The 57589-nt window shown below is 72.2% G+C and overlaps 5 protein-coding genes across 8 annotated transcripts; 3 read left to right on the top strand and 2 right to left on the bottom strand.

Moving 5' to 3' along the window:
* Positions 1 to 18164: 18164 nt before the first annotated feature.
* On the bottom strand, positions 18165 to 25695 carry PARP10 (poly(ADP-ribose) polymerase family member 10). Its single transcript, XM_063327710.1, has 11 exons — positions 25634 to 25695; positions 25070 to 25229; positions 23793 to 24039; positions 22523 to 22756; positions 21881 to 22428; positions 21589 to 21801; positions 21411 to 21507; positions 20396 to 21289; positions 19901 to 20031; positions 19624 to 19801; positions 18165 to 18519 (listed from the first exon to the last, which is right to left on the bottom strand). Exons 3-11 carry the CDS (start codon positions 24037 to 24039, stop codon positions 18215 to 18217), a joined length of 2847 nt encoding a protein of 948 aa, XP_063183780.1. The 5' UTR covers positions 25070 to 25229; positions 25634 to 25695; the 3' UTR covers positions 18165 to 18214.
* A 615-nt stretch (positions 25696 to 26310) lies between these two features.
* Positions 26311 to 35209, top strand: GRINA (glutamate ionotropic receptor NMDA type subunit associated protein 1). Of its 3 annotated transcripts, none has more exons than XM_063327697.1 (7): positions 26311 to 26386; positions 29511 to 29861; positions 30602 to 30714; positions 30844 to 31044; positions 31293 to 31421; positions 33387 to 33530; positions 34720 to 35207. In XM_063327697.1, the coding sequence occupies exons 2-7, from the start codon at positions 29546 to 29548 to the stop codon at positions 34867 to 34869; spliced, it is 1053 nt and encodes a 350-aa protein (XP_063183767.1). In that variant the 5' UTR covers positions 26311 to 26386; positions 29511 to 29545; the 3' UTR covers positions 34870 to 35207. The 3 variants fall into 3 exon arrangements, with proteins under 3 accessions (XP_063183767.1, XP_063183768.1, XP_063183769.1); XM_063327698.1 differs by having other exon boundaries at positions 26368 to 26386; positions 29514 to 29861; positions 34720 to 35209; XM_063327699.1 differs by lacking the exons at positions 26311 to 26386; positions 29511 to 29861 and adding an exon at positions 30009 to 30032 and having other exon boundaries at positions 34720 to 35199.
* Positions 35210 to 37649: 2440 nt separating this feature from the next.
* Positions 37650 to 41336, top strand: SPATC1 (spermatogenesis and centriole associated 1). Its single transcript, XM_063327696.1, has 4 exons — positions 37650 to 37872; positions 38803 to 39105; positions 40140 to 40267; positions 40357 to 41336. The coding sequence occupies exons 1-4, from the start codon at positions 37731 to 37733 to the stop codon at positions 40678 to 40680; spliced, it is 897 nt and encodes a 298-aa protein (XP_063183766.1). The 5' UTR covers positions 37650 to 37730; the 3' UTR covers positions 40681 to 41336.
* Positions 41337 to 42042: 706 nt separating this feature from the next.
* On the top strand, positions 42043 to 50204 carry LOC134512313 (sphingomyelin phosphodiesterase 3-like). 2 transcript variants are annotated; one of them, XM_063327695.1, is made up of 8 exons: positions 42043 to 42164; positions 45830 to 46857; positions 46948 to 47020; positions 47179 to 47319; positions 47403 to 47492; positions 47623 to 47686; positions 48939 to 49092; positions 49175 to 50204. In XM_063327695.1, the coding sequence occupies exons 2-8, from the start codon at positions 45931 to 45933 to the stop codon at positions 49268 to 49270; spliced, it is 1545 nt and encodes a 514-aa protein (XP_063183765.1). In that variant the 5' UTR covers positions 42043 to 42164; positions 45830 to 45930; the 3' UTR covers positions 49271 to 50204. The 2 variants fall into 2 exon arrangements, with proteins under 2 accessions (XP_063183765.1, XP_063183763.1); XM_063327693.1 differs by lacking the exon at positions 42043 to 42164 and adding an exon at positions 42427 to 43001.
* A 2159-nt stretch (positions 50205 to 52363) lies between these two features.
* LOC134510887 (5-oxoprolinase-like) lies at positions 52364 to 55526 on the bottom strand. Its single transcript, XM_063324099.1, has 3 exons — positions 55277 to 55526; positions 54436 to 54532; positions 52364 to 53538 (listed from the first exon to the last, which is right to left on the bottom strand). The coding sequence occupies exons 1-3, from the start codon at positions 55524 to 55526 to the stop codon at positions 53355 to 53357; spliced, it is 531 nt and encodes a 176-aa protein (XP_063180169.1). The 3' UTR covers positions 52364 to 53354.
* Positions 55527 to 57589: the final 2063 nt, after the last annotated feature.

The raw sequence follows: 57589 nt of genomic DNA, 5'->3' as shown, positions 1-57589 counted from the left end.
GCTCCGCACCCACCGCCCGTGGGAGCCGCAGGGACCCGCCGGCACCGGCCGCGGGGGCTCACGGCACAGAGGGGGCCGGTGGCTGCCCACCCCCGGCGTCACTGCAGCCCCCGGCCCCACGCCGAGCCCCCCCCAGGCGGCACCGCCACCGCGCGGCTGCCCAGGCACCGTGGCACCGCCGGGGCCGTCACCCAACACGGCGATGCCACCCATGTCACCGAGCGCCAGAACCCGTCACCCAAGATGGCGACATCACTGACGCCACCACGAGCCATCGGCACCCGGGCCCGAGATGCCAATGCCACCGATGTCACCGCCGAGCAGCGGAGCTCGTGCCCTCAGATGGCAATGCCACCCATGTCACCACCGGCGCCCACACCCTGAGATGCCAATGCCACCGATGTCACCGACCACCGGCACCAATGACCCAACATGGCAACGCCACCGATGTCACCACCGATGTCACCACCGACTACTGGCAGCCTCTGCCCGAGATGGCGGTGCCACCGGTGCCACCAATAAGCAGCGGAGCTTGTGCCCCGAGGTGGCAATGCCACTGACGCCACCACCGACCGCTGGCGCCCGTGCCCAAGACAGCAATGCCACCACTGCCACCATCGAGCCGCGGAGCTCGTGCCCCGAGGTGGCAATGCCACCGATGCCACCACCGGCACCTGTGTACTGAGATGGCAATGCCACCGATGCCACCACCGGCTACTGGCACCCGTGCCCTGAGATGGCAATGCCACCGATGCCACCACTGACCGCTGGCACCCGTGCCCGAGATGGCAATGCCACCGCTGCCACCACCGACCACCAGTGCCCGTGCCCGAGATGCCAACGCCAGGGACCACGGGCGCCTGGGCCCAAGACGGCAATGCCACCGATGCCACCGCTGGCCACTGGTGGCCGAGATGGCAACGCCACCCATGCCACCGCCGACCCCCGGTGCCCGTGCCCAGGTGACAATGCCACCGACGCCACCGCCGATGCCACCGCCGACCCCCGGTGCCCGCGCCCCGAGACGCCAACGCCACCGACGCCAGCTCCTGCCCCACATGTGTCCCCCCCCCGCCAGCCGCAGCCCCCCCAGTGCCTGTGCCCCCTCCCTGCCGCCATCCCGCCCCCCCCGGGGACACCCCCATCCCCCAAGAGGGACCCCCCCGGCACAACAACCCCCCTGGGGGGGGGGTCCATGGGCTCAGCCCCTTCCCCGACACCCCGGGGGGGGGGGTGTCAGCCCCTGTGGGGGGGTCCCAGAGGGGTCCTGGCGGGGGGGGGGAGTCCCTGGGCGGGGGGGGGGGGTGGTGTCCGCCCCGACCCCCCAGTGCGGGGGGGGGGTGTCAGCCCCTGTGGGGGGTCCCGGTGCGGGGGGGGGTGGATCCGGGGGGGTCGGTGGGTGGTCGGGGGCACAGCCCCTGCCCGGCCCCCCCCGGAATGTGTGGGGTGGGTGGGGGCTACCAGCCCTATGGGGGGGGTCGGGGATGTCCCAGGGGGCTCGGGGGGTCCTGGGGGTCCCGGTGGGTTCCCGCGGGGGGGGCGGGGGGGGGGTGTCGGTGGATGCCGCGGCTGCCGCCGCCGCTCCGGCCGTGCCCAATTAAGGGAATGCGGCGGCAGCTCTGCCCGGCCGGGCCCCCCCCCCCTCCACGACCCGGGGCCCGTTCCCCCCCCCCCCGGGCCCCCCATTTGGGGGGGAACCCCCCAAATGGGGGGCCCGGGGGGGGGGGGGGAACGGGCCCCGGGTCGTGTTGTGGGGGGGGGGGGGGGGTGTCGGTACCTTTGTATCGCTCCCACATGTCCTCGTAGGCCCGCACGAAGTCCTGCTCCTCGGGGTCGGGGGGCAACCGGCCCAGGTCGTAGGTGGCCATGGCCGTGGCGGGGTTGGGGGGGGCGGGGGGGGGCTGTGTGTGGATGGTCCCGGGACGCGGCGGGACCGGGGGACGCGGCGGAGGGGGACGGGACAGGGCCGGCCCCCGCCCTTAAGGGACCGGCCCCCGGAGCCCGCCCGCCGTGGGGACACCCCCCCCCATCCCCGGGGCGGGGACAGAGCGGGGAGGGGACACACACACACACGGGGGGGGGGGGGGGACACGGGGGACCCCACGGGGAGGGGGACACAGGCGGGGGGACACGCACTGGCGGGGGGGAACACGCGGGGAGGGGACGCGGGGCAGGGGGGACCCCGCGGGGAGGGGACACAAGGGTGGGGGGACACAAGGGTGGGGGGACACAAGGGTGGGGGGACACACCGAGGGGGGGGGACAGGGGGACCCCACGGGGAGGGGACACAGGGGGGGACACAAGGGGGGGGGGGGACACAGGGAGGAACACACGGGGAGGGGACACGGGGCGGGGGGACCCCACGGGGAGGGGACACACTGGGTGGGGGGGACCCCACGGGGAGGGGACACAAGGGGGACACACACGGGGGGGGAACACACGGGGAGGGGATGCGGGGCAGGGGGACCCCGCGGGGAGGGGACACAAGGGGGGGGGGACACACCGGGGCGGGGGGGACAGGGGGACCCCACGGGGAGGGGACACAAGGGGGGGGACACGGGAGGGGACACAAGTTTGGGGGGACACAAAGGGGGGGATACGGGGGGGAACACACGGGGAGGGGACACGGGGCGGGGGGACCCACGGGGAGGGGACACACTGGGTGGGGGGAACACACGGGGAGGGGACACAGGGGTGGGGGGACACACCGGGGGGGGGGGGGGGGGACAGGGGACAGGGGGACCCCACGGGGAGGGGACACAGGGGGACACACACGGAGGGGGGAACACACGGGGGAGGGGATGCGGGGCAGGGGGACCCCGCGGGAGGGGACACAAGGGTGGGGGGACACAAGGGTGGGGGACACACCGAGGCGGGGGGACACGGGGGGGAACACGGGCGGGGGACCCCACGGGGAGGGGACACAAGGGTGGGGGACACACCGAGGGGGGGGACAGGGGGACCCCACGGGGAGGGGACACAGGGGGGGACACAAGGGGGGGGGGGACACAGGGAGGAACACACGGGAGGGGACACGGGGCGGGGGGACCCCACGGGGAGGGGACACACTGGGTGGGGGGGACCCCACGGGGAGGGGACACAAGGGGGACACACACGGGGGGAACACACGGGGAGGGGACACGGGGCGGGGGGACCCCACGGGGAGGGGACACACTGGGTGGGGGGGAACACACGGGGAGGAGACACAAGGGGGGGGGACACACCGGGGGGGGGGGGGACACAGGGGGACCCCACGGGGAGGGGACACAGGGGGGACACACACAGGGGGGACACACACGGGGAGGGGACACGGGGCAGGGGGACCCCGCGGGGGACACACACACACGGGGAGGGGACCCGGGGCATGGAGCCCCCCCCCCCGGGCAGGGAGACCCCACGGGACAGGGACACCCCTGGGGGGGGGACGGGGACACACCCCCCACGGATGGGGACACCCCCCCTGGGGACAGGGGACACGCTGTGGGTCAGGGCCACCCCCGGGACACGTCCCCCCCAGGGCCCCCCGACAAGGCCAGCGCTGCCGGGGACAGGGGGGGACACCCCCCCCCCGCCATGGGGCACCGCCGGGGGGGTGACGAGGGAGGGGACAGACCCCCCCAGAAGCCACAGGGACCCCCTGGTGCCACCACCGCGTGTCCCCTGGGGGACGGGGGACGTCAGGGCCCCCCCGGGGTGTCCCTTGGGGGATGGGGGACGTCACGGCCCCCCCCCGGGTGGCTCTGGGGGGGGGGACAGGGGACATCATGGCCCCCCCGGGTGGCTCCGTGGGGACAGGGGACGTCAGGGCCCCCCCCGAGGTGTCCCTTGGGGGACAGGGGACATCAGGGCCCCCCCCGGGTGGCTCTGGGGGGGGGACAGGGGACGTCAGGGCCCCCCCGGGTGGCTCCGTGGGGACAGGGGACATCATGGCCCCCCCCGGGTGTCCCTTGGGGGACAGGGGACATCACGGCCCCCCCCGGGTGGCTCTGGGGGGGGGACAGGGGACATCATGGCCCCCCCCGGGTGTCCCTTGGGGGACAGGGGACATCACGGCCCCCCCCCGGGTGGCTCTGGGGGGGGGACAGGGGACATCATGGCCCCCCCCGGGTGTCCCTTGGGGGACAGGGGACATCACGGCCCCCCCCCGGGTGGCTCTGGGGGGGGGACAGGGGACATCATGGCCCCCCCCGGGTGTCCCTTGGGGGACAGGGGACATCACGGCCCCCCCCCGGGTGGCTCTGGGGGGGGGACAGGGGACATCATGGCCCCCCCCGGGTGTCCCTTGGGGGACAGGGGACGTCAGGGCCCCCCCCGGGGTGGCTCTGGGGGGGGACAGGGGACATCATGGCCCCCCCGGGTGTCCCTTGGGGGACAGGGGACGTCATGGCCCCCCCGGGTGGCTCCGTGGGGACAGGGGACGCGAGGGCCCCCCCGCCCCCCCGGCTGCCGGCCCCGTGACACCAGCGGGTATTTATAAAGCCGCGGCTCCAAAACCGTCCCCAGCTGCCACCGGCCACCGCGGCCACCACCCCCCCGGCCACCGGGGTCACCGCTGCGGCCACCGCCCCGCGGCCACCCCCCACCCTCGCCCCACGGCCCCCACGGCGGGGGGGGGAAAGGGAGGGGGGACAGACAGGGGACAGAGAGGTGACAGGCCCAGGGGAGAGGGAGGGGACGGGAATGGCCCGGGGACACGGGGGGGACACGAGGGGGACACGGGGGGGACACACGAAGCGCCGCCAGCGCAGGCCGGGGGGGGGGGACACACCCGGGACACCCCCCCCAGGGTGTGGGGCAGCCCCACGGCGGGGGGCTGGGCGTCCCTCAGTGTCCCCCCGGGCTGCGCCACAGACTGGCGTGGCCCCAGGGTGGCCCTGAGGTGGCCCTGAGATGTCCCTGGGGGTGGCCCCAGGGTGGCCCAATGGTGGCCCTAGGGTGGCCCAATGGTGGCCCCAGGGTGGCCCTGAGGTGGCCCTGAGGTGGCCCTGAGGTGGCCCCCGAGGTGGCCCCAGGGTGTCCCCAGGGTGGCCCTGAGGTGTCCCTGGGGGTGGCCCCAGGGTGGCCCAATGGTGGCCCCAGGGTGGCCCTGAGATGTCCCCAGGGTGGCCCCAGGGTGGCCCTGAGGTGGCCCCAGGGTGGCCCCCAGGTGTCCCCAATGTGGCCCTGAGATGTCCCTAAGGTGTCCCCAGGGTGTCCCCAGGGTGTCCCCCCGTCCCCAGGGCCCCCCGCGGCAGCAGAGCGGGGCAGGGAGGGCGGACGTGGCTCTGCCCCACGGGGACGGGGACACCGTGGGGACGCCCCGGGGACAGCCACCGCCACGGGCACCTCTGACGGCCACCGCTGCCACCGCACGGCCCTGGGGACAGCCACCGGCGTCCTGGGCACCACGGGGACACCCCGGGGACGTGTCCATGCGGGGACACCCCGGGGACACCTTGGGGACACCCCGGGGATGTGTCCTGGGCACTGTGGGGACACCCTGGGGACCCCCCTGGGGACATGATCACACAGGGACACCCCGGGGACACCTTGGGGACGTGTCCTGGGCACTGTGGGGACACCCCGGGGACACCTTGGGGACACCCTGGGGATGTGTCCTGGGGACTGTGGGGACCCCCTGGGGACCCCCTGGGGACATGGTCACACAGGGACACCCCGGAGACACCCTGGGGACACGTCCTGGGCACTGTGGGGACACTGCAGGGACACTCTGGGGACACCTTGGGGACACCCTGGGGACGTGTCCTGGGCGCTGTTGGGACACCCTGGGGACAACCCGGGGACACCCTGGTGACATGTCACATGGGGACACTCCAGGGACATGTCCTGGGTGTTGCTGGGACACCCCGGGGACACCCTGGGGACACGGCCACACAGGGACATCCTGGGGACACCTTGGGGACACCCCGGGGACGTGTCCCCCGGCCCCTCCGATGGCACCTGTCCCCAGCCCCGTCCCCAGCCCCGCTGTCCCCACGTCACCCCCCCTCGGTGTGACACCCCCCCACGGGAGCCACCAGGGCCCCGGCCCCCCCACGTCCCCACGTGTCCCCCCGCGTCCCCCGTGTCCCCCCCGCGTCCCCACGGCCGGACCCACCCCCCGTGTGTGTCCCCCCCCCCGACGCCGAGGACACGTGGGGACACGGCGGGGACACGCTGCCAAAGGGCGTCTGTGGCACGGCACGGCACTGCCCCACGGCTGCCCCACGGCTTCGCCCCACAGACACCCCACGGCATCGCCCCATGGCATCGCCCCACGGCACTGCCCCATGGCTGCCCCACAGCACTGCCCCACGGACACCCCACGGCATCGCCCCACGGCATCACCCCACGGCATCGCCCCATGGAACTGCCCCATGGAACTGCCCCATGGCTGCCCCACAGCACTGCCCCATGGACACCCCACGGCATCGCCCCACGGCATCACCCCACAGACACCCCATGGCATTGCCCCACAGCACTGCCCCACGGCACTGCCCCATGGCATGGAACTGCCCCCCCAGCCATCCCACAGCATCGCCCCATGGCACTGCCCCACGGACACCCCATGGCATTGCCCCACAGCACTGCCCCATGGCATCGCCCCATGGCATTGCCCCACAGCATCACGCCATGGCACTGCCCCACGGACAACCCCATGGCATCGCCCCACAGCATCGCCCCACGGCATCGCCCCATGGAACTGCCCCATGGAACTGCCCCATGGCTGCCCCACAGCACTGCCCCACGGACACCCCACAGCATCACCCCACGGCATCACCCCACAGACACCCCATGGCATTGCCCCACAGCACTGCCCCACGGCACTGCCCCATGGCATGGAACTGCCCCCCCAGCCATCCCACAGCATCGCCCCATGGCACTGCCCCACGGACACCCCATGGCATTGCCCCACAGCACTGCCCCATGGCATCGCCCCATGGCATTGCCCCACAGCATCACGCCATGGCACTGCCCCACGGACAACCCCATGGCCTTGCCCCACAGCACTGCCCCATGGCATCGCCCCATGGAACTGCCCCATGGCATCGCCCCATGGCATGGAACTGCCCCCCCAGCCATCCCACAGCATCGCCCCACAGCATCACCCCATGGCGCTGCCCCATGGCGCTGCCCCATGGCACTGCCCCATGGCTGTCCCAGGGCATCACCCCATGGCACTGCCCCCCCCGGACGCCTCACGGCATCGTCCCATGGCTGCCCCACGGCATCGCCCCACAGCATCACCCCGCGGCACTGCCCCACGGCATCGCCCCATGGCATCGTCCCACGGCATCGCCCCACAGACACCACACGGCATCGTCCCACAGACACCACACGGCATCGTCCCACGGCCTCGCCCCACGGCTGCCCCACGGCTGCCCCACAGCCCTCGGGACGCCCCCAGCACACGAGCCCCACGGAACCCCCCCCCAGCACCCCCTCGCCCGGACCCGCTGCCCCACGGCCGCTGACGGACACGCCGGTGACACCCGGTGACACGACCCTGGCGCGGTGCCCACCCCACGGAGACGACCCCCAGCACGGTGCCCACCCCACGGCGTGACCCCCGCTGCGGTGCCCACCTGCTGCCAGACCCCCGTCATGGTGCCCACCCCCATGATGTGACCCCCATCGTGGTGCCCACGCGGTGACACGACCCCTGTCACGGTGCCCACCCCACGGCGTGACCCCCAGCACGGTGCCCACCCAGGTGCCAGCCCCCCATGGCGGTGACAACCCCACGGTGTGCCCCCCACGTGGTGCCCACCCGGGTGCCGGCCCCCCATCACTGTGCCCACCCCATGGCAGTGCCCACCCCATGGCGTGACCCCCATGGCAGTGCCCACCCAGGTGCCAGCCCCCCATCACGGTGCCCAACCCATAGTGTGACCCCCATCATGGTGCCCACCCCATGGCGTGACCCCCATGGCGGTGCCCATGGGGTGCCAGACCCCCATGGCAGTGCCCACCCCACAATGTGCCCCCCATGGCAGTGCCCACCCTGGTGTCAGCCCCCATCATGGTGCCCACCCCACAAGGTGCCCCCCATGGCGGTGTCCGCCCCATGGCGTGACCCCCATGGCGGTGCCCACCCCACGGTGTGACCCCCATCATGGTGCCCACCTGGTGCCAGACCCCATCATGGTGCCCACCCCACGGTGTGCCCCCCACGCAGTGCCCACCCTGGTGCCAGCCCCCCATGGCAGTGCCCACCCCACGGCGTGACCCCCACCGTGGTGCCCGCCCTGGCGCCAGCCCCCCATGGCAGTGCCCACCCCACGGCGTGACCCCCACCGTGGTGCCCACCCTGGCGCCAGCCCCCCGTGGCGGTGCCCCCCCCCCGCGGTGCCGGGGTACCTGCGATGCGCAGCACGGCGCGCTCGGCGGGGTCCAGGACGGCGGCGGTGCCCGCGCTGCCCGCGGGGCGCTGGTGACGCGGCAGGTTCCAGGGCAGGGTGTCCCCGGCGCCCGGGCACCCGCTGCCACGCGGCGCCTCCTCCGCCATCCCCCGCCTGCGGGGACACCCCGTCACACACCCCCTGGGGACACCCCCTCACACACCCCCCAACGTGGGGACACCCTGTCACACACACCCCCTGGGGACACCCCCTCACGCACCCCCCACTGCCCCCGCCCCCGCCACACCGGGATTGTACTGGGATTGTACTGGGAGACACTGGAACACACTGGGATTGCACTGGGACACACTGGGATTGCACTGGGAGACACTGGGACACACTGGGATTGCACTGCGAGACACTGGGATTGCACTGGGACACACTGGGATTGCACTGGGAGACACCGGGACACACTGGGATTGCACTGGGAAACACTGGGATTGTACTGGGAGACACCGGGACACACTGGGATTGCACTGGGACACACTGGGATTGTACTGGGATTGTACTGGGATACACTGAGACACACTGCGATTGCACTGGGAGACACTGGGACACACTGGGATTGTACTGGGAGACACCGGGACACACTGGGATTGCACTGGGATTGCACTGGGACACACTGGGAGACACTGGGATTGTACTGCGAGACACTGGGACACACTGGGATTGCACTGGGAGACACTGGGATTGTACTGGGAGACACTGGGACACACTGGGATTGCACTGGGACACACTGAGACACACTGGGATTGTACTGGGACACACTGGGATTGCACTGGGAGACACCGGGACACACTGGGATTGCACTGGGATACACTGAGACACACTGGGATTGCACTGGGAGACACTGGGATTGTACTGGGAGGCACTGGGACACACTGGGATTGCACTGGGAGACACTGAGACACACTGGGATTGCACTGGGACACACTGGGATTGTACTGGGAGACACCGGGACACACTGGGATTGCACTGGGAGACACCGGGAGACACTGGGATTGCACTGGGACACACTGGGAGACACTGGGATTGTACTGGGAGACACCGGGACACACTGGGATTGCACTGGGATTGCACTGGGAGACACCGGGACACACTAGGATTGCACTGGGACACACTGGGATTGTACTGGGATTGTACTGGGATACACTGAGACACACTGCGATTGCACTGGGAGACACTGGGACACACTGGGATTGCACTGGGAGACACCGGCACACACTGGGATTGCACTGGGACACACTGGGATTGTACTGGGATTGTACTGGGATACACTGAGACACACTGCGATTGCACTGGGAGACACTGGGACACACTGGGATTGTACTGGGAGACACCGGGACACACTGGGATTGCACTGGGATTGCACTGGGACACACTGGGAGACACTAGGATTGTACTGGGAGACACTGGGACACAGTGGGATTGCACTGGGAGACACCGGGACACACTGGGATTGCACTGGGAGACACTGGGATTGTACTGGGAGACACTGGGACACACTGGGATTGCACTGGGACACACTGAGACACACTGGGATTGTACTGGGACACACTGGGATTGCACTGGGAGACACCGGGACACACTGGGATTGCACTGGGATACACTGAGACACACTGGGATTGCACTGGGAGACACTGGGATTGTACTGGGAGGCACTGGGACACACTGGGATTGCACTGGGACACACTGAGACACACTGGGATTGTACTGGGACACACTGGGATTGCACTGGGACACACTGGGATTGCACTGGGAGACACTGAGACACACTGGGATTGCACTGGGACACACTGGGATTGTACTGGGAGACACCGGGACACACTGGGATTGCACTGGGAGACACCGGGACACACTGGGATTGCACTGGGACACACTGGGATTGCACTGGGAGACACCGGGACACACTAGGATTGCACTGGGACACACTGGGATTGTACTGGGATACACTGAGACACACTGCGATTGCACTGGGAGACACTGGGACACACTGGGATTGTACTGGGAGACACCGGCACACACTGGGATTGCACTGGGACACACTGGGATTGTACTGGGATTGTACTGGGATACACTGAGACACACTGCGATTGCACTGGGAGACACTGGGACACACTGGGATTGTACTGGGAGACACCAGGACACACTGGGATTGCACTGGGATTGCACTGGGACACACTGGGAGACACTGGGATTGTACTGGGAGACACTGGGACACAGTGGGATTGCACTGGGACACACTGGGATTGCACTGGGAGACACCGGGACACACTGGGATTGCACTGGGAGACACTGGGATTGTACTGGGAGACACTGGGACACACTGGGATTGCACTGGGACACACTGAGACACACTGGGATTGTACTGGGACATACTGGGATTGCACTGGGAGACACCGGGACACACTGGGATTGCACTGGGATACACTGAGACACACTGGGATTGCACTGGGAGACACTGGGATTGTACTGGGAGGCACTGGGACACACTGGGATTGCACTGGGACACACTGAGACACACTGGGATTGTACTGGGACACACTGGGATTGCACTGGGAGACACTGAGACACACTGGGATTGCACTGGGACACACTGGGATTGTACTGGGAGACACCGGGACACACTGGGATTGCACTGGGAGACACCGGGACACACTGGGATTGCACTGGGAGACACTGGGACACACTGGGATTGCACTGGGACACACTGAGACACACTGGGATTGTACTGGGACACACTGGGATTGCACTGGGAGACACTGAGACACACTGGGATTGTACTGGGACACACTGAGACACACTGGGATTGCACTGGGAGACACTGGGAGACACTGGGATTGCACTGGGAGACACCGGGACACACTGGGATTGTACTGGGAGACACCGGGACACACTGGGATTGCACTGGGAGACACTGGGAGACACTGGGACGCGCTGGGCACCCCGTGGGGTGTCACAGGGGGGTGTCGGTGCCCCCCCCCCACTCACAGGCTCCGTCACCCCCAGCCGCCCCCGGCCCCCCCCCCCGGCCCCCCCCGCTCCCGCAGCACGGACCCGCCCGCCCCCCCCCGCCCCCCCAGCCCCCCCCCCCCCCGCTCCCAGCCCCGCCCCCCCCCCCGCACCCCACGGGCCCCACATTTCCCTCCCCCCCCCCCCCGCTCCCGCAGCCCCCCCGCACCCCACGGGCCCCACATTTCCCGCCCCCCCCCCGCTCCCGCAGCCCCCCCGCCCCCACTCTCGGGGCTCACGTCCGGGGGGGCTGCGGGCGGCGGGGGGGGGCGGGGCGGGGGGGGAGGGGCTGCGGGGGGGGGGGGGGGGGGCCGTGTCTCACCTCCCCCCGCCACCGCCCGCGGGGGGCGCCCCCCGCACCCCCCGCACCGGCCATGGGGGGACGGGGACACCGCGACGCCGCCTGCCCCACGGCACCCGCTGCCCCACGGCACCCACAGCATCCACTGCCCCACGGCACCCACAGCATCCACTGACCCACGGCACCCGCTGCCCCACGGCACCCGCTGCCCCATGGCACCCACAGCACCCGCTGCCCCACGGCACCTGCTGCCCCACGGCACCCACAGAGCACCCGCTGACCCACGGCACCCGCTGCCCCACGGCACCCACAGAGCACCCGCTGACCCACGGCACCCACAGCACCCACTGCCCCACGGCACCCGCTGCCCCACGGCACCCACAGCACCTGCTGCCCCACGGCACCCACAGAGCACCCGCTGCCCCACGGCACCCACAGCATCCACTGCCCCACGGCACCCGCTGCCCCACGGCACCCACAGAGCACCCGCTGCCCCACGGCACCCACAGCATCCGCTGCCCCACGGCACCCACAGCACCCGCTGCCCCACGGCACCCACAGCACCCGCTGACCCACGGCACCCGCTGCCCCACGGCACCCACAGCACCCGCTGCCCCACGGCACCCACTGCCCCACGGCACCCACAGCACCCACTGACCCACAGCACCCACTGCCCCACGGCACCCACAGCATCCACTGCCCCACGGCACCCACTGCCCCACGGCACCCACTGACCCACAGTATCCACAGCCCCACAGCACCCACTGACCCATAGCATTCACTGACCCACAGCACCCACTGCCCCACAGCATTCACAGCCCCACAGCATCCACAGCCCCACGGCCCCCGCAGCCCCACGGCCCCCGGCGCGGAAGGGGTTAACCCCGACCGGTGCCCCCAGTTTGGTGACGGTGCCCACCCCCCGGTGCCCCCCCCCGCCGTGGGGCGGGGGTCACCCGTCACCCCCCAGCCGAGCCCCCAGCGGGGGGTCCCGGGGGCGTGTGGGGCGGGGGGGCAGCGGGCACAGGCCGGGCACAGCCGGGGCCTGCAGCCGGGCACCGCGGGCACCCCCCACCCCCGGCACCCCACACCTCACCCCACACCTCACCCCACACCCCACACCTCACCCCGCACACCTCACCCCACACCCCACACCTCACCCCGCACCTCACCCCGCACCTCACCCCGCACCTCACACCTCACCCCACATCTCACCCCACATCTCACCCCACACCTCACACCTCACCCCACATCTCACCCCACACCTCACCCCACACCTCACCCCACACCTCACCCCGCACCTCACCCCTCACCCCACACACCTCACCCCACACCTCACCCCGCACCTCACCCCGCACCTCACCCCGCACCTCACCCCTCACCCCACACACCTCACCCCACATCTCACCCCACACCTCACCCCACATCTCACCCCACACCTCACCCCACATCTCACCCCGCACCCCACACCTCACCCCACATCTCACACACCTCACCCCACATCTCACCCCACACCCCGCACCGCCGGCACCCCCCGGCACCCCGCACCCTGCACCCCCCGCCCCTCACCCCGCACCCCACATCCCCCACCCCGGCCCCCGGCCCCCACGCACCGCAGTCACCGCGCCCCAGGTGCCCGGGCGGCGGCAGCGCGCGGCATCCCCGGCCTTCCTCCCTCCGCCGGCCTTCCTCCTCCTCCTCCTCCTCCTCCCCCTCCCCTCCCCTCCCCTCCCCCCCCCGCTGCCACCCAGTTCCTGCCGGCGCAGCCGCCCTCCGCTCCCGCCCCCCCCCGCCGCCGCGCCGGGGACACCGGGGACGGGCCGGGGACACCGGGGAGGGGACAGACGGACACCGGGGACAGACACACACCGGGGACAGACACACACCGGGGACGGGCCGCCGAACCCCACCCGGGCGGTGCCGGCAGCCCCCGGCGAGGGCCCGGCCCCGCGGCCCCGGCGGGAGGCACCGGCTGCCGCATCCCGGCACCGCCTGAGCCGCGGCGGGGGGAGATGCCGGGACCCCCGGCCCGACGCCACGCGGCCTCCGGGCACCGCCACCGGCACCGCCACCGGCACCGGCACCGGCACCGGCATGGCCGCCCGCAGCCTGCCCGCCTCCGTGCCACAGGCCAGCCGGCAACCAGCCGGTAACCAGAGACCGTGCCGGTAACCAGAGACTGTGCCGGTAACCGGGCACGGTGCCAGCAACTGGAGACCGTGCTGGCAACCAGAGACCGTGCCAGGAAATGGCGCGGGTGCCAGCAACCAGAGACCGTGCCGGCAAATGGAGACCGTGCCGGCAACCAGAGACTGTGCCGGCAACCCGACACAGTGCCATCAACCAGAGACCATGCCGGCGACCGGAGACTGTGCCGGCAACCAGAGACTGTGCCAGCAACCGGACACGGTGCCATCAACCAGAGACTGTGCCGGTAACCGGACACAGTGCCATCAACCGGAGACTGTGCCGGCAACCGGAGACCGTGCCGGGAAATGGCACGGGTGCCGGCAACCGGAGACTCTGCCGGCAAGTGGAGGCCGTGCCGGCAACCAGAGGCCATGCCAGCAACCGGAGATCGTGCCGGGAAATGGCGCGGGTGCCGGCAGCTGTGGCGGGGCCTGGGGGGTTGGCGGTGCCGGTGCCGGTGCCGGTGCGGTGGGAGGGAGCCCGTGGCCCCCCCGGTGCCCGCCGGCACACAGGGGCACCGGAGCCCCTGCACACGCGTGTTCCCCCCGCCGTGAAGGCACACGCGTGTGCGCACCGCGGGGACGGCGCCTGCGGGCGGGCGGTGGCACACACCGGCACAGACGGACGCGCACACGCACGGACACGCGTGGACACACGTGTGCTCGCCCTCCCCGCACACGCACACACGTCAGGGGCGCAGGGGAACGCACGCGCATGCAGCGCACACGCGTGTCGGGCCGAACACGTGTGTGCAACCCCCCGGCTGCGTGTGCGCACGGGCACGGACACGCACGGACACGCGTGTGCCCCCCCCACGCGCCCACACACACACACACACACACACACACACGTGTCGCCGCCCCTGACACCGCGTGTGCCGCCTTCGGGCGCCCCTCGCCCCGGGAGAGCCCCACGGCACCCATGGCACCCCATGGCACCCCACGGCACCCACGGCACCCCACGGCGCCCTACAGCACCCCATGGAACCCCCAGCACTCCATAGCACCTCCTGGCACCCACAGCACCCCCACGGCACCCCACGGCACTCCCAGCACCCCACGGCACTCCATGACACTCCCCGGCACCCCATGGCACCCCATGACACTCCATGGCACCCCATAGCACCCCACGGCACTCCATGGCACCCCCAGCACCCCCAGCACCCCACGGCACTCCATGGCACCCCATGACACCCATGGCACCCCATAGCACCCCACAGCACTCCATGGCACCCCATGACACTCCATGGCACCCCCAGCACCCCACGGCACCCATGACACCCCACGGCACCCCATGGCACTCCCAGCACCCCCAACACCCCCTGGCACCCCCGGCACCCCCGGCACCCCCTTACCAGCCGAGCCTGAGCCCCTGGCAGAGGCGGCGCTGCTGGTGGTGGCCCCGGGAGGTGGCCCCAGGAGGTGGCACGGGACCAGCCGCGGACAAAGGGCCCCTTTGAGCCCCCCACGGGCCCCTCGGGGACAGGGGACAAAGGTCCGGCCGGGCTGGCACCGGCGGCACCCGCTCACCGCCACGGCGCCGGGGCCTGGCACGCGAGGGATGGGGGCCAGCGACCCCCCGGCACCCACCGTGTCACCCTCGGGTCCGGCCGTGCCGGGGGTCTGTGCCGCGTCCGGCCCCGACCCGGCGGTGGGAGCCCCCGACAGACACCCCCCGCCCCTGGCCACCGTGTCCCCCGTGTCCCCCATGTCCCTTGTGTCCCCCATGTCCCCCGTGTCCACTGTGTCCCCCGTGTCGCCCATGGCCCCCATGTCCCCCGTGTCCCTTGTGTCCCCCGTGTCCCCCATGTCACCTGTGTCCCTTGTCCCCCGTGTCCCCCGTGTCTCTTGTGTCCCCTGTGTCCCCATGTCCCCCGTGTCCCCCATGTCCCCCATGTCCACTGTGTCCCCCATGTCCCCCATGTCCCCCGTGTCCCTTGTGTCCCCCATGTCCCCTATGTCACCTGTGTCTCCCACGTCCCTTGTGTCACCCATGTCCTCTGTGTCCTCTGTGTCCCCTGTGCCCCCCGTGTCCCCCATGTCACCTGTGTCCCCTGTGTCTCCTGTGTCCCTTGTGTCCCTTGTCCCCCATGTCCCCCATGTCCTCCGTGTCCCCCATGTCCCCTGTGTCTCCCATGTCCCTTGTGTCACCCATGTCCTCTGTGTCCCCTGTGTCCCCCATGTCACCTGTGCCCCCATGTCCCCTGTGTCTCCCATGTCCCTTGTGTCCCCCGTGTCCCTTGTCCCCTGTCACCCATGTCCCCTGTGTCTCCCGTGTCCCCCATGTCACCTGTGCCCCCCATGTTACCCTTGTCCCCTGTGTCCCTCCTGTCCCTTGTGCCCCCCATGTCCCCTGTATCCTCCGTGTCCTCTGTGTCCCCCAAGTCACCCATGTCCCCTACGTCTCCCGTGTTGCCCATGTCCCCCGTGTCCCCTGTGCCCCTTGTCCCCCCTTATGTCCCCCGTGTCCCTGTCCCTGTGCCCCCCATGTCCCCTGTACCCCCTGTGCCCCTTGTGTCCCCCACGTCCCCATGTCCCCAGTGTCCCCCATGTCCCCCGTGTCCTCCATGTCCCCTGTGCCCCCTGTCCCCCCTTGTGTCCCCCGGGAGCAGAGCTTGGAGCAGGGGTGGAACAGAGGGGGGGAGTCCCCCTGCCCCCCCATGGAGCAGGGGCCGGCAGCGCAGGCAGCGCAGGCAGCGCAGGCAGGGGCCGGCTGTGCCGGGGGTGCCCGTGCCCCCCGTGGCCTCACTGTCCCCCCGGCCAGTTGCCACCCCCCGAGCCGTGGGTCCGGGACCGCGGGGCCCCCGGTGCCGGCTCCGTCCCCATCCGTCGTGGGGCGCCGTGGGGCCGGGGAGGGCCGTGCCAGGGCCTGCGGTTTGGCTCCGGCACCAGGAACCGGAACCTTCCGCGGCCTCTGCCGGCGTCAGCCCTCTGCTGCTCCTGCCTGCGCTGCCTGCGCCCTGCCTGCACCCTGCCTGTGCTGCCTGCACCCTGCCTGCTCCTGCCTGCACCCTGCCTGCACCCTGCCTGTGCCCTGCCTGTGCTGCCTGCGCCCTGCGGGCACCCTGCCTGCTCCTGCCTGCACCCTGCCTGCGCCCTGCCTGCTCCTGCCTGCACCCTGCCTGCGCTGCCTGCACCCTGCCTGCACCCTACCTGCGCTGCCTGCGCTGCCTGCACCCTGCCTGCGCCCTGCCTGCTCCTGCCTGTGCTGCCTGCGCCCTGCCTGCACCCTGCCTGCGCTGCCTGTGCTGCCTGCTCCTGCCGTGCCGGCAGGGGTGGATGATGCCAGTCTGGGTGGGTGGGTGATGCCGGCACTGGTGGGCGATGGTGGCACGGGGTGGGGGGGGGGGATGCTGGTACCCACGAGTGATGCTGGCACAGGGGGGTGATGCTGTTGGGGGGGCGATGCCGTCGGGGGCTGGCGATGCCATCGGGGGGGGCGATGCCATCAGGGAGGCGATGCCGGCAGAGGTTGGCGATGCCATTTGGGGGGTGATGCTGTTGGGGGGGCGATGCCGGCAGAGGTTGGCGATGCCATCGGGGGGGCGATGCCGTCGGGGGGGGCGATGCCGGCAGAGGTTGGCGATGCCATCGGGGGGGCGATGCCGTCGGGGGGGCGATGCCATCAGCTCGCCCCAGCCCCAGCCCCGGCACACTCACCCTCGCCGCGGTGTCCCCGGGCTGGCGCAGCACGCGGGGGGGGCGGCGTGTGCCGCAGGGGGCACCGAGGGCTCGGGGGGGACGGGGACCCCCCGGCACCGCACCCCATGGTGGCACCGCGGGAGTGAATGGGGGGGGTCCGGTCCCCATGGCGGGGGGGCCCAAAGGGACCCCAAGGCCAGGATGGTGTTGGGGGGGGGGAGCACAGGAGGGACCCCAGGCCCAGGACGGGGGGGGGAAGGACGGGACAGTCCTGGGGGGGTCCGTGTCCCCCGGCCGGGCGGGACGAGCCCAAAGGGGACGGTGTCCCGTCCCCGGGATGGGGGGGAACGAGCTGGGGGGGGGGTGTCAGACCCTGTGCCAGCCCCCCGTCCCCGCAGCCCCCCCCAGAGCACAGCCCTGACCCCCCCCCCCACCAACTCCCAGCCCCAGGAAAAGGGATTATTATTCCCACTTTCACTTTTATTGCACCGGTGATACCCCCCCCCCCCCCCCCGAGTCCTCCCGCGCCCCCCAAGTCCAAGGGGGGGGGGTCGAGGGGTGTCGTGTCCCCCCCCAGACCCCGAACACCCCAGCGTCGAGACCCCCCCCCCCCCGACCCTGGGGCAGGGACCCCCGTAACCGCCCCCCCCACCCCGGGGCAGGGGGTCGGGGGGTGGCGGGGGGGGGTGTCAGGGGGGTCCCCCCCGCCGGCGGCAGGTGAGGAGGTACTGGGGGTAGGCCTGGGTGTCGTTGAAGATGACGAAGATGGCGGGGCGCCGGGGGTCGTCCACCACGCTGTCGTAGCGCCGGGGGGGGCCGGCCCCGTCCCGCAGCGGGGGGGCCCGCAGCCCCCGCCCCCCGGCCGCGAACTCCCCCGTCAGCACTTTGGCCACGAAGACGCGCTTGGTGCCGTCGGCGGCGGGCGGCGAGTACCGGTCCTGCGCCGAGATGGCCGCCCGCGCCGCGAAGTAGACGCCCAGGCCGTAGAGCGCGGCTGAGGGAGGGAGGGAGGGACGGGGGGGTCAGGGGGGGCACGGGGCTCACGCCATGCCCCGATGGGCAACGCCGTGCCGGGACCGGCAACGCCATGGTGGTAATGGCAATGCTGTGCCCGGATTGGCAACGCCATGGCAGGATCGGCAGAGCCATGCCGGATTGGCAACTCCGTGCCCAGACGGGTGATGCCGTGCCCGGATGGGCGATGCCGTGCCCGGACTGGCAGAGCCATGCTGGATGGGTGATGCCATGGCCCAATTGGCAATGCCGTGCCCGGATTGGCAATGCCATACCCAGTCCGGTGATGCCGTGCCCCAGCAGGTGATGCCATGGCCTAACGGGCAATGCCGTGCCCAGATGGGCAACGCCACGGCCCGATTGGCGGTGCCATACCCAGATTGGCACTGCTGTGCCCCCATCGGCAACGTCGTGCCCAGATGGGCAATGCCATGCCCGGATTGGCGATGCCATACCCGGATTGGCGACGCCGTGTCCCGAGGGGCAATGCCATGCCCTGGGTCGGCACCCTGAGCCCAGATCGGCAGTACCATGCCCCGATCGGCAATGCCACGCCTGGACTGGCAGAGCCACGCCAGATCGGCAACGCCACGCCAGATCGGCACCCCACGGCCCGACCAGTGACGCTGTGCCAGGACCAGCCGTGCCGTGCCCCGGATGGACGCTGCCCTGCCCAGTTCGGCAGTGCCGTGCCCCAGTTGGCAATGCCGTGCCTGGACTGGCAATGCCGTGACTGGATACGCAATGGCGTGCCCCCATCAGTAATGCCATGCCCAGACCGGCGGTGCCGTACCCGGATCGGCAACGCCATGCCCCAGTAGGTGATGCCGTGCCGGGATGGGCAACATCACGCCCGGATGGGCAATGCCATGGCTGGACTGGCGGTGCCACGCCAGGATGGGCAACGCCGTGCCCAGACCAGCGGTGCCGTGCCCCAGTAGGTGACGCCACGGCCCGACTGGCAACGGTGTGCCTGGAGCGGTGTTGCCGTGCCGGGACGAGCAATGCCGTGGCCGGATGGGCAACACCACGCCAGGATGGGCGACGCCGTGCCCTGCCTCGGTGCCCCGTGCCCGGCGCTCACCGTTCTTGCCGCAGAAGCTGCGGTTGAAGCCGTGCAGGCAGATCTCGCGGCTGGAGCTCTGGCTGGTGCCGTGGAAGAGGACGCGCTCCACCGGGGCGCCGCCGGCGCGGCCCCTCTCCATGCTGGCTCTCTTCAGGCGGTACTGCTCGTACAGCAGCGGGTGGATCAGCTTCTCCACCTGCCGGGCGGCACCGCAGCGTCCGGGGCTCTGCCGCGGCCACACCGCCCACGGCGTCGCCCAGCGCCTCCCCCCGACCCCGGCGGCGCCGGCACCCACCTTGACGATGGCGATTTGGCTGTGCAGCTCCTCCAGCGTCTGGTAGAAATGGCTGACGGTGTCGCGGAATTCCTCCGAGTCCTCGGCCAGACGCAGCAGACGCACCTCCTCCTCCGCCGCCACCGCCGGCCCTGCCGGACGCGGCACCCGGTGAAGGTCGGTGCAGCACGGCATGGCACGGCACACCGGTACTGCAGCACCATCCCGCTCACAGGGTGCCACGGTGGAGAAGGACCGGCACCGCGGCACCGTCTGGTTCACAGGGTGCCACAGCAGGGCAGGACCGGCACCACGGCACCGTGCCGTTCCCGTGGCGCCATGATGGAGCACAACCGGCACCGCGGCACCATCTGGTCCACAGGGTGCCATGGTGGATCCAGGAGTGGCATTGCGGCACCATCCTGCCCACACGGTGCCATGTCAGGGCAGGACCGGCACCGCGGCACCACCCCGTTCACACAGCGCCGCGGCGGCACCGGTGCTGCCGGCACTCACCGAGCAGGCTGTCGGCTGGGGGCTGGCTGCGTGAGACAGGGGCGACGCTGGCGTTGCCGATGTCGTACTCCTCCATGCGCTGCAGGTCGACGGTGAAGGGCCGCCCGTCCAGCAGCAGGTCCAGCCGGCGCTGCCGGCGCTGCCAGGCCCCTTCCAGCAGCGCCGTGGCCTCGCCGGGGTAGGGGACGGCGGTGCCGGCGTGGTCCCAGCGCACCCAGTGGGCGCCGGCGGTGCCGTGGCGGGGCCGGCCGGGCTGCGGCAGGCGCCGGAGCAGGAGGTGGAGGTCGCGGGCGGCGGCGGCGGTGTATTCGGCGAAGCCGTGCAGCGTGGCGGTGCCGGCGTGCAGGCCCAGGTGGACGGCGTGCCGGCGCTGCAGGAGGACGAGGCATCGCCAGCACCGCGCCGGCAGCGCCTGCAGCCGCTCGCTCTGCACCGTCTGTGCCCGCAGCCGCCCCGCCAGCGCCCGCTCCAGCTCCCCCGGCACCGCCGCCACGTCCCGCTCGAAGGAGGAGAACACCAGCACCCGCGCCGCGTCCGCCGCCGGCAGCCATTCCTCCAGAGAGGCCTCCAGCGCCGCCAGGAGCCCGGCGTCTTCCTCCTCCTCCTCCTCCTCCTCCCGGCGGTGGGAGCGGAGGGAGAGCGCGGTGGCCCGCGCCAGCTCCTCCTCCTCGCGCCCCGTGTCCTCCATGGAGCGCTGGATGGCCAACACCATCTGCGCCGCCTCCTCCTCCTCCTCCTCCTCCTCCTCCATCCCGGCCCTTCGCCAGCCCCACGGCGGCTCCCCGGCGCCACCCCCGTCGGGGGGCTCGGTGAAGGGGTCCAGGTCGTGGCCGGGGAGCAGCGGGGGCTCGGCGTCGCCGGGGCGCAGCGCTGCCAGCAGCTCCTTGATCTCCTCTGCCGGGAGCAGCCAGGCGTCACCCGCGGGCCCCGACCCCGGCACATGGTGAGGAACCAGCGTCCGCGTCCCCCTCCCACCGCGGCGCCGGTTGAGCAGGTGCGGGGCGAGACCCCTCACCGATGCTGCGGTGAAGGCCGTCTCCATCGGCACCATCCTCATCCTCGGGCAGGTCCGGCTGCGGCGCCGCAGCAGCGAGCAGCTCCGCCAGCTCCGTCTGCGGGGACAAGGGACACGGGCCGCCGTCACCGGCGCTGTGCCGGCGGCAGGGCCCGGCGTGGCGTCACCCGGGGGGTACCTGTGGGTCCGGGGGGTCCCAGCGGACGCCGTCCAGGTCGATGACGCACTGGAAGCGACTCTCCAGCTGCCGGATGACGCTCTGCCCGCCCTCGTCCCGCAGGAACCGCGCCACGCCGGGGAACCGCAGCGTCACCGGCTGCGAGCCCACGGTGCCCAGCAGGCTCTGCAGGAATTCGGCGGCCGCCCGGCACCGGCCCGGCTCCCCGCTCACCTGCCGGCGACCGCCGGGCCGTCAGGGCCGTGCCGCCGCGGCACCGCAGTGCCGGGGACACCCGGAGCCGGCGTCTCACCCGGAATCCGGAGACGTCCCCCCCCTCCAGCGGCAGCAGGGACACCTCGGGGATGCTGGCCAGCAGGTCCTGGTAGTGCCGGTGCAGGTACCGCAGCGCTCCTGGCTCCGCCGGCACCACCACCTCGTCCCGCGCCGCCGCCAACGCCTCATGGCGCTGCCACCGCCCGGCCACCGCCGTGTCACCGTCACCCCCGGGGAAGGCAGACGGCGGCTCCGCCGGCACCGGGCTCGACACCGGTGGCTCCACCGGCACCGGGCCCGTGGGGGCTGGCGGCGGGGACCCATCTGATGGGGGGGGCACACCTGGCGGGGGGGCTGTGTCCGGTGAGGGTGCCAGGGCTGCCGGGGGGGCCGGGGCCGTGTCCTGCGCAGTGGCCGTGGCCGGCAGGGGGGTCTCGCCCGTCGGGGGGGTCTCACCCGGCGCGGTGGCCGTGTCTGGCGGGGGGGTCTCGTCCCCCTCCAGCGTCCCCAAGAAGGGGTAGTGGGGGGCGAGCGCCAGCGCCGCGTCCTGCAGCCGGTGGGGTCTCTGCAGCACCCGCTCCGCCGCTGCGGGGGGAGAGGACGGGCAGCCGGCGCGGCACCGGCACCAGCGGCCGGCCGAAGGGGGGGGTGTCCCCGGTGTCCCGCGTCCCCCGCTCACCTTCCGCCTCCTGGAAGGTGACGACGGCGGCGCGTCCCCCCGGCAGCACCCGCACGTCCCGCACGCTGCCGCCGCCGCTGCGCCGGTTCTCGAAGTAGAGCTCCAGCAGGTCGCGGCTCAGCACCGGCGCCTCGGCACGCACCACCACGCTGCTGGCCACCGGTAGCCGCAGCAGGGACACCGCCGACCCCGCCAGCCCCCGCTGCCGGACCCGCTCCGCCGCCGCCGCGAACTCTGCCAGGACGGTGGCGACGGTGACGCCGGGGGGGAATGGGAGCCATTCGGCCACCCCGGCGGCACCGCGGGACGCCGGCGGGTCCGGCAGCGGGGAGCCACCAGCACCCAGCGCCCGGCAGGACGATGCCGCCCACCGCGCTCACCGGCGCTGCCGGCTGCGCCAAAACGCCACCCCGGGGGCCTGGCTGCCAGGATGCACCGCAGACCCCGTGCCCCGAAACGCCGTCCCAGCACCAACCCCGCCCCGCAGACCCCCACCCCAAAACACCGTCCTGGCACCACCGGCGCCAACGCCGCAGCCAGAGCCCGCTCCCCAAAATGCCACCCCCGTGCTCCAAACCCTGCCCCCCAAAATGCCGCCCCGGCACTACCGGCACCGGTCCTGCACCCCAGACCCCGCACCCCGAAACGCCGCCCCGGTGACGCCGGCACCAGCCCCGCACCCCAAAATGCCACCCCCGCATCAACACCGCGCAGCACCCCAGCCCCTGCACCCCGAAACACCGCCCCAGCCGCCACGGGGACTGGGACCCCCCCAACAGCCACCAGTGCTCCCAGTGGGGACTGGGACCCCCCCTCACCCCATCCCAGCGCTCCCAGTTGGGACCGGGACCCCCCCTCACCCCATCCCAGCACCCCCAGTGGGATTGGGAACCCCCCTCACCCCATCCCAGTGCTCCCAGTTGGGACTGGGAACCACCCACACCCCATCCCAGTGCTCCCAGTTGGGACCGGGACCCCCCCTCACCCCATCCCAGTGCCCCCAGTGGGATTGGGAACCCCCCTCACCCCATCCCAGTGCTCCCAGTTGGGACTGGGAACCACCCACACCACATCCCAGTGCTCCCAGTGGGATTGGGAACCCCCCACACCCCATCCCAGTGCTCCCAGTTGGGTCCGGGACCCCTCTGTACCTGATCCCAGTGCTCCCAGCAGGGTCTGCCCCCCCCCCCCATATCCCCAGGGACCTCCTTCCCCCCCCGCACCCACCGAGGGGGGCCATGGGGGGTCCCGCTCCCCCCCCAGCACCCACCGAGGGGGGCCATGGGGTCCCGCAGGCGCAGCAGGGCCCATCCCGGTGCCGGGCCCCGGCTGAGGCCGAAGGTGCCGGGGGCTCGTCCCAGCAGCGAGCCCAGGGGGGGCTCCAGCTCCTCGGGGGGGGCGCAGGGGTCCAGCCCCCCCAGCAGCAGCCGGGTGGGGTGCCAGGGGGGGGCTGGGCGCACCCGCAGCTCCCACCCCCCCCAGCCGGTGGGTGCCCTGGGCCAGGACGTTCTCGGCATCTGGGGGGGACACGGGGGTCACCGGGGGGGGACGGGACACGGGGGTCACTGGGGGGGGGGGGGACGGGAAGTGCCCGAGCCCACCCCGCACTGGGAGACCCTGGGGGGCACAGCACCGCTCCCCAGTGATCCCAGTGGGAGTGGGTCGTCCCCCCCCGACCGATCCCAGTGCTCCCAGTTGGGAGTGGAACCCTCCTCACCCCACCCCAGTGCTCCCAGTGGGGACTGGGACCCCCTCATACCCCATCCCAGTGCTCCCAGTGCCCCCAGCAGGGACTGGGACCCCCCCCCGTACCCCATCCCAGTGCTCCCAGTTGGGACCAGGGCCCCCCCGTACCCCATCCCAGTGCTCCCACTTGTGACTGGGACGCCCCTCACCCCATCCCAGTGCCCCCAGCAGGGACCGGGACCCCCCCATACCCCATCCCAGTGCTCCCAGTGCCCCCAGCAGGGACTGGGACCCCCCTGTACCCCACCCCAGTGCCCCCAGCAGGGATGGGGACCCCCCGTACCCCATCCCAGTGCTCCCAGTGCTCCCAATTGGGACTGGGACCCCCCCATACCCCACCCCAGTGCTCCCAACAGGGACGGGGACCCCCCGTACCCCATCCCAGTGCCCCCAGCAGGGACTGGGACCCCCCCGTAGCCCATCCCAGTGCGCCCAGCAGGGACTGGGACCCCCCCGTACCCCACCCCAGTGCTCCCAGCAGGGACGGGGACCCCCCGTACCCCATCCCAGTGCCCCCAGTAGGGACTGGGACCCCCCCGTAGCCCACCCCAGTGCTCCCAGTGCTCCCAATTGGGACTGGGACCCCCCCGTACCCCATCCCAGTGCCCCCAGTAGGGACTGGGACCCCCCCGTAGCCCGCCCCAGTGCCCCCAGCAGGGACTGGGACCCCCCCGTAGCCCATCCCAGTGCTCCCAGTGCTCCCAGCAGGGACTGGGACCCCCCAGTACCCCACCCCAGTGCCCCCAGCAGGGACTGGGACCCCCCCGTAGCCCGCCCCAGTGCCCCCAGCCGCGGGCTCACCCTGGGGGCTGTGGAAGGTGAGGAAGAGGAGGGGGCCGAGGCGCTGGCAGCTCTCCACGGGGCCCCCCCCCGACCGCCGCCGGCTCTCGAAGTACAGCACCGGCAGCTCCTCGGGGGCGTCGGGGGGGACGCCCCCCACCTCCAGCACCGCCCCCGCCATCTGCCCGCCCGCACGTTTGGGGGGGGGGGGAAGGGGGGGACGCGGGACACCCCACGGCCCTCCCCCCTCCCCAGGGCCCCTCCCCAGCCCCACAGCCGCGGGGCAGGATCATCCCCGCCGTGGGGCAGGACCCCCCCTTCAGCCCCCCAGCCCCGCGGCAGCCCCACGCCCCCGGGGCAGCCCCCCCCCCGCCGTGGGGCAGACCCCCACAACCTCATGTCCCAGGGCAGGGCCCCCCGTATCCCCACGACCCCGGGTCAGAGCCCCCCCCCCCAGCCCCACGCAGCCCCAAACCCCCGTGGCAGGACACCCCAGCCCCCCAGCCGTGGGGCAGGACACCCCCCCCCCCAGCCCAGAGACAGACCCCACACAGCCCCCCCCCCTGCCCCCATCCCCCAACGCACCGGCCGCCGTTCGGCTCCGCCCCGGCCAAGAAACGAAACCGAAAGTGCCCGGGAACGGGAACGGGAAGGGGAAGCGCGCGGGGGTGTGGCCGGGGGGGCGTGGCCGAGAGAGGGCGTGGCCTCCCGTGGGCGGGGCCTTCCGGAGGGGCGGGACCCGGCCCGGGCCCCACCCGAAATACGATGGGGACGCAGGAGAGCCAGGCCCCGCCCCTCTCCCGCAAGCCCCGCCCCTCTCCCGCAAGCCCCGCCCCTCTCCCGAAGGCCCCGCCTCCATAAGGACTCGCCCCTCACACAAGCCCCGCCCCCTTCCTTCAGGCCCCGCCCCTATACCCACAGCCCCCTCCCCTCTCACGGAGGCAATGCCCCCTCTCCCTACAGGCCCCGCCCCTCTCCCTACAGGCCCCGCCCCTCTCCCGCAGGCCCCGCCCCTTCGCCGCGGAGTGGGCGGAACCGAGCCGTCCCAGCCCCGCCCCTCCTCGTAAGTCCCCGCCCCCATCAGCCCCGCCCCTTCGCGGAGACCCCGCCCACAGCCGAGCGGCGCTGCCCTAAACCGGCCCCCCTAAGCCACGCCCCTTCGCTGAGGCCCCGCCCCTCCCGCAGTCCCCGCCCAATGAAGGCGGAGCGCTGCCGCAAGCCCCCGCCCCTCCCCTCCCCGCGAGAAGGCCCCGCCCCCCGTAGTCCCCGCCCCCCCACGCGGAGGCCCCGCCCACAGCGGAGCGGAGCGGAGGCAGCGCTGCCGCACGGCCCGGCCCGGTGAGCTGGGGGGGGGACGGGGACGGGGGACACGGACACCGGGATGGGGGAACCCGGACACCGGAGGGGGCTTGCGGTGTGGGGCGGGGGGGGGGGGGGGGCACGGGGGAGGCCCCCGAGCGCCGTTTCCTCCCCCCCCCCCCGCCCCGCTCTGCCGCATTCCGCAGCGGGGGGGGGGCACAGCCGGGCGGCGGGAGCGGGCCCCGGCGGGCCGGGCCGGGCCGCAGTGCGGGACCCCGCTGCGGGGGGCAGCGGCGGGAGGGTGGGGGCTGCCCCCCCCCCCCCCCCCCCCACCTCCGGCCCGTGTGTTGTCGTCGTGGTGGCCCCCCCCCCCCGCCGGGGGGGATTAGGATTGTTGCTGCCGTAAATAGGCCGCGCTGGGGCTTTACCGGCCAAAGCGGCTTAGCGAGGGGGGGCGCGGGCCCCCCCCACCCCACTCTGCGCCCCCCCCGCGCCCCCCTGTGGGGACTCCCGTGTCCCCTGTTTGGGGTGTCCCCTGTCGCCCCTGTGGGGACCCCCCCGTGTCCCCCGCCCCCCGTGAGGGGTGTCCCCGTGCCGGGGGTCCCGGCCCTCCCGGGGGAGGAACGTGGCGGCGGCCGCGGTGCCGCATGGCTGAGTCCCGTCCCCCCCGCCCCCGGGCCCGTGGCACCAGGATGGGGCGTCACGCGGGGGTTGAGCCACCGGCCAGCGGGCTGGCACCGGCCGGGGGGGCTGGCACTGGCCAAGGGGGGCTGGCACTGGCCGGGGGGGCTGTGCCAGTGGCCAGGGGCCTGTCACTGGCCGGGGGGGCTGGCACCGGCCGGGGGGGCTGGCACTGGCTGGGGGGGCTGTCACTGGCCAGAGGGCTGTGCCAGTGGCCGGGGGGGGGTGCTGTCATCAGCCAGGCGAGCTGTCACGAGTCACTGGGCTGACACTGGCCAGAGGGCTGTGCCACTGACCGGGGGGGCTGTCACTGGCCAAGAGGGGCTGTCACTGGCCAGGTTTGTCACCAGTTGGGCCAGCTGTCACCAGCCCAGCAGGCCGTCGCTGGCCAGACGGCTGTGCCGGTGGTCAGGGGGGCTGTCACCAGCCAAGGGGGCTGTCACTGGCCACCAGGCTGTCACTGGCCAGGGGAGCTGTTGCCAGCCCAGCAAGCTGTCACTGGCCAAGGGGGGCTGTCACTAGCCAGAGGGCTGTGCCAGAGGCCAGGGGGGCTGTCACCAGACAGGGGGGCTGTCACTGGCCACTGGGCTGTCAGCAGCCAGGCGAGCTGTCAGCAGCCTGGCAAGCTGTCACTGGCCAGGGGGGCTGCCACTGGCCAAGGGGTCCTGTCACTGGCCACTGTGCTGTGCCAGCGGCCAGGAGGGGCTGTCACCAGTCAGGGGGGGGATGTCATTGGCCACCAGGTTGTTACTGGCCACCAGGCTGTCACTGGCCAGGGGAGACTGTCACTGGCCACTGGGCTGTGCCAGCGGCCAAGGCGGCAGTCACCAGCCAGGGGGGGACTGTCACTGGCCAGGGGTGGCTGTTATCAGCTACTGGGCTGTCACTGGCCAGGGGGTTGTCACCAGCCAGGGGGGCTGTTGCTGGCCAGAGGGCTGTGCCAGTGGCCAGGGGGGCTGTCGCTGGCCGGCGGGGGGGGGGGTGTCACTGGCCAGGGGTCTGTCAGTAGCCGGTGGGGGTTGTCACTAGCCAGAGGGCTGTGCCACCGGCCAGGGGTGCCGTCACTTGGCCGTCGCCGGCCCGGCAGTTGGTGGCCCCGTGCCCGCTGTCACCGGTTCCTCGCTGCGGCACCGGCTCAGGCACGTCGGTCGCGGCGGCACGTGATGGCGCAGGCCCGATGGCCGCCAACCCTGCGGGCGGCCGCCCGTCCCCGCCACCGCCGCCATGGCCGCCGCCATTCCCGGGGCGGGCACGGGGCCGGGGGCAAATGCTGGCCACCGGGGTCTGGTGCCGCGGCCGGCGGGACACCGGCGGTCCCGGTGCGGGTCCCGGTGCGGGGCCGTGGCCGGGGGAGGAGGGAAGGCCTCGGACGGGCCCCGCCGCCATGGCCCGGGCCGGGGCGGCCGCGGGGGGTCGCCATGGCAACGGCCCTGCCGCCCGGCCGCCATCTTGTGCGGGCCCCGGCAGCCGGGGGGGGGCCGGACCCACGAGTGTGGGGTGATGGAGGGGGCAGGGGGACACCCCCAAGTGTGGGGTGATGGGGGGGGACCCACAAGTGTGGGGTGATGGCAGGGGGGGACGACCCACTGTAGGGTGATGGATGGGGGGGAGACCCCCAATTGTGGGGTGATGGGGGGGGGGGCACCCTTGCTGTGGGGGGATGGGGGGGTCCGGACCCCCAAGTGTGGGGTGATGGGGGGGGGACCCACAAGTGTGGGGTGATGGCAGGGGGGGACACACCACTGTAGGGTGATGGACGGGGGGGACCCCCAAGTGTGGGGTGACAGACGGGGGGGGGACACACCCTCACTGCGGGGGGGTGGGGGGGTCCAGACCCCCAAGTGTGGGGTGATGGGCGGGGGGGGCACGCTGTGGGGTGACGGACGAGGGGGGACACCCTTGCTGTGGGGGGGTGGGGGTGTCCGGACCCCCAAGTGTGGGGTGATGGGGGGGGACACACAAGTGTGGGGTGATGGATGGGGGGGACACACCACTGTAGGGTGATGGGGGGGTGAGGGGACCCAGACCCCCAAGTGTGGGGTGATGGACAAGAGGGGGCTGACCCACTGTGGGGTGATGGATGGGGGGGACACACAGAAGTGTGGGGTGATGGGGGGGGGACGACACCCACTGTGGGGTGATGGACGGGGGGGGACCCACAAGTGTGGGTGGCGGATGGGGGAGGGGGGACTGAGACCCCCAAGTGTGGGGTGATGGGTGGGTGGGGGGCCCACAGGACTGCTGGGGGGGGGGGGGGAGGAAGGGGCCATGGGGCGTGATGGATGTGGGGGTTTGATGGCTGGGGGGGGGGGCGATTATGGCCGGGGGGGGGTGACGGCGTGGGGGGGTGATGGCTGGGGGGGGGTGAAGGCCATGGGGGGGCGATGGCTGCGGGGGGGTGATGGATGTGGGGATGATGGCGTGGGGGGGGGGGCGATGGCCGCCAGCTCTGACCCCCCCCCCCCCCTTTCTCTCCCCACAGCAGAGCGCGGCCGCCAGCCCGGGGGGGGGGCCGACATGTCCCACGAGAAGAGTTTCCTGGTGACGGGGGGCGAGGGCTTCGGGGGGCCGCAGCCCACGGCCCCCCCGGCCTACGCCCAGCCCCCCTACCCCCCCCCAGCCCCCTATCCCCAGCCCCACTTCGCCCCCGCGCCCTACAGCCAGCCGGGGGGCTTCCCGCAGGGGCCAGGGCCGTACCCGCCCCCGGGGCCGTACCCCCCCGCCGGGCCCTACCCCCCCGGGCCGTACCCCCCCCCGGGGCCGTACCCCCAGGGCCCCTACGCCCAGCCCCCCTACGCCCAGCCGCAGCCCATGGTCCCCGGCGACCAGGACTGTAAGTGATGGGGGGGGGCTCTCTGGGGGGGGGGTGATGTGGGGGGGGGCTGTCCTGGGTGGGACATGGCGGGGGCTCCATCCTGAGGGGGGGACATGGTGGGGGGTGTCTGTCCCGAGGGGGAACATGGGGGGGCTCCATCGCAGCCCATGGTCCCCGGCGACCAGGACTGTAAGTGATGGGGGGGGGACAGGGGGGGGGGACATGGAGGGGTCTGTCCTGGGGGGGGGGACATGGGGGGGCTCCATTCCGAGGGGAGGACATGGGGGGGCTCCATCCCGGGGGGGGGAAAGAGGGGGCTCCATCCCGGGGGGGGAGACATGGGGGGGGGGGGGGGGGGGGGCGGGTCTTCATCCCCGGGGGGGGGACATGGGGGGGCCCCATCCTGGGGGTAGCGCGGCTCAGGGAGCGCCGGCGGGACCCTCCCAAGGGAAGGGGTCCTGCCCCGTGAGCCCCCCCCTCAGCCCAGCCAAGCCTTGGCGGGGGGGGGGGGGGGTGTCACCCAGAGAAGTGGGGGGGGGCACCGCCTGGAGCTGTCGGCTCGGCTTGGGGGGGGCACAGAGCCCCCCGCTCCCCACTTCCATGGCCCCCCCCCCAACCCCGGAGACCGTGGCCACGGGCAAGCGGCCACCCCGGTGGTCCCGGGGGCTCGGTGTGGGGGTGCTGGCAGTGTCGTGTCCCCCCCCCGGCCCCCCTTCATGCCTCTGTGTGTGCGTGTCCCCCCCCCCGCCTCGCCGCAGCCCCCCTGCACAGCACCTACCACGAGGACGGGCCCCCCTCCTACTATGACAACCAGGACTTCCCCCCCGCCCACTGGGACGACAAGAGCGTGCGGCAGGCCTTCATCCGCAAGGTGGGACGCCGAGGGGGGGGGACACCCCTGGGAAGGGGCTTGGGACCCCCCCCCCCACGCCGCGACACCCCCTCTGCGTGTCGTGTGTGTGTGTGTGTGTGTGTGTGTTGTGTCGTCCCCCCCCCCCAGGTGTTCCTGGTGCTGAGCCTGCAGCTGAGCGTCACCTTCGCCTTCGTCGCCGTCTTCACCTTCCTCAAAGGCGTCAAGGGCTTCGTGCAGCGCAACGTCTGGACCTACTACGTCTCCTACGCCGTCTTCTTCATCTCCCTCATCGTCCTCAGCTGCTGCGGCGACTTCCGACGCAAGCACCCCTGGAACCTGGTGGCCCTGGTGAGGGACGGGGAGGGGGGGGTCGGTTTCAGCTGGGGGACCCCCCTCGGGGTGGGTTTGGGGGCGCTGGGGGGGGGTGAGAGCGGGGCCCGCTGTGGATTCGGCCCCGGCGCGGAGGGCGTTGGGCACCGCGGCGGCACCGCCGGAGGCGGCGGGGGGGCGGAGGGGGGGTTTCGCGGCCCGGTTGGGGTGACAGAGCGGTGGTGACGCGGTGTCCGCGCGCGTGTGTTTGTGTGTCCCCCCCCCAGTCCATCCTGACGCTCAGCCTGTCCTACATGGTGGGGATGATCGCCAGCTTCTACAACACCGACGCCGTCATCATGGCCGTGGGCATCACCGTCCTCGTCTGCTTCACCGTCGTCATCTTCTCCCTCCAGGTCAGCGCCGGGCAGGGGGGGCAGAGCGGCCGGGACACCCCCCCCAGCTCCCTGCCAGGGCTGGGGGGCTCCGAATTAGGTGTACGACCCCCCCCCGGCTCCCTGCTGGGGCTGGGGGCTCCGAATTGGGCGTATGACCCCCCCCCCGGCTCCCTGCTGGGGCTGGGGGGCTCCGAATTGGGCGTATGACCCCCCCCCGGCTCCCTGCTGGGGCTGGGGGGCTCCGAATTGGGCGTATGACACCCCCCCCCCGGCTCCCTGCTGGGGCTGGGGGCTCCGAATTAGGTGTACGACCCCCCCCCGGCTCCCTGCTGGGGCTGGGGGCTCCGAATTGGGCGTATGACCCCCCCCCGGCTCCCTGCTGGGGCTGGGGGGCTCCGAATTGGGCGTATGACACCCCCCCCCCGGCTCCCTGCCAGGGCTGGGGGGCTCCGAATTAGGTGTACGACCCCCCCCCGGCTCCCTGCTGGGGCTGGGGGCTCCGAATTGGGCGTATGACCCCCCCCCCGGCTCCCTGCTGGGGCTGGGGGGCTCCGAATTGGGCGTATGACCCCCCCCCGGCTCCCTGCTGGGGCTGGGGGGCTCCGAATTGGGCGTATGACACCCCCCCCCCGGCTCCCTGCTGGGGCTGGGGGCTCCAAATTGGGTGTATGACCCCCCCCCCGGCTCCCTGCTGGGGCTGGGGGGCTCCGAATTGGGCGTATGACACCCCCCCCCCGGCTCCCTGCTGGGGCTGGGGGCTCCAAATTGGGTGTATGACCCCCCCCCCGGCTCCCTGCTGGGGCTGGGGGCTCCGAATTGGGCGTATGACCCCCCCCCCCGGCTCCCTGCTGGGGCTGGGGGCTCCGAATTGGGCGTATGAACCCCCCCCGGCTCCCTGCTGAGTTTGGGGGGCTCCAAACCAGGTGTACGACCCCCCCTGGCTCCCTGCCAGGGCTGGGGGTCTCTGAATTACGTGTACGACCCCGCCCCCCCCGGCTCCCTGCTGGGGCTGGGGGGCTCCGAATTGGGCGTATGACCCCCCCCGGCTCCCTGCTTGGGCTGGGGGGCTCCGAATTGGGCATATGACCCCCCCCCCCCCGGCTCCCTGCTGGGGCTGGGGGGCTCCGAATTGGGCATATGACCCCCCCCGGCTCCCTGCTGGGGCTGGGGGGCTCCGAATTGGGCGTATGACCCCCCCCCCCGGCTCCCTGCTGGGGCTGGGGGCTCCGAATTGGGCGTATGAACCCCCCCCGGCTCCCTGCTGAGTTTGGGGGGCTCCAAACCGGGTGTACGACCCCCCCCAGCTCCCTGCCAGGGCTGGGGGTCTCTGAATTAGGTGTACGACCCGCCCCCCCCCCAGCTCCCTGCTGGGGCTGGGGGGCTCCGAATTGGGCGTATGACCCCCCCCCCCCCCGGCTCCCTGCTGGGGCTGGGGGGCTCTGAACCAGGTGTATGTTCCCCCTGGCTCCCTACTGGGGGGCTCTGAACTGGGGGTACAAGACCCCCCCCGGCTCCCTGCTGGCACTGGGGGCTCCAAACCAGGTGTATGACCCCCCCCTCCCCTGGCTCCCTGCTGGGGGGCTCTGAACTGGGCATACGACCCCCTCCCCAGCTCCCTACTGGTGTTGGTGGGGGCTCTGAACTGGGCATATGACCCCCCGGCTCCCTGCTGGGGAGCTCCACACCGGGCGTATGACCCCCCCGTCCCCCTGCTGGGGGGCTCTGAACCGGGTGTACAACCCCCCCCCCAGCTCCCTCCCGGGGCGGGGGGCTCTGAACTGGGCGTACGACCCCCCCCAGCTCCTGGCTCCCTGGTGGGGGGGCTCCGAACCAGGCGTATGACACCCCCCAGCTCCCTACTGGGGGACTCCAAACTGGGTGTACGACCCCCCCCCAACCCCCCCAGCTCCCTGCTGGGACTGGGGGGGGCGCTGTGTGTTGGGTGTACGGCCCCCCCCGCGCTGAGTCCGCCCCCTCCCGCAGACCAAGTACGACTTCACCTCCTGCCGGGGGGTGCTCATCATCTGCCTCGTCGTCCTCATCGTCTTCTCCATCCTCTGCATCTTCATCCGGAACCGCATCATGGACATCATCTACGCCTCCCTGGGGGCCCTGCTCTTCACCTGCGTGAGTGCCGGGGGGGGCCCGGACCCCCTCACCCCCCCTTCCCTGGCGGGGGGATGAGCCGTGGCCGGGGGGGCTGAGGCTGCGGGCGTGGGGACGGTGGGGTGAGGAACCTGCCGGTGGGGCGGCTTCTGGGCGGACCCCCCTCCCCCGGCGTCCCCCCCCCATAATGTCCCCTCTCCCGGAGCTCACCGTCCCCCCCAGCACCCTGAGGGGACGCTGGGGACGCGGGGGTGGGGGAGGGGCAGGGAGGGGGCTGGGGAAGGGCTGGGGGCTGGAGCTGGGGGGCTGGGGACCAGCTCAGCCGGTGGCGGCCGGCGACGGCTGGAGGCCCGTGGCCAGCGCTGGTGGCCGGGGGTCGGCGCCGGGGACCCCCCCCAGGAGGTCGTGCCACCCGCCAGCGGGACGGGGCCGGGCCGGAGGGACCTCGGGAGGGTCCCCGGGGGCCAGGGCAGGGTCCTGCCGGGGGGGGAACAGCCCCAGGGACCGGGCCGGGCCGGGGGGACCCGCTGGGAACCAGCTCTGCGGGGAGACCTGGGAGTCCTGGGGGACACCAAGTTGCCCGGGGGCCGGCGACGTGCCCTCGTGGCCGACGCGGCCAACGGTCTCCTGGGGGGCACGGAGCAGAGCGTGGCCGGCAGGCGGGGGGAGGTTCATCCTCCCGCTCTGCCCTGCCCTGCCCTGCCCTGGGGGGGCCACAGCTGGAGCACTGGGGCCGGTGCCGGGCCCCCCAGTTGCGGCGGGACGGGGAACTGCTGGGGAGAGTCCGGCGGGGGCCGCGAGGATGACGAGGGCCGGGAGCGTCTCTGTGCTGAGGAAGGGCCGAGGGATTTGGGTCTCTTCAGCCTGGAAAAAAGACGAGCGAGGGGGGGTCTCGTCAGCGCCGATAAACACTGCAAGGGGGGGCGGCAGCGGGACGGGGCCGGGCTCTTCCCGGTGGTGCCCGGGGCCGGGACGAGGGGCAACGGGCACAACCTGGGACACGGGAAACGCCAAAAAAAGGAGGACAAAGGTCTTTGGGGCGAGGGCAGCAGAGAGGTGTGGGGTCTCCGTCTCTGGAGATCTCCCAAACCCGCCTGGACGCACCCAACCTGCTCCGGGTGACCCCGCTGCCGCCGGGGCTGGGACGGGGGGGGGGTCCCCGGAGGTCCCTAAAACTCCCTGACTCCGTAACTCCGGCGCTTCCCGGCAGTTCCTGGCGGTGGACACGCAGATGATCCTGGGGAACAAGCAGCTGGCGCTCAGCCCCGAGGAGTACGTCTTCGCCGCCCTCAACCTCTACACGGACATCATCAACATCTTCCTCTACATCCTGGCCATCATCGGCCGGGCCAAGGAGTAGCCTGTGTGTCCCCCCCCCGCCGACCCCCCCACCCCCGGTGCGTATCCCGGTTTCCCCCCCACGCCCCCCGTCCCCGTCCCCGTCCCCGCAGCCGGTTTCGTTTGGTGTCACCGTCCCCCGTCCCCGCAGCCGGTTTCGTTTGGTGTCACCGCACCCCCTCAACGGTTCCCCCCCCCCCACTTAGCATTTCTTTCACCCCTGCGGGGGTCTCGCCGGACCTGGGGTGGCGGGGGGGGCACGAGGCGGGGGGGTGACAGCTCTGTCCCCTTGCTGGGTGCGAGGCAGGCGGCGCTCGCCCGTGCCCACCGGGGTGCCGCAGCCCCCCCGTTCCCCCCCCAGCAGCCCCCTGCCCCCCCCCGCTGTGAATACGGCCGCGTCCCCCCCCCCCTTGCGTTGAACGAGGACTGGAAGCACTTTGCCCCCGCCTGCGGTGGAGCTCGTGTCCCCCCACCCCCCTCCGTCCCGCGCCCCCCGGGGTCCCCGCACCGGTCACTGCTCGAGGGTCCCCGCGGGGACCCATCACCCCCCCCCCCGGGTCCGAGCCACCGTCCCGGCCCCGGCCCCCCCCCCGCGGCCACGGTTCCGTTCCTGCCCCGTTCTGCGGCCCCCGCTGTTAATAAACCTCCATCTAGTTCAGCTCGGCCGCCTCCAGCTCTGCTTCCCCCCGCCGCGGCCGGCACGGCCCAGCCTGGGGCTACTGGCCCCCGCCACGGGCTGCCCCCACCCCCCTGCACCCGGGGGCCACGGGGACGTTTGGGGACGGGGTCAGCCCGTGTCACCCATCTCCCCCTGTCCCCACCGTGTTCCAGCCTCGGCAGCGCGTGGCGCTCGGGGTTGGTCACCAGTGGCACTCAGGGTTGGACACCGGTGGCACTCGGGGTCGGTCACCAGGAGCGGTGGCACTCGGGGTCAGTCACTGGTGGCACTCGGGGTCGGTCACCAGCACCGGTGGCACTCGGGGTTGGACACCGGTGGCACTCGGGGTCGGTCACCAGGAGTGGTGGCACTCAGGGTCAGTCACTGGTGGCACTCGGGATCAGTCACCAGGAGCGGTGGCACTCGGGGTTGGACACCGGTGGCACTCGGGGTTGGTTACCGGCGGTACTTGGGGTCAGTCACCGGTGGCACTCGGTGTTGGTCACCAGCACCGGTGGCACTCGGGATCAGACACCAGCGGCACTTGGGATTAGTCACCGGTGGCACTCGGTGTTGGTCACTGGCAGCACTTGTGGTTGGTCACTGGTGTCACCTGGGGTCAGTCACCAGCAGCGGTGGCACTCATGTTGGTCACTGGTGGCACTTGGGTCAGTCACCGGTGGCACTTGGGATCGGTCACTGGTGGCATTTGGTATTGGTCACCGGTGGCACTTGGCGTTGGACACCGGTGGCGCCTGGGGTTGGACACCGGTGGCACTCAGGATCGGTCACCAGCAACACTTGGTGTCGGTCACCGGTGTCACTCAGAGTCGGTGACCACGGCGCTTGGTGTCACTCAGAGTCGGTGACCGCGGCGCTCGGTGTCGGTCACCGGTGTCACTCAGAGTCAGTGACCACGGCACTTGGTATCGGTCACCGGTGTCACTCAGAGTCAGTGACCGTGGTGCTCAGTGTTGGTCACCGGTGTCACTCAGAGTCGGTGACCGTGGCGCTCGGTGTCGGTCACCGGTGTCACTCAGAGTCAGTGACCGCGGCGCTCGGTGTCAGTCACCGGTGTCACTCAGAGTCGGTGACCGCGGCGCTCGGTGCCAGCCGCAGCAGAGCTTTATTCAGCGCCGAGCACCGCGCACCCTGCGTCGCCCGCCCTCTTCTCCGCGGCGGCCCCCGGCTCTGCCGCCCCGGCTGCGCCGCGCTGCGGGGGCTCTGCCGCCAGCCAGCCCTGGCCCCGGAGCAGCTGGGGGGGCCGGGGGGCTGCCAGGGGGGGCTGCTGGCAGTCCCGGCCCCCCCGGGCCTGTCGCTGCCTCTTGGCTCGCGCCGCGTCCTGCCGGGCCCTGAGCTCCAGGGAGCTGGTGACGAACCGCACCATGGTGGCGGCGCCGGGGCTGGGGTTCCGCTGTGCTGACACCCCCCGCTGGGGGCTGGGGGGGTCCTGTAACCGCAGCAGAAGGGGGATGGTGATGGAGCCCCCGCCGCGCGTCCCCCGAGGGGTGCGGGGGTCACCCTGTGCCGGGCGGCGTTGCCGGCAGCGCGGTGACAGCGGCCATTGGGGATGTGTCACCCGGAGCTGCGGCGCCACGGCCCAAACCCGGCAAAAAAGGGGGTGCAGCCCACCCGCCCTCCCCCCCCTCGCCCGTGGTGCTCCCGTACCGTCACCGGGGCCAGCCGGCTCGGAGCTCCCTGGTGCCGGGGCAACCGGGGCCGGTGGCTGCGTGGCAGGGCCGTCAGGGGACACCGTCCCTCTGTGACATCCCTTCAGAACTCAGGTGCCGCGGCAAGCCAAGGGCCAGCGTTGGCCGCGGTAGCGCAGCCCCGGTGGCCGCCATGGAGCCGGTGGCCGGCGGGCGCGTGGCGCGCGCGGGGCTGTCGGTCTTCGCCTGCTACGACCAGCTGCGGCGCGAGATCCAGGCGCTGCTGGCGGAGAACGAGGAGCTGACGCGGCTCCTGGGGCGGCTGCGGGACCCCCGCAACCCCCGCCACCACCCCCGCGGCCAGCACGGCGCCGCCAGCTCGGCCCCCCCCGGCGCCCCGGCCCACGGCCACGCCGGGGGGCACTTCCCCTTCCCCAGCGTAGGTGAGGGGGGCACCGCGGTGGGCACCGGCGGGAGGGAGGGGGGGGGGGGGCGGTGGGTGCCGCGGCATCAAATGTGTCCGTGTGTGTCCCCCCCCGGCATCCGCCCACAGGCGACATCTCGGAGTGGGAGCTGATGCCCCTGGAGCAGAGCAACGTCTTCCAGGTGCCCCCCCGGGAGCTGCAGAGCCAGGACTCCAGCGTGGCCGGCGCATTGCCCACCCCCGGCGCCTCCGAGCTCGCCTCCGGGATCCTCTTCCCCGCGGCCGGGAACAGAAGTACTGGGGGGGCTGGGGGGGGCAGGCGCCAAGGAACCTGGGAGGAGGGAGGTGGCACTAGTCTGATCCCCATCTGATCCCACCCCGTTCCATCCCATCCTTATCCCACCCCATCCCCATCCCATCCCCATCCCATCCCATCCCAGCCCCATCCCCGTCCCCATCCCATCCCATCCCATCCCATCCCCATCCCATCCCCATCCCATCCCATCCCCATCCCATCCTTATCCCATCCCCATCCCAGCCACATCCCAGCCCCATCCCCGTCCCCATCCCATCCCATCCTTATCCCATCCCATCCCCATCCCATCCCATCCCCATCCCATCCCCATTCCCATCCCATCCCATCCCCATTCCCATCCCCACCCCATCCCGTCCCATCCCCATCCCATCCCAGCCCCATCCCCGTCCCCATCCCATCCCATCCCATCCCATCGTTATCCCATCCCATCCCTATCCCATCCCCATCCCATCCCCATCCCATCCTTATCCCATCCCATCCCATCCCCATCCCATCCCCATCCCATCCCATCCCATCCCATCCCCATCCCATCCTTATCCCATCCCATCCCATCCCCATCCCATCCCCATCCCATCCCATCCCATCCCATCCCCATCCCATCCTTATCCCATCCCATCCCCATCCCATCCCCATCCCATCCCATCCCACCCCATCCCATCCCATCCCCATCCCCATCCCCACCCCATCCCGTCCCATCCCATCCCCATCCCCATCCCATCCCATCCCCATCCCATCCTTATCCCATCCCATCCCCATCCCATCCCCATCCCATCCCATCCCATCCCATCCCATCCCATCCCACCCCATCCCCATCCCCATCCCCATCCCATCCCATCCCATCCCATCCCATCCTTATCCCATCCCGTCCCAGCCCCCAGGGACCGATCCCGACATTCCCGTCCCTCCAGGCCTCCCGGTGACGGGTCGCGGCAGCCCCGGCCCCGACGGCCTCAGCTTCTCCTGCCCCATCGACCGCTTCCGCTCTGCCAGTTGCCCCCCCGCCCACTGGCCGTCCCCGGAGCCGCGCCGGGACTCCCCGGATCCGGACCCCGGCGCCTCCTACCTCTGGGTGTCGGACCCTCCTCGCCCGGGCTCCGGGACGCAGCCGCTGGACCTGCGGGTGCCGGTGGCCCAGCACCCCGAGCCCTGGCCGAAGGTGGCCCGCGATGCCCACCGGCTGGCCTGCGCCCGGGAGCCCTCCAGCTGGCGAGGTGAGGGCCGGCCGCGGCGCTGCCGGTGCCCCCCCGGGTGCTGCGTGCCCAGCGCCAGCTCCGTGGCCGGGGTGGGGGGACAAAGGGGTCCTGGGCGAGCGGCTCCGGCCACCCCGTGCCGGGGAGCAGCAGCCACCCCGGGGATGCCGCGGCACCGTGAGCCTTGGCGCTGGCAAAGCTGGCACACCAGCGTTTCTGCCCGGCAGAGCCGGCACGCCGGCATCTCCGCACGGGGAAAAGCAGCGCGCTGGCATTCCCGCCCTGTAAAATGGGCGCAAGCGAGTCTCTGCCCGGCACAACCGGCACCGCCGGCACCCGCAAACCCCTCCTGCGGGGCCAGCAGCAGCAGCGAGGCTCAGCCGCGACCCCGGGGTGGTGGGGGGCACGGGGAGAGGGGGGGGGACACGTGGGGACGTCTTGGTGGGGACACGGGGAGACATCCATGGGGACACGGGGAGATGTCGGGGGGACACGAGGAGAGGTTGGGGGGACGTGGGGGGGGTTGGGGGGACACAGGACGATGTTGGGGTGACATGGGGACGTGTCGGTGGGGACACGGGGAGAGGTTGGGGACGCCAGGAGCTGTTGGGGGGACACGGGACGATGTTGGGGGAACACGGGACGGTGTTGGGGGGACATGGGGACATGTCGGTGGGGACATGGGGGGAGGTTGGGGACACCAGGAGCTGTTGGGGGGACACGGGATGATGTTGGGGGGACATGGGGACATGTCGGGGGGGACATTGGGAAAGGTTGGGGACACGAGGAGCTGTTGGGGGGACACGGGACGGTGTTGGGGGGACATGGGGACATGTCGGGGGGGACACGGGGAGAGGTTGGGGACACGAGGAGCTGTTGGGGGGACACGGGACGGTGTTGGTGGGGGCGCAGGGAGACGCCGGGGGCACCCGGGCAGACGCTGGGGGGACACGGGGGGACGTGGGGGTGCCACGGGGGGGAGCGGGTGGGCAGCCGGGGCGACGTCCCCGCGGGGGGGGTGGCGCCGAGCTCCCGACGGCGGCGTGTGCCGGCAGCCGGGGGGGAGCCGCTGGTGGGGGAGATCGCCTTCCAGCTGGACCGCCGCATCCTGGCCGCCGTCTTCCCTGACCGCCGCCACCTCTACGGCTTCACCGTCGCCAACATCCCCGAGAAGATCATGGCGGTAGGTCGGCGCCCGCGCCGCCGGCGCCACGGTGGGTGACAGAGCCGGGGGGTGACCCTGACGTGTCTCCCTGCCTCCGCCCCCCCCAGACGGCCCTGGGCACGGTGCCGGGGCCCTTCGACGAGCAGCGCTGCGCCGACGCCGCCCGGCGCTACGTGGCCGTGATGGGGCGGCTGCGGGCGCTGGGCTACAGCCCCTCGGCGCACCCGGCCTTCGCCGAGTCCTTGGTGAACACCTACGGCGTCCTGCCCCAGCCCCCCGGCCCCGACGCGCGCCCCTACCACAGCCCGGCCTTCCTGCGCCGCGTGGTGACCGAGACGGTGCCGCCGCCGGCGCAGCTGGACGTGATGGTGCTGCTGGATTGCCTGGAGGAGCTGGCGAGGGAGGACGGGCAGCCCCTCTTCCTCTGGTGACGGGATTTCCATGGCCGGCGCTGGCACCGGCACCGGACCCCACACCGGCACCGGACCCCACGCCGCGCAATAAACGCCGTGTCCCACAGCATCCTCCTGGAGACGCTGGTTGGTCACGGCGTGGGTGGGCGCACGCTCTGCCGGGTGACAGACGGTCCCCTCGGGACAGGGGGGACATGGAGGCGCCGGAGCGGGTCCGGAGAAGGGCAACGGAGGTGGGGAGGGGGCTGGAGAAGGAGGAGAAGGGTCTGGAGAACTTGTGAGGAGCGGCTGAGGGAGCTGGGGGTGTTCAGCCTGGAGAAAAGGGGGCCGAGGGGAGACCTTCTCGCTCTCTGCAGCTCCCTGAAAGGAGGGGGCAGCCAGGGGGGGTCGGGCTCTTCTCCCAAGGAACAGGCCACGGGACAAGAGGGAACGGCCTCCAGTTGCGCCAGGGCAGGTTTAGGATGGATATCGGGGAAAATTCCTTCATGGAAAGGGCTGTCGGGCGTTGGAAGAGGCTGCCCAGGGCAGTGGGGGAGTCGCCATCCCCGGAGGGATGGAAAAGCCGGGCAGACGCGGCGCTGAGGGACGCGGGGTAGCGCTGGGTTTGGCAGCGCTGGGCGGAGGGTTGGACTCCATGGTCTGAAAGGCCTTTTCCAACCTCAGCGATCCATAGAATCCTGGAACAGTTTGGGTGGGAAGGGACCTTAAAGCCCCCCCAGTGCCACCCCCTGCCCTGGGCAGGGACACCCCCCACCAGCTCAGGTTGCTCCGAGCCCCGTCCAACCTGGCCTTGAACCCCCCCAGGGATGGGGCAGCCACAGCTTCTCAGGGCCGCTGTGGGTCCAACCGCCCCACGGCAGCGCCGACTTCCCCGATTTTGCGACCCTCCCCACCCGCTCCATCTCCCTGACCTTCGCCTGCTGTCCCCACCCCGCTGTCACCGCGCCTGCGGCGGCTCGGGGGACCCCGGTGAGGGTGACGGCGGGGGTGACGCGGTGGGGGAGGGGGTGACCCGGTGGCGGGGGTGACGCGGCGGCGGAGGCCGCGGTGCTTTTCCTTTCGTTCCCTGGTCCGGGGAAATCCCCTGGGATGCGGAAGCGAGAGTCGGGGACGCCGGCGGTGCTGCCGCGGGGGGGGGACGGAGCCCAAACCACGACACCGGGACGTGCCACCGGTGTCCCCCCCTCCGTCACCCCACCATCGGGGCCTCGGCGGGGGTCGCACCGTGGCTGCCGGGACCCTCGCAGCGGGGGGTGCCGGGGGGTGCCACGGAGGGGTCAGCGCTGGGGGATTCAGCGAAGGGGGACCCCGCGGCGGGGGGGCCCTGGGGGTGCCGGGGGGGCCCCTGGCAATGTCCGGGGGGGGGAAGGGGAAGCGGCAGCAGGAAACGGAGCCGTTCGGGGCCAACTGCCATAAAGGGAAACCACCGGCCGCACCGCGCCGCGCCGCACCGCGCTGGCAGAGCCGGTGCCCCGCGGGTGGGGGCCCACGGCAGCACCCGGGTAGGTGTGGGGGGGGGGGAACGGCAGCATGGACCCCCCTGCTGGGGTCTGCGCAGGACTGGGGGGGGTCAGTGGCGCCAGAGGTGCCGCGGTGTGTCCCCCCCCGGCAGCGGCACAGCCGGAAGGTGACGGCGGTGACATGGGCAAAGTGTCCCTGAGCCGGGGGGGGGAGGTGCTGGCAGGGGGGAGGGGGGAGGTTTGGGGGTCCCCGCGCACCCCCATCCCCACCAGGGTCCTCCCCCCCCTTCTCCGGCGTCGTGTCCCGGCAGCGCAGGTGGCTGCGACCCCCCGTGTCCCCGCTCCACCTTCCCCTCCTCATCCTCACCAGCCCCCGGCGCGGGCCGGCAGCCCCCCCCCACCCCCGGCACGACCGCGGCGGGAGGCGGCAGCCGAAGGGTTAATGCCCCGGGAACCAGCCCCGCGGGCGTTCACCGGCCGGGCAAGGTGCCACTGGGCCACCGCGGCTCCCCCGGGCACCCGGCCTGGCACCAGGGGGCTACCGGGGGGGCTACCGGGGCTGGCGGCAGCCGGCAGTTGTTTGCCACGCACCTGCGGCTGGAATGCGGCCGGCACGGGGCGGGTGGCAACCGGGCACGGCCGAGGCCACGGCTAATTACAGCCCGGTCCGGCCCGGTGGCGAGCGGATGTTTGTGACCTGTTGAGCTGCCGGCCGCGGCGTTGCCGGCCCCACGGCGTGCCGAGCCCCCCGGCGTGGTGAGGAATCGGTAACCCCCGGCGGACGGTGGCCGTGAGCTGACGGCGGTGGCGGCGGTGCCGGCCCCCCCGGGGAGGCGTTGGTGCCGTTGGCGATGGCCCCCAGCGCCGCGGGGCCAGGAGGTGAGCGGGGGGCGACGGGGGACGCGGTGGTGGCACCGGGGACCGGTGCTGGTGGGGTGGCACCGGGCAGGGAACCGGCACCGGGCAGGGAGCCGGCACAGGGGGGCTCGGGGACCCCCAGGTCACGGTGCCGCTGGCCCCCCGGCCACTGACGGCTGTGCCGAGCCGTTCAGCGCGGCACAGGCAGCGCCCAGCCGCGGGGAGGGCTCGGCCGCCGCACCCTGCCGAGCCGGCCGCTGGGCAAACACGGCCCTCGGGGCCCGGTGGGACGCGCCAGGGCCTCCGGTGCCGCCGGGTAATGCCTGTCGGTGCTGCCAACACCGCGGGGCATTTCCCAACACCGGTGCCAGCACGGTGGGGCAACGGCGCTGCCGGCACCGCGGGCACGAGGCCACGCCGCCCGACGAGAGCCCTGCGGCTGCCACCGCCACCACGGCAGAGCCCACCGGCGTTGCCGGCACGGCCGCACGGCAGCCGCCGGCACCAACCCCGCGCCGGGTGAGGGCCACGGTGCCGCTCCCAGCCGGGCCCCGCACACTCACGCTCCCGTGACGGCAAATTGCCATCCCGTGGGAGTCCGGGATGCCGGCGCGGCCGGGATGTGCCGGGACCTGGGACTGAGTCACCCCCGGCCGCCCCGGCACGTGCCGGGATCCCGCCCCGCAGCCCCACGCCGGGACCCGGAGCGGGGGGTCCTGCCCGGGGGACCCCCTGGCGGGAGGGGACACGGCCCCCGCGGCCCCCGGTGCCACAGCCGGCGCCGCAGCAGCCACAGCCCAGGCTCCGGGGCGTGGGGAGTGTGGGGCAGCCCCACAGCGGGGGGAGTGCGGGACCCACGGCCAAGTGCCCCCGGTGACCCCAGTGACCCCCATGACCCCACCACCCCAGGTGACCCCAGTGACCCCAGTGTCCCCAGCGACCCCCACGACCCCCGTGACCCCAGTGACCCCCATGACCCCCATGACCCCACCACCCCAGGTGACCCCAGTGACCCCAGTGTCCCCAGCGACCCCCACGACCCCCGTGACCCCAGTGACCCCCATGACCCCCATGACCCCACCACCCCAGGTGACCCCAGTGACCCCGGTGTCCCCAGTGACCCCCACGACCCCAGCACCCCCCAGCGGTCCCCAGTGACCCCCACCATCCCCGGTGACCCCAGCGACCCCATTGACCCCAGTGACCCCACCATTCCCAGTGTCCCCCACTATCCCCAGTGTCCCCAGTGCCCCCCGGTGCCCCCCGAAGTCCCCAATGTCCCCAGTGTCCCCAGTGTCTCCAGCATCCCCCAGGGTCACCAGTGACCCCGCTGACCCCAGCGTCCCCAGTGCCCCCAGTGTCCCCCGCACCCCACTACCCCCACTGTCCCCAGTGTCCCCCAAAGCCCTCAGTGTCCCCAGAGCCCCCAGTGCCCCCAGTGACCCCAGTGACCCCAGTGCCCCACTACCCCCACTGTCCCCAGTGCCCCCAGTGTCTCCAGCATCCCCCAGCATCCCAGTGTCCCCCAAAGCCCCCAGTGACCCCAGTGACCCCACTGTCCCCGGTGACCCCAGCGTCCCCACTATCCCCCAGCATCCCAGTATCCCCAGTATCCCCAGCATCCCAGTGTCCCCCAGCGCCCCCACTGTCCCCAGTTCCTTCAGTGCCCCCCAGTGTCCCCAGTGACCCCAGTGTCCCCCCGACCCCCAGTGCCCCCAGCCCCCCACTATCCTCACTGTCCCCAGCACCCCCACTGTCCCCAGTGCCCCCAGCCCCCCAGTGCCCCCAGTTCCCCCAGCGCCCCCAGTCCCCCAGCCCCCCAGTTCCCCCAGTGTCCCCAGTGACCCCAGTGTCCCCCCGACCCCCAGTTCCCCCAGTGCCCCCAGTGGCCCCAGTGCCCCCCAGTTCCCCCAGTGTCCCCCCGACCCCCAGTTCCCCCAGTGCCCCCAGTGCCCCCAGTGCCCCCCAGTTCCCCCAGTGCCCCCCAGTGCCCCCAGTGCCCCCAGTGCCCGGCGCTGGCGGGGGCCGTCTGGCGGCGTTGGCGCTGCCGACTCAGGCGGGCGTCAGCGGCCGCAGGGGCCGGGGGTGACGCGGGGTGAGGCGTCGGGGCAGGAGCCGGGGGAACCCGTCGGGCCAGGCCGGCCGGTCACGGCCTCCCCGGGCTGGGGCTGGCCACGGCCCAGCCGCGCGCCGCGCCGGCCACCGGCACAGCTCCGGGGACGGCGACGCGGGGGCACGGCGCCCCCTGACCCCCCGAGCCCCGCGGGAAGGTGAGCGGGGGGGCTGTGGGGCGGCACGGGCGTGAGTAGCCACGGCAGGGGGGACAGTAGCCGGCGCGGGGGCGAGGGTGGTTTGAGCCGTGGCCACCGAAGGGGCCGGCGGCGTCGGCGGGGAGATGCCACCGGGCACCGCTCCGGGGTGTCCCCCCGCATTGCGCCCGCCCGAGGTGGCTTCGGGGGTCCCGGGGACGCCGCGGAGGGGGCCAGTGGCCCCGCTTCGGCCGTGCCCACCCCCCCCCCAGCCCTGCCGCAGCCCGCGGGTGGCCCGGCCGCGCCGCCGTCACCGAGCCCGGGGACGCGTGGGATGCGTGGGAACCTGCCGGGGCCGCGCGTTCCCACGGTGGCAGCTCGGCCGGGACGCAGCCGGGGGGGGTCAGGTGGTCCCACCCCCATCGCCCCTAACTGAGGGGGTCCCACCCCCATCGCCCCTAACTGAGGGGGTCCCCTCACCCCTAATTGGGGGGGTCCCGGGGGGGTTATACCCCTGTCACCCCTAATTGGGGGGGTCCCTTCACTCCCAACTGGGGGGGTCCTGTCACCCCTAACTGGGGGGGTCTCTCTCTCCCGCAGGTGCCACCGGCGTCGCCGAAGCCCCCGGGCAGGAGCAGGGGGACGTCACTGTCCCCCTCAGCCCCCTGCCGGCCCCCCCGGCCCCCCGCCTCCCCCCCGCCATGCTGCTGCCGGAGTCCCCCTTCCCCAGCCGGGCGCTGGCGGCCCTGGACTCCCTGGCCTGGGGGCTACTTGCCCCCAGTGTCTGGGCCGTCAACGGGCTCCTGGACCTGCGGCCGACGACGGCGGAGCGGGGCCGGTGGCGGTGCTGCGGCTGCGCCGCGAGGGCCGTGGCGGCGCCGGCGTACGCCGCGCTGCTGCTGCTCACCTTGCCCTTGGCCGCGCTGGGGCTACTGCTGTGGCTACCGGTGCAGGCCACGCGGCGGCCCTTCGTCTACCAGTACACGGCCGGCACGGCGCCGGCGGAGCCGTGGGAGCTTCGGCAGCGCCGGACCTTCACCTTCCTCACCGCCAACCTCTGCCTGCTGCCCAGCGGCCTGGCCAAGTTCAGCAACCTGGGCCAGACGCCGCGTCGCGCCGCCGCCATCGCCCGCCGCCTCGCCCCGGCCTCGCCGCGCCCCCACCGCGGCCACCGCGCCGGCCTGGTGGAACCGCGGCACGGGCAGGCCAGCAGCTACGGCGGGACCCTCTGCGCCGCCCCGCGACCCCCCGGCAGCGTGACGGTGGAGGTGGAGACCGAGCCGGTGACGACCGAGCCGACGGTGGCCGAGCCAGTGATGACCGAGCCGACGGTGGCCGAGCCGGCGGCGTCGCTGGCCGAGCGCTTCCCGTCCGACGCCGACTTTGTGTGCCTGCAGGAGGTGTTCGACGCCGGCGCCGCCGCCATCCTGCGCCGGCGCCTGTCCGGCACCTTCCCCCACCTGCTGTGGGGGGTGGGCGGCCGGGGGCTGCGGGGGGGGGCGCTGAAGCTGCTCGACAGCGGGCTACTGCTGGCCAGTCGCTACCCGCTGCTGGCCGCCCGCTACCACGGCTTCCCCAACGGCGCCCGCGAGGACGCGCTGGCCGCCAAGGGGCTGCTGGTTGCCCAGGTGAGGGGGACCCCGGCCGCCGGTGACGCCGGTGTTGCCGGATGGTGCCGCTGAAGGCGGGGGGGGGTGTGTGTGTGTGTGTGTCCCCAGGTGCTGCTGGGCTCGGCGCGGGGACGCAGGGTGGTGGGCTACCTCGGCTGCACCCACCTGCAGGCGCCCGCAGGTGAGGGGACGCCGCGGGGACAACGCGGTGGTGGCGGCGGCGGTGGCGGTTGGGGGGGGGGTGTCCGTCCCGGTGACGAAGCGGCGGCCGGCGACGCCGCGTTGCGTGTCGCCATGTGTCCCGTGTGTCCCCCCCCTCCCCGCCTCTCCCCGCCGCAGGCGACGGCCGCATCCGCGAGGCGCAGCTGACGCTGGCGCTGGGGTGGCTGCGGCTCTTCCGGGAGGAGCAGGAGCAGCGCGGGGACGTGGTGGCCTTCGACGTCTTCTGCGGGGACCTCAACTTCGACAACTGCTCCCCAGGTCCGGGGACGGGGACGGGGGGACACGGGCGGGTTTTTTTGGGGGGAGCAGGGGGGGGTGACGCGTCCCCGTCTCGCCCGCAGGTGACGAGCCCACCCAGCGGCACCGGCTGTTCGAGGCGTACCGCGACCCCTGCCGCCGTGCGCCGGGGCAGGAGGAGCCCTGGGCCATAGGTGGGACCTCGTCCCCCTCCCCGCGTCACCCCGTGTCCCCAAGGGAGGGGACGCACGGCCCGGGCGGGTGGCGGGGGTCCCGCTGATGGCCGTCCCCGTCCCCGTCCCCCGTCCCCGTCCCCGCGCGCAGGGACCCTCCTCGACCACCTGAGGATCTACGAGGAGCCCGTGTCCACCCCCGAGAAGATGAAGAGGTGACAGGGGTGGGGACACGGGGGGGGGACACACGCAGCCCTGGGGAAAGGCCACCCCCAGCCCCGGGGGGGGACAGGGGACGCTCCAGCCCAGGCACCTGACCCTGCGTCACCGCGTCCCCACGCCTCCCCGTGTCACCGTGTCCCCACGTCCGTGTGCCACCGGCTCCCCGTGTCACCACGTCCCCGTGCCACCGTGTCCCCATGTCACCCCATCCCTCTGTCACCCCATCCCCGTGTCACCATGTCCCCATATCCATGTGCCACAGCTTCCCCGTGTCCCCACATCCCCGTGTCACCACATCCCTGAGCCACCGTGTCCCCGTGCCACCATGTCCCTGTGTCCCTGTGCCACTGTGTCCCCATGCCACCGTGGTTCCATGCCACCATGTCCCCTGCCGCTGTGTTCCTGTGCCGCTGTGTCCCTGAGCCACCACGTCCCCGAGCCACCATGTCCCCATGTCCCTGTACCACCGTGTCCCTGTGCCACCGTGTCCTCATGCCACCATGTCCCTGTGTCCCCATGCCACCGTGTCCCTGTGCCAGTGTGTCCTCATGTCCTCATGCCACCGTGTCCCCATGCCCCCATGTCCCTTTGTCCCCATGCCACCATGTCCCTGTGCCATGTCCCCGTGCCACCGTGTCCCCATGCCCCCATGTCCCTTTGTCCCCATGCCACTCTCTCCCTATGCCCCCGCATGTCCCCATGTCCCCGTGCCACCATGTCCCCATGTCCCGGTGCCCCTGTGTCCCCGTGTCCCCATGCCACCGTGTCCCTGTGCCGCCGTGTCCCCATGCCCCATACCATCATGTCCCCATGGCCCCATGGCCCCATGTCCCCATGCCACCATGTCCTGGTGCCCCCATGTCCCCATGTCCCCATGTCCCCATGTCCCGGTGCCCCTGTGTCCCCATGTCCCCATGTCCCCGTGTCCCCGTGCCCCTGTGTCCCCATGCCCCCATGTCCCCGTGTCCCCGTGCCCCCCGTGTCCCCGTGCCCCCCGTGTCCCCATGTCCCCGTGTCCCCATGTCCCCATGCCACCATGTCCCCACGTTCTGGTGCCCCTGTGTCCCCGTGTCCCCATGTCCCCGTGTCCCCATGCCACCGTGTCCCCATGCCACCATGTCCTGGTGCCCCCATGTCCCCATGCCACCATGTCCCCTGTGTCCCCATGTCCCCATGTCCCCCTGCCACCATGTCCCCGTGTCCCCGTGCCCCCCGTGTCCCCATGTCCCCGTGTCCCCGCCGCAGGACGCTCTCTCAGCCGGGGGGGCGGCAGCGTTACCTGGCGGGCCCCATCCTGGCCAGTGGCCAGCCCGCCCCGCTGGCCCCCGGCCCCTGGCACGGCCGGCGCCTGGACTACGTCCTGTTCCGCCAGCCCCCCGGGGACCCCCCCCTGCGCACGGTGAGTCCCGGTGTCCCCCGGCCCCCCCGGGTGTGTCCCCCCCCCCGGCGTGTCCCCCGCCCTGACGGCCCCTCTCTGGCAGGAGGTGGCGGCCGTCTCCTTCGTCACCCAGCTGGCCACCCTCTCCGACCACTTGCCCGTGGCCCTGCGCCTCCGCGTGGCCCCCGCGGGCCCCTGAGCCAGGCGCTGCGGCGCTGCTCCGGCACCGGGCCACCACCAGGCCAGCACTGGGCCACCACCAGGCCAGCACTGGGCCACCACCAGTCCGGCACTGGGCCACCACCAGGCCAGCACTGGGCCACCACCAGGCCGGCACTGGGCCACCACCAGGCCGGCACCGGGCCAGCAGCAGTTGGGCAGTGTTCCGGCACTGGTCTGGCACTGGTCCATCACAGGCCTGGCACTGGTGGCCCTAGTGGCCCTGGTGGCCCTGGTGGGACTGGTGGCCCTGGTGGCCCTGGTGGCCCTGGTGGCACTGGTGCCAGACATGGTTTTAGCAACGGGAGTGAAATAAAGGCCCGGAGCGCAGCGGGGTGTGGGTGACCTGTGCCACCGCGTCCCCGTGCCACCGTGTCCCCATGTCCCTGTGCCACCGTGTCCCCATGTCCCCGTGCCACCACGTCCCCACACCACCATGTCCCCATGTCCCCGTGCCACCACATCCCTGTGCCACCACATCCCCATGTCCCTGCACCACCATGTCCCCATGTCCATGTGCCACCGCGTCCCCGTGCCACCATGTCCCCATGTCCCTGCGCCACCATGTCCCCGTGCCACCACATCCCTGCGCCACCATGTCCCCATGTCCCTGCACCACCTTGTCCCCATGTCCATGTGCCACCATGTCCCCGTGCCACCATGTCCCCATGTCCCTGTGCCACCACATCCCCGTGCCACCATGTCCCCATGTCCCTGTGCCACGACGTCCCTGCACCACCACATCTGTGCGTCCCCATGTCCCCATGTCCCTGCACCACCACATCCCTGTGCCACCATGTCCCCGTGCCACCGTGTCCCCATGTCCTGGTGCCACCGTGTCCCTGCCATGGTCTATGGGGCCCTTGGGGCCGGCTCTGTGGGGACACTTGGGGACCCTCAAGTGACCACTCTGTGGGGATCCTCCTTGGGGACTTCTCCATGGGGACCTTGGGGACCATCCCACGGGGACACTTGAGGACTGCCCCGTGGGGACCCTTGGGGACCACTCCATGGGGACCCTTGGGGACATCTCCATGGAGACCCTTGGGGACATCTCCATGGGGACCCTTGGGGACATCTCCATGGAGACCCTTGGGGACATCTCCATGGGGACCCTTGGGGACATCTCCATGGGGACCCTTGGGGATGGCCCCGCAGGGACCTTAGAATCGCAGAGTCAGAGAATGGCTGAGGTTGGAAGGGACCTTTAAGATCATCGAGTCCAACCTTTAGCCTACCCTGACAAGAGCCACTTCTAACCCATGTCCCCAAGTGCCCCATCTACCCTTTTTTTAAACACCTCCAGGGATGGTGAATCCACCACCCCCCTGGGCAGCCTATTCCAATGTTTAATAACCCTTTCAGTGAAAAAATGTCTCCTAATATCTAATCTAAACCTCCCCTGACGTAACTTGAACCCGTTTCCCCTCGTCCTATCGCTTGTCACCAGGGAGAAGAGGTCAGCCCCCATCTCTCTACAACCTCCTTTCAGGTCGTTGTAGAGGGTGATAAGGTCTCCCCTCAGCCTCCTCTTCTCCAGGCTAAACAACCCCAGCTCCCTCAGTCGTTCTTCATAAGGTTTGTCCTCCAGGCCCCTCACCAGCTTTGTAGCCCTTCTCTGGACACGCTCCAACACCTCAATGTCCCTCTTGTAGCGAGGGGCCCAAAACTGAAGGCAGTACTCGAGGTGGGGCCTCACCAGTGCCGAGTACAGGGGGATGATCACTTCCCTAGTCCGGCTCACCACACTATTCCTGATACAGGCCAGGATGCTGTTGGCCTTCTTGGCCACCTGGCCACACTGCTGGCTCATATTCAGCCGGCTGTCCACCAACACCCCCAGGTCCTTTTCTGCCGGGCTGCTTTCGAGCCACTCTGCCCCAATCCTGTAGCGCTGCATGGGGTTGTTGTGACCCAAGTGCAGGACCCGGCACTTGGCCTTGTTGAACCTCATACCATTGGCCTCAGCCCATCGGTCCAGCCTGTCCAGATCCCTCTGCAGAGCCAACCTACCCTCAAGCAGATCAACACGCCCGCCCAGTTTAGTGTCATCTGCGAACTTACTGAGGGTGCCTTCGATCCCTTCATCCAGATCATTGATAAAGATATTAAAGAGAACCGGCCCCAGCACCGAGCCCTGGGGGACACCACTTGTGACCGGACACCAACTGGATTTAACTCCATTTACCACCACTCTCTGGGCACGGCCATCCAGCCAGTTCTTTACCCAGCGCAGAGTACGCCTGTCCAGGCCATGAGCAGCCAGTTTCTCCAGGAGAATGCTGTGGGAAACAGTGTCAAAAGCTTTGCAAAACTCCCAGCAGAAACATCCGCAGCTTCTCCCTCATCCACCAAGTGGTCACCTCATCATGGGTCACCTCATCATGGGTCACCTCATCACAGAAGGAATCAGGTTCAACAGGCGTCACCTGCCCTTCACAGACCCACGCTGGCGGGGCCTGAGCACCCTGTTCTCCTGCACGCGCCGCGTGATGGCACTGGGGAGGAGCTGCCCCATGACCTTCCCAGGCACCGAGGTCACACTGACCGGCCTGGAGTTCCCCAGATCCTCCTTCCTTGGGGACCTTGGGGACCTCTCCATGGGGACACCTGGGGACATCTTCATGGGGACCTTGGGGACATCTCCACGGAGACCCTTGGTGACCTCTCCATGGGGACCCTTGGTGATCACTCCATGGGGACACCTGGGGACATCTCCATGGGGAGCTTGGGGAGCTTGGGGACATCTCCATGGGGACACCTGGGGACCACCCCACAGGGACCTTGGGGACCACTCCATGGGACACCTGGGGACATCTCCATGGGGACACCTGGGGACATCTCCATGGGGAGCCTGGGGACCTTGGGGACGTCACCATGGAGATCCTTGGTGACCTCTCCATGGGGACCCTTGGGGACACCTGGGGACCACTCCATGGGACACTTGGTGGCCCGGCCGTTGGGACCCTTGGTGGCCCCTCCCCAGGACCATTCCCTGAGGACTCCCCCCCCCACCCCGGGCAGCCTGGCCGGGCCCCCCAGCGCCCCCCAACCACGCAGCCGGCCGTGGGGCAACCCCGAGGCTCCTTTATTGGAAGGCACCGAGATGGGGGGCAGGGGACACCCCACATATGGGGGTCGCCCCCCCCCCCCCCTCACCGGACGGAGGGGCCGAACCCCCAGCGCTGTGGGGCAGAAGCTGGGGTTGTGGGGCTGCCCCACGGAGTGTGCATAGCTAAGACTTGGGGGGGGGGGGGGCGGAATGCTGCTTGGGGGTGTGCATAGCTGCGGTTGGGGGCTGCCCTATAGACTGTGCGTACCTAGGGGTGGGGGGGGCTGCCCCACAGACTGTGCATAGCTGGGGTTGGGGGGCTGCCCCATAGAGTGTGTGTATCTGGGGTTGGGGGGCTGCCCTATAGCTTGTGCGTATTTGGGTTGGGGGGGGGGGGGCTGCCCTATAGACTGTGCATGGCTGAGGTTGGGGGGCTGCCCACGGAGTGTGCATGTTTGGGTTGGGGGGCTGCCCTATAGACTGTGTGTATCTGGGGTTGGGGGGCTGCCCTATAGACAGTGCGTAGCAAGGTGTGGGGCTGCCTTATAGCTTGTGAGTATTTGGGGGGGGGGGGGTCTGCCCTATAGACTGTGCATGGCTGAGGTTGGGGGGCTGCCCCACGGAGTGTGAATGTTTGGGTTGGGGGGCTGCCCTATAGACTGTGTGTATCTGGGGTTGGGGGGCTGCCCCATAGAGTGTGCGTATCTGAGGTTGGGGGGGCTGCCCTATAGACTGTGTGTATCTGGGGTTGGGGGCTGCCCCATAGAGTGTGCGTATCTGAGGTTGGGGGTCTGCCCTATAGCTTGTGCGTATTTGGGTTGGGGGGGGGCTGCCCTATAGAGTGCGCGTATCTGAGGTTGGGGGGGGGGGGGGGCTGACCTATAGCCTGTGCGTACCGAGGTGTGGGGCTGCCCTATAGCCTGTGCGTATGTGGGGTGGGGGGCTGCCCTACGGCCTGTGCGTAGCGAGGTGTGGGGCTGCCCCACGGCGGCGGCTGGGGGGGGCCGTGCCCTCAGACCCCCTCCTGCGCCCGCCGGTACTCGAAGAGGCTCCCGCGCTCGGCGAAGCTCCGGGGGGGCCGGGGACCCTCCGTGGGGTGCCCCCCATCCGTGGGGTGCCCCCCATCCGTGGGGTCCTCCCCCTCCTGGGGGTCACCGTAGCCGCCCCCGCCGGGGGTCTGCAGGCAGAAGACGTCCTGCGTGGGGAGAAGAGGTGGCGTCGGGGGGCTGTGGGGGGCTGTGGGGCGCCGTGGGGGGATGTGGGGTGCCGTGGGGGGATGTGGGTCCCGTCCCACCCTGCCCCCCCCGGTCCCTGCTCACCCCCGGCTCCGCGAGGGGCTGGGGCTCAGGTTGATGGTGCCATGGGGTGCTATGGGGTGCTATGGGGCACCGTGGGGCGCTATGGGGAGCTGTGGGTCCCATCCCCCCGTCCCCGCTCACTCCCAGCTCCACGCTCCTGGGGCCCAGGTTGATGGTGCCATGGGGCGCCATGGGGTGCTACGGGGTGCCATGGGGCGCTATGGGGCACTATGGGGCACTATGGGGCGCTATGGGGCACTCACCCCCGGCTCCACGGGCACCACATTCCTGGGGCCCAGGTTGATGGTGCCATGGGGTGCTATGGGGCGCTATGGGGAGCTGCGGGGTGCTATGGGGAGCTGTGGGGCGTTATGGTGTGCCATGGGGCGCTATGGGGCGCTATGGGGTGCCATGGGGTGCTATGGGGTGCCATGGGGTGCTATGGGGCGCTATGGGGAGCTGCGGGGTGCTATGGGGAGCTGTGGGGCGCTATGGGGCGCTATGGGGCGCTATGGGGCGCTCACCCCCGGCTCCACGGGCACCACGTTCCTGGGGCCCAGGTTGATGGTGCCATGGGGTGCTATGGGGCGCTATGGGGAGCTGCGGGGTGCTACGGGGTGCCATGGGGCGCTATGGGGCACTATGGGCGCTCACCCCCGGCTCCACGGGCACCACGTTCCTGGGGCCCAGGTTGATGGTGCCATGGGATGCTATGGGGCGCTATGGGGAGCTGCGGGGTGCTATGGGGAGCTGTGGGGCGCTATGGGGTGCCATGGGGCGCTATGGGGCGCTCACCCCGGCTCCACGGGCACCACGTTCCTGGGGCCCAGGTTGATGGTGCGCCCGTCCCACCGCAGCAGCAGGTTGAGGCCGGGGGCCCCGGGGCTGCCCCCTAAGTGCGAGAGGGGGGGGTCAGGGGGGGCGGGGGGGGCCTCGGGGGGGTCTTGGGGGCAAGGGGGGGGGGGATGGGGGCAACAGGGGGCCATGGGGGGTGATGGGGGGGACGATGGCGGGCGATGGGGGCCATGGGGGGGGGGCTGGGGGGGCCATGGGGGGTTGTAGGTGGCCATGGGGGGCTATAGGGGGCCATGGGGGGCTGTAGGTGGCCCTGGTGGCCATGGTGGCCATGTTGGGCTGTGGGTGGCCATGGTGGGCTGTGGTGGCCATGGGGGGCTGTGGGTGGCCATGTTGGGCTGTGGGTGGCCATGTTGGGCTGTGGTGGCCATGGGGGGCTGTGGTGGCCATGGGGGGCTGTGGGTGGCCGTGGTGGGCTGTGGGTGGCCATGTTGGGCTGTGGGTGGCCATGGGGGGCTGTGGTGGCCATGTTGGGCTGTGGGTGGCCATGGGGGGCTGTGGGTGGCCATGGGGGGCTGTGGTGGCCATGGGGGTCTGTGGGTGGCCATGTTGGGCTGTGGGTGGCCATGGGGGGCTGTGGTGGCCATGTTGGGCTGTGGTGGCCATGTTGGGCTGTGGGTGGCCATGGTGGGCTATGGGTGGCCGTGGTGGCCATGTTGGGCTGTGGGTGGCCATGGGGGGCTGTGGGTGGCCATGTTGGGCTGTGGTGGCCATGGGGGGCTGTGGGTGGCCATGTTGTGCTGTGGTGGCTGCGGTGGCCGCGGTGGCCGGGGGCACTCACCGCGCAGGCCGTAGGGCGGGTGACGCGGCGGTCGCAGAGCAGGGCCAGCAGCGTGGGCTGGCGGAACTGCAGCTCCCGCCGCACCCCCCGGCCCCCCCGCCACCCCGCCCCGCCCCCCCCGAGCCCCCCCGCAGCTCGAAGCGCCGCAGCACCACCGGTACCTGGGGGCACGGGGGGGGGTCAGGACGGCACCGCTGACCCCCCCCGGCACCGCCGACCCCCCCCAGAACCACTGACCCCCCCCCGGCATCACCGATCCCCCCCGGCACCACTGACCCCCCCCAGAACCACCGATCCCCCCCGGCACCACTGACCCCCCCCAGAACCACCGACCCCCCCCGGCACCACTGACCCCCCCCAGAACCACCGACCCCCCCGGCACCACTGACCCCCCCAGAACCACTGACCCCCCCCCAGAACCACCGACCCCCCACCGAGCCCCCCCAGAACCACCGACCCCCCCCCGGCACCACCGACCCCCCCCAGAACCACCGACCCCCCCCGGCACCACCAACCCCCCCCGGCACCGCCGACCCCCCCCAGAACCACTGACCCCCCCAGAACCACCGACCCCCCCCAGAACCACTGACCGCCCCCCCCGGCACCGCCGACCCCCGACCCCCCCCCCCGAACCACCGACCCCCCCCCGGCACCGCCGACCCCCCCCCAGAACCACTGACACCCCCCCCCCGGCATCACCGACCCCCCCCCAGCACCACCGACCCCCCCAGAACCACTGACCCCCCCCAGAACCACCGACCCCCCCCCGGCACCCCCCACCCCCCCAACTCCTCCTGTGCCCCCCGACCCCTGTGTCGTCCCCCCCCGACCCCCCCTGACCCCCCCGGCCCCTCTGACCCCCCCACCCCCCCCAGCCCCCTGTGACCCCCCCTGACCCCTGTGACCCCCTGCCCCCCCCAGCCCCTGTGACCCCCCCACCCCTGTGACCCCCCCTGACCCCTGTGACCCCTGTGACCCCCCGGCCCCTGTGACCCCCCCTGCCCCCCCCAGCCTCCTCTGACCCCCCCTGACCCCTGTGGCCCCCCAGCCTCCTGTGACCCCCCCGGCCCCTCTAACCCCTATGACCCCTCTGACCCCTGTGACCCCCCCGACCCACACTGACCCCTGTGACCCCCTGATCCCTATGAACCCTCTGACCCCCCCCCCACTCAACTGACCCCCCCGGCCCCTCTGACCCCCCGCCCCCCCCAGCCCCTGTGACCCCCCTGACCCCTCTGACCCCCCCGCCCCCCCCACCCCCCTGTGACCCCCCCCGGCCCCTCTGACCCCCCCACCCCCCCAGCCCCTGTGACCCCCCTGACCCCTCTGACCCCCCCGCCCCCCCCACCCCCCTGTGACCCCCCCGGCGCCTCTGACCCCCCCCAGCCCCCTGTGACCCCCCCTGACCCCTCTGACCCCCCCCAGCCCCCTATGACCCCCCCTGACCCCTCTGACACCCCCCAGCCCCCTGTGACCCCCCTGACTCCTCTGACCCCCCCGCCCGCCCCAGCCCCCTGTGACCCCCCCTGACCCCTCTGCCCCCCTGCCCCCCCCAGCCCCTGTGACCCCCCCGCTCCCCGTGACCCCCTGGCCCCTCTAACCCCTATGACCCCCCTGCCCCTGTGACCCCCCCGACCCCTGTGACTCCCCCACCCCCCGTGGCCCCCGGCCCCTCTGACCCCCCCCCCCCCCAGCCGCCTCTGACCCCCCCTGACCCCTGTGACCCCCCGGCCCCTCTAACCCTATGACCCTCTGACCCCCCTGACCCCTCTGACCCCCCCCAGCCCCTGTGACCCCCCGGCCCCTGTGACCCCCCCTGACTCCTCTGACCTCTCTGACCCCCCCTGACCCCTGTGACCCCCCCTGACCCCCCCGGCCCCTCTGACCCCCAGCCCCCTCTGACCCCCCTGGCCCCTGTGACCCCCCTGACCCCCCGCCCCCCCCCACCCCCCTGTGACCCCCCCCGGCCCCTGTGACCCCCCCTGACCCCCCCGCCCCCCCCACCCCCCTGTGACCCCCCCCGGCCCCTCTGACCCCCCCCAGCCCCCTGTGACCCCCCTGCCCCCTGTGACCCCCCGACCCCTCTGACCCCCCTGACCCCTCTGACCCCCTGCCCCCCCAGCCCCCTCTGTCCCCCCCTGACCCTGTGACCCCCCGACCCCTCTAACCCCTATGACCCCTCTGACCCCCCTGACCCCTGTGACCCCCCCTGACCCCTGTGACCCCCCTGACCCCTCTGACCCCCCTGACCCCCCCGCCCCCCTGTGACCCCCGGCCCCTGTGACCCCCCCTGACCCCTCTGACCCCCTGACC

Source organism: Chroicocephalus ridibundus, chromosome 2 (genome assembly GCF_963924245.1).
Source record: "Chroicocephalus ridibundus chromosome 2, bChrRid1.1, whole genome shotgun sequence".
NCBI classification, from domain to species: domain Eukaryota; kingdom Metazoa; phylum Chordata; class Aves; order Charadriiformes; family Laridae; genus Chroicocephalus; species Chroicocephalus ridibundus.
Note: the sequence above shows the minus strand (reverse complement) of the source record. Positions and strands in the feature narration are given on the sequence as shown.

Bases quoted from the DNA above. Each gene is read 5' to 3' on its own strand.
- PARP10 (XM_063327710.1), bottom strand. From the start codon at position 24,039: ATGCCGAGAACGTCCTGGCCCAGGGCACCCACCGGCTGGGGGGGGTGG. The intron at 22,757-23,792 runs GTGGGTGCTGGG...CCGTCCTGGCAG, and splicing joins GGACCCCATGGCCCCCCTCG to AGTTCGCGGCGGCGGCGGAG. The intron at 19,802-19,900 runs GTGGGTGCCGGC...GCCGCCCGGCAG, and splicing joins GCCAAATCGCCATCGTCAAG to GTGGAGAAGCTGATCCACCC.
- GRINA (XM_063327698.1), top strand. From the start codon at position 29,546: ATGTCCCACGAGAAGAGTTTCCTGGTGACGGGGGGCGAGGGCTTCGGG. The intron at 30,715-30,843 runs GTGGGACGCCGA...CCCCCCCCCCAG, and splicing joins GGCAGGCCTTCATCCGCAAG to GTGTTCCTGGTGCTGAGCCT. The intron at 33,531-34,719 runs GTGAGTGCCGGG...GCTTCCCGGCAG, and splicing joins GGGCCCTGCTCTTCACCTGC to TTCCTGGCGGTGGACACGCA.
- SPATC1 (XM_063327696.1), top strand. From the start codon at position 37,731: ATGCCCCTGGAGCAGAGCAACGTCTTCCAGGTGCCCCCCCGGGAGCTG. The intron at 37,873-38,802 runs GTACTGGGGGGG...CCGTCCCTCCAG, and splicing joins CCCCGCGGCCGGGAACAGAA to GCCTCCCGGTGACGGGTCGC. The intron at 40,268-40,356 runs GTAGGTCGGCGC...CGCCCCCCCCAG, and splicing joins TCCCCGAGAAGATCATGGCG to ACGGCCCTGGGCACGGTGCC.
- LOC134512313 (XM_063327693.1), top strand. From the start codon at position 42,974: ATGGCCCCCAGCGCCGCGGGGCCAGGAG. The intron at 47,021-47,178 runs GTGAGGGGACGC...TCCCCGCCGCAG, and splicing joins CCACCTGCAGGCGCCCGCAG to GCGACGGCCGCATCCGCGAG. The intron at 47,320-47,402 runs GTCCGGGGACGG...TCTCGCCCGCAG, and splicing joins CTTCGACAACTGCTCCCCAG to GTGACGAGCCCACCCAGCGG.
- LOC134510887 (XM_063324099.1), bottom strand. From the start codon at position 55,526: ATGCCGGGGGGGGGTCAGTGGTTCTGGGGGGGGTCGGCGGTGCCGGGG. The intron at 54,533-55,276 runs GTGAGTGCCCCC...TCTCGCACTTAG, and splicing joins CCCGCCCTACGGCCTGCGCG to GGGGCAGCCCCGGGGCCCCC. The intron at 53,539-54,435 runs GTGAGCGCCCCA...TCTCCCCACGCA, and splicing joins GTGGTGCCCGTGGAGCCGGG to GGACGTCTTCTGCCTGCAGA.